Source organism: Aedes aegypti, chromosome 1 (assembly GCF_002204515.2).
Source record: "Aedes aegypti strain LVP_AGWG chromosome 1, AaegL5.0 Primary Assembly, whole genome shotgun sequence".
In the NCBI taxonomy this organism is placed as follows: Eukaryota; Metazoa; Arthropoda; class Insecta; order Diptera; family Culicidae; genus Aedes; species Aedes aegypti.
Window position 1 is genome coordinate 3,548,488 of NC_035107.1, and position 72,089 is coordinate 3,620,576.

The 72,089-nt window shown below is 41.8% G+C and overlaps 2 protein-coding genes across 3 annotated transcripts; both read right to left on the reverse strand.

Moving 5' to 3' along the window:
* Window positions 1-10,182: 10,182 nt before the first annotated feature.
* On the reverse strand, window positions 10,183-24,300 carry LOC5574526 (actin-5C). 2 transcript variants are annotated; one of them, XM_001655126.2, is made up of 2 exons: window positions 24,027-24,300; window positions 10,183-12,483 (listed from the first exon to the last, which is right to left on the reverse strand). In XM_001655126.2, the coding sequence occupies exon 2, from the start codon at window positions 12,473-12,475 to the stop codon at window positions 11,345-11,347; it is 1,131 nt and encodes a 376-aa protein (XP_001655176.1). In that variant the 5' UTR covers window positions 12,476-12,483; window positions 24,027-24,300; the 3' UTR covers window positions 10,183-11,344. The 2 variants fall into 2 exon arrangements, with proteins under 2 accessions (XP_001655176.1, XP_001655175.1); XM_001655125.2 differs by lacking the exon at window positions 24,027-24,300 and adding an exon at window positions 18,647-18,822.
* A 40,165-nt stretch (window positions 24,301-64,465) lies between these two features.
* Window positions 64,466-66,751, reverse strand: LOC110679230. The gene is made up of 4 exons (XM_021853386.1): window positions 66,709-66,751; window positions 65,723-65,919; window positions 65,465-65,643; window positions 64,466-65,407 (listed from the first exon to the last, which is right to left on the reverse strand). Exons 1-4 carry the CDS (start codon window positions 66,749-66,751, stop codon window positions 65,020-65,022), a joined length of 807 nt encoding a protein of 268 aa, XP_021709078.1. The 3' UTR covers window positions 64,466-65,019.
* Between the last annotated feature and the right edge of the window lie 5,338 nt (window positions 66,752-72,089).

Here is a 72,089-nt window from a genome sequence, read left to right on the forward strand (position 1 = left end):
TTTTCACGAGAACCGCGTTTCCGGTATATTTTGAACGCGGCGGATTTTTCCCGATATACAGCGGTGCACTCCTCATCCCACCACGGGGTGGGTGGCCGACGTCGAACTTTCGATCCCGGTATTGGTCGACGCTGTGCTTGAAGAGCACTGTTGACGATTAATTCGGATAGGAACTGATACTCTTCCAACGGAGGAAGTAACTCGACCGACTGCACGCCATCGATGATCAATTCAGCGTACTTTCCCCAGTCAATATGTTTCGTGAGGTCATACGCTAGGTCGATCTGGCGGGCCTGACACGAATCATTGGTGATTGAAATTTTGATAGGCAGGTGATCACTACCATGGGGATCTTGAATCACTTTCCACGTGCAATCCAATGATAGCGAATTCGAACAGATTGAGAGGTCTAACATGCTTGGAGGAGTTGGAGGTTTTACACGTGTTGCTTCCCCAGTATTTAAAATTGTCAAGTTGAAGTCGTCGCACAAGTCGTATATCAAGGACGAACGGTTATCGTCATACATTGACCCCCAGGCTGTACCGTGCGAATTAAAATCGCCAACGACTAACCGTGGAGCCGGCATAGCGCAGCAGATGGCTGCAAGGTCTCTGCGAGATACCCTGGCGCTCGGCGGCAGGTACACACTTGCTATGCTAAAGCTTTTGCCTCGTATCGTGACCTGCAATGCGACTACTTCGGTGCCAGTCATCGGGGGGAAGTCAACTCTATAAAAGGAGTGGAGTTTTCTGATCCCCAATAACACCCCTCCATAACCGTCCCCTCGATCCTGACGGATAATGTTAAAATCGTGGAAAGAAATATCTTTATCAGAAGTGAGCCATGTTTCGCTAAGGGCGAATATGTCACAGCGCGTGCTGTGGACTAAAAATTTAAACGCATCAATGTTTTTAAGAATGCTTCTACAATTCCACTGTAGGATTTCGATCATATCCCCGACCTCGTTGGTTAAATTATCCATCGAGAGATATGATCGAATCAAGAATCGGCCATTGTGAAAACAGACGTTTCAGAAGAGGTTTCACGAAGGGAAGTGCCATGTTAATGAGGTTTCTTGTTGTGGGAGAAACTTCCAATATTTTGAAGATGAATTCCACAATCCCAGAAAGTGTTAGTTTGTCGGAAGTTTCGACACTTTCCTGTCGAGCCGAAGGAATATTTGCGTGTTGGCTTTCTGGGCGAAAAACTGGGATATCTGGGGTTTTAGATGATCCCGGAAGTGACGGAAAATCTCCAGGGACAAGTCGGAAACCTGGTGGATTTGCTTTAATAGCATTTTCGCCACTTCTTGACTTTTTCAGGGAAGGTCGGAGTTCCTGCTGTGCGTTTTGAGAAATTTGCTGACGATGTCGCAGCTGTCTAGCAACAGCTCGCTTTCTCTTTGATCCTGTTTGCACAATAGTATACTCTTCACCCTCCTCAGAGTCAGAACCTTGCTCATCGTCAGCTAGGGAGGTGAAGATATTGTTGTTAGCTATTGGTTGGGCTGGCGGAGCAACAGCTGGGGCGATCTTCTTCAGCATTTCTGCGTAAGAACGCTTCGACCGTTGCTGTAGAGATCGAATTTGATGTTTCTCCCTCTCTATATACCTAGGACATGTGGTGAGCTCATGTGGAGCTTGACCACAGCATGTACACTTAGGTTCTGTACTGCAGGCACCCTCAACATGTTGCTCACCGCATTTAGCGCATCGTGGTTTGTTACAACAGAAAGGTGTGGTATGACCAATCTGTTGGCACTTATCACAGTGCATGACCGTAGGTTTATAGAGGCGAACGGGTAACCGAAGTTTCCCGATCACCAAGTAGTCCGGAAGCGCCGATCCAGAGAATGTGACGCAAAACGAATTTGAGGGCTGTTTTGTGCCATCAGGAGCCACCTGATTCATTTGTCTGACATCAAGGATAGTGACTGGGGGAACATCACGGTTTTTAAACCCTCCAGCACCAGCTTTGATGTCAGCGCAACTCAAATACGGTTCGGTGACAACCCCTGCGATCTCAATGTCTCGACTCGGTATGTATACTCTGTACTCCATCGAGAAGAGCTCGTAGGAAGCAATTCTATTTGCCTGTTCACGATCACTGACAGTGATTCGGAGCTTGTCACGACTGGGTGCATCTACAGACTCGATGCCCCGAAACGACTTTGCCAAATCTTTTTCGATTTGCAATTTGTTTAACGGTTTACCTTTGGGCCGGAAAAAAACCAGAAAGGGACCCTTAGATCCGGGCGGGTAAGCTTTCTGGCGGGGGTTCGCTTTACCAGGGGTGGAGGGGAGCGCTTGCCGTTGATGTGTAGAGGAAGAATTCACAGATGATGTTTCCATGGGTACTTGTGGACTGACCAATGTTTCGTACGATGGTGATTCAATAGATTCATTCTCAGAAAGATGGGTAATGGAGTTTTCGATTTCAGGCAACCTCACTGGAGTTTGTAATTCAGGCGCTCCTTGTAGGGGAGAAGACCCTGTTTCTAATACGCCGGTCTCCATAGGGGAGACATTTTCAACAAAATTATTGTTTGACTCGTCTTCGGAGGATATCAGAAACTGCGAATCGCCCCCGCCTTCATCATTTGGATCCATTGTGTTGTAATATTAACACAAGGAAAAAATCTAAAACCTAACTAATATTTACAAGTGAACTTCTATTAATTTAGCTCACAGAATATTATTCTATTCTATTGGTTTAGCTCACAGAATGTAGCGTTGTTTACGCTTCGAGGAAAATAACAATGGCAATAACCCAAAAAAAAAAAGTGATTTGATTGATTTTGCACTGCTATGTGAGTTAATCAATATTAATGCAACACGAAAAAAAAAATCAAATTATAAAAAAAAAAATAATAATAATTCAGCAAAAAAAAAAAAAATTTGTCAAGGGAAAAAACACTTCAAGACCACTGTGTAAATCAACGTAGATGAAATTGTCCGACCGACGGAAAACAATGCAACCAAGAAAAGGAACAATTTACCTAACCACAGCGTGCTACAGCTTGTTCCTCTGCTTACTGTAGGTAGTCAAACAGGCGTTTTCTCGTATGATGACCTTGGCTCGTTCGATCTGCTGGAGCTGGCTACTACGATGAAAGCGCGTTGATGTTTGGCTGCGATGGGCACGATAGATGACGGGAAGGGGGGACCCCCGGTTTGCCCTTCGATGATGCTTCGACGCACAGTCTAGCCGTAGGACTATGCCAGGACTAGCTGCTTCCACGTGATGCGCGATTACCGTTTCGTTCACTGGTAGGATGAGCGAATGATATAAAAACTCCACTTGGAGAAAAACTCTACCGAAAAAACGAATGGTTCAGAGCACGGAATAAAGTCGACCGTCTCGATAGAGCGCACGACGAGGAATGGAGTGTTAACTGGTGTGGAACCTTAAATGAACTTTTCAATATTCCATGGGGATTTTTTGAGAATTCATTCAAAACGTTTGGATGAACTCCAAAATTCCTTGGAAAAAACGCTGGAGAAATTTCTAGACAAAATCTAAAGAAACTTAATACAGGGTGGCCAGTGAAAAGTCAATATCAAATTCCCGGTTTTTTCCCGGTATTTCAAAAATATTCCCAGTTTAATTTTAAGCTATTTCCAACGACTTCAAGATGGAATTTTTTTTGCCGCGAATTTTGTGAGCCCTTCCTGTTTCTGCTAAATTTTAGTCTGATCTATGGAACGATATTTAACGTTTTAAGTACAGTCGAATTTCGTTCGTTGCACTATCTTTAGATGGGCTTCGTTTTAATTGGGCTCCCGTTAAGTGGGCTATAGCCCATCTAAAACGAAGTCAAACGTCATTTTCTGACATAAGACGCAATTTATCAATGTTGGTAGTTCTGAGTTTCTTTTGTTCTTGATTATTTGACAGCTCGAAACTCAGCCCGATTAGTGAAAGTCTTTCACTAAACGGGCTACAGGTTTAGTGCAACGAACAAAAGTTGACTGTAATCGTGGAATTTGTTTTGAAAATTTTTAGTGTGGAAAAAAATTGATATTGTTTGTACGATGTGATAAAGACAATCTTAAAATGAATCATAGTTTTAATTGTAAACGGACACACAGTCTTGGTAGACTTTAAAACAAGTTTATCAATTGTCATACATTCCCCGACCAGAAGACAATAGCAAGCCTATAACATTAGAACAAAATAACAAATCTGCAACAAACATGTTTTTGAAATATTAGGTACACTTTCCTATAAGTTGATTTCGAAAAATGATTGAAATAATATTAATCATAAGGTAACAAAAACCTACCATGAGCAATAAAAAAAGTATTAAGTGGAGGGATTGTTGAAAATGCAATTAAAAAGAGCTTCACAAATTGCAAGCTTGCTTCATTTTTTTCATTTATTTAGTTAACATCTACACAGATAACACTGAATCAACAATTTCACGCCACAATACTCGGTTCGTGGCCGCATCTCTCCATCCTCGGTTCTGCCCCAAGCTCGCCAAATCGATACGCACTTGATCCGCCCACCTAGCTCGCTGCGCTCCACGCCTTCTTGTACCAACCGGATCCGAAGCGAACACCATCTTTGCAGGGTTGCTGTCCGGCATTCTCGCAACATGCCCTGCCCATCGTATCCTTCCAGCTTTGGCCACCTTCTGGATACTGGGTTCGCCGTAGAGTTGGGCGAGCTCGTGGTTCATCCTTCGCCGCCACACACCGTTCTCCTGCACACCGCCGAAGATCGTCCTAAGCACCCGACGTTCGAAGACTCCAAGTGCTTGCAGGTCCTCCTCGAGCATCGTCCACGTTTCATGCCCGTAGAGGACTACCGGCCTTATGAGCGTTTTGTACATGGTACATTTGGTGCGGGCGTGAATCTTTTTTGACCGCAGCTTCTTCTGGAGGCCATAGTAGGCCCGACTTCCACTGATGATGCGCCTCCGTATTTCACGGCTAACGTTATTGTCAGCCGTCAGCAAGGATCCAAGGTAGACGAACTCGTCGACCACCTCGAACGTATCCCCGTCTATCGTAACACTGCTACCTAGGCGAGCCCTGTCGCGCTCGGCCCCACCAGCTAGCATGTACTTTGTCTTGGCCGCATTCACCACCAGTCCAACTTTTGCTGCCTCGCGTTTCAGGCGGGTGTACAGGTCTGCCACCTTTTCAAATGTTCGGCCGACGATGTCCATATCATCCGCGAAACAAACAAATTGACTGGATCTCGTAAAAATCGTACCCCAGCTGTTAAGCCCGGCTCTCCGCATAACACCTTCTAGCGCAATATTGAACAACAGGCACGAAAGTCCATCACCTTGTCGTAGTCCCCGGTGGGATCCAAACGAACTGGAGTGTTCGCCTGAAACCTTCACACAATTTTGCACACCTTCCATCGTCGCTCTTATCAGTCTCGTGAGCTTCCCGGGAAAGCTGTTCTCGTCCATGATTTTCCATAGCTCTACGCGGTCGATACTGTCGTATGCCGCCTTGAAATCGATGAAAAGGTGATGCGTTGGGACCTGGTATTCACGACATTTTTGGAGGATTTGCCGTACAGTAAAGATCTGGTCCGTTGTCGATCGGCCGTCAACGAAGCCGGCTTGATAACTTCCCACGAACTCGTTTACTACGGGTGACAAACGACGGAAGATGATGTGGGATAATACTTTGTAGGCCGCATTTAGAATGGTGATCGCTCGAAAGTTCTCACAGTCTAACTTGTCGCCTTTCTTGTAGATGGGGCAGATTACCCCTTCCTTCCACTCCTCCGGTAGCTGTTCTGTTTCCCAGATTGTGCCTATCAGCCGGTGCAGACAAATGGCCAGCCTTTCCGGACCCATCTTTATGAGTTCAGCTCCGATACCATCCTTACCAGCAGCTTTATTGTTCTTGAGCTGGTGAATGGCATCCTTAACCTCCCTCAAAGTGGGGGCTGGTTGGTTTCCATCTTCCGCAGTACTGGCGAAGGCATTTCCTCCGTTGTCCCGTCCTTCATTACCTGTGCTCTCAGCACCATTCAGGTGCTCGTCGAAGTGCTGCTTCCACCTTTCGATCACCTCACGCTCGTCCGTCAGAATGCTCCCATCCTTATCCCTGCACATCTCGGCTCGCGGCACGAAGCCGTTGCGGGATGCGTTGAGCTTCTGATAGAACCTACGCGTTTCCTGAGACCGGCACAGCTGTTCCATCTCCTCGCACTCCGTCTCCTCCAGGCGGCGTTTTTTCTCCCGAAAGAGGCGGGTCTGCTGTTGCCGTTTCTGTTTATAGCGTTCCACGTTCTGCCGGGTCCCTTGCTGCAGCATGACCGCCCGCGCTGCATTCTTCTCCTTCAAAACCTCCGGTAATGCAGCCTCGAGTTGCTGCGCGTATGCCGCTTCGACATCCGGTTGCTTGAGCCGCTCTAGGTCATACCGGGGCGGCCGTCGGTACCGTACGTTGTTAACGACGGAGAGTTTTGGGCGCAGTTTGACCATCACCAGATAGTGGTCAGAGTCGATGTTAGCGCCACGATAGGTCCTGACGTCGATAATGTCGGAGAAGTGCCGACCATCAATCAGAACGTGGTCGATTTGCGATTCTGTCTGCTGTGGTGATCTCCAGGTGTATCGGTACGGAAGGCTGTGCTGGAAGTAGGTGCTACGAATGGCCATATTCTTGGAGGCGGCAAAATCAATTAGTCGTAGGCCGTTTTCGTTCGTCAGCCGGTGAGCGCTGAACTTTCCAATCGTCGGTCTGAATTCCTCCTCCTGGCCAACCTGAGCGTTTAGATCTCCTATGATGATTTTGACGTCGTGGCTTGGGCAACTGTCGTACTCGCGTTCAAGCTGCGCGTAAAAAGCGTCTTTATCATCATCAGTGCTTCCGGAGTGAGGGCTGTGCACGTTTATTATGCTGAAGTTGAAGAACCGGCCTTTGATCCTCAACTTGCACATTCTCTCATTGATCGGCCACCACCTGATCACGCGCCTCTGCATATCACCCATCACTATAAAAGCTGTTCCCAGCTCATGTGTATTGCCGCAGCTCTGGTAGATGGTATGGTTACCTCTAAACGTTCGCACCATTGATCCCTTCCAACACACTTCCTGCAACGCTACGATGCCGAATCCACGGTCCTTCAGCACGTCGGCGAGTATGCGTGTGCTCCCGATGAAGTTGAGAGATTTACAGTTCCACGTACCGAGCTTCCAATCGCTAGTCCCTTTACGTCGCTGTGGTCTTCGCCGATTGTCCCGGTTCGTATTCTCTCGTTGATTGATGTTTTTACGGCTGGCATGCAGGGCCTGACACCAACCCCCTAGATTTCCGGAGGACCATTCCCCCTAAATGTTCGGAGGACCATAGTGCGCAGTTTAGCTTAGAGTCCTTCTCTGGTACTCGGACGATGATCAGCCGCCCATGACATGGGGAACAGACGCTGTTATGAGCCGCTCCTAACATGGAGTACAGACGCTCAAGGTTTGCAGAAGCAAAAGCAAAAGCAAACCCCCCCTTCCCTGTCAGCATACGACCAAAGTTCCCGCCGGGGGTTGGTTACCCGATCTTCCCTAAGGTTACTCGTACCCCGGCCAGTACCGCGAGGAGGTAGGGATAGGAGTTGCTGGGCAAGAGGCTAAGGACCGCACAAAGGGGTCTATTTTATTCCTTCAGGTACGCGAGGTACCAATGGTACGCCATGCCCAGCCATTTACTAACCAAGCTTGCTTAGAGAAATTTAATTGCTGGCATCCAAATATTGTATTTTGTAACATGAAATTCTTCAAGAAATGTTATGAAAAAAATATTGATCACAAGATTTTTCAACATTAAAAAGTTTTAATTTAATTTAAGTGTTATCGTCGTTTAGACTTTTTCTAAAATATTGATCAAATCAGTTCGAATTGACCACATTTGTATAACGATTCTGTTTCTATATTGAGTTTATCTACAAACTTGAGATTCGAAAGTTTAAGCTATAGTAAAAACTCACCAAATAATTTTATAGGGATTGTGTTCGTCGGAATAATATCTGGTTTGTATAATTTTCCCGGTGTTAATTGAAATTCTCGTATATTTCCCGGTTTTCTCCCGGTGATTTTAAATTCCCGGCTTTTTCCCGGTTTTCCCGATTTCCCGGTGCGCTGGTCACCCTGTTAATAATGAAAACAGGTCGAATATAAGGAATTATTTGTAATGTTCTTAATAGATTCATTCGAATAACCCCTCGAGGAACTTTGGAGCTATTCTTTGGAATAACCGTAGATGAAATAGCGTTGAAATTCTTGTCGGGTTTTCTTGGAAGAAATTCTGTAGGAAACTTTGGATATCTCTTAGATTAACGACTGTAGAATTCGGTTGAAAAGTTAGTGAAAAAATATCTGGAAGAAGTCCTAGGATAGACTTTGTTCACAGGGAATACCCTGAGAAAATTACTAGAGGTAGTAACGTTGAAATGCTCAATCCTGAAGCAATTTCTGGAGAAATTCCTGTAAGCATCCTACGAAAAATTGCTGAAGAAATTGGTAGAGGATTGATGAAATCTCTGGAGCAACCACAAGGATAATTCCTGAAACTGTTCTCGAGAAATATGAGTAGAAATTTTGTATCTTAATTATCTGCAAGCAAGATAATGGAAAAAAGAGACTTTAGAGACTATTCTGGTTAAAATAGAGACTTCAGACCCCTTTTATCAAAAATAAAGACTTTTTAGAGACTTGCATAAAAATGGTATCTAAAATAAACCTGCCTTGATATGTTAATCTTTCACTAAATAAATAAAGAGACATTAAAAACATCAATCATGTTAAGCTGATAAAAATTCATACTTAAAAGGATCTTCATTGAATAGCTCATATAGTGCTCATGAGAGCAATTTTTTTTTTGAATGAAGAGAGTTTTCTGGTAAATAATGGTAGCTCTGGATTATGACGCAAAAATCCATTGTCGTTAACATATTCTATCATGAATTACTGCCTCAAAGTAATTTCCCTGATTGTGATCAAAATTCCCTGAGAATTCCAGGTTTTTTCCAGGTTGAATAAAATTCCCTGATAATTCCAGGTTTTTCCAGGTAGTAGACACCCTGATTAGGTTTGTTCGTTACTCAAAAATGATATGGAGAAATTTGGCACATTTTAGGCCAAATAGAGACTCAAAATGGAACGAAATTGTTTCGACATTTCAATCGTCTTTTTCTCAGTTAGTCGTTTTCCAACATGGGACTGTTGGGGATGATTCATATATTACGTAACGCAAAATTTGTCACATTTAGACCCCCTCCCTCCCCCACGTAACAGGTTTTGTATGGAAAATTTGAAATTTCGGTATGAACCGTAACACTCCGCAGGACTCCCCCTAGTGCGTTACGTAATTTTTGAACGATCCGTTGTGCAAAAAGGGGCAGCGCATGTCAATCCTTGAGCTACTGAACAACTCTTCCGACGAAAGTTACAAAGTTTGCATTCTTATTCCTCAAGGTTCATATGGGGCAAGTCAGAAACTTCGCCCAAGACAGTACTGTGCTATCTCTCAACGCATACGAGATATTCAGCAACATACCCAAATTGATGAAATCCCTTAAGCCCTGGGTCTCCTATAACACCCCTCCACCCATGTGTCTAATAGGAAACATGACTGTACCCCTGACTAAGGATTCAGGTCCCTTAGGTCTTTGACGTATTTCAAATCAATAATGCATAGGGAAAGAGCTAGTTGGACACCTTCGTGATTGACTTTGAAGGGTATATCTATGCCGAATTGTCTGAAACGTTGTAACAAGATGCACTCAATACGAATCATGTTTTGATCAACTATCAGCCCAATAGCCTTGAAAAAACCCTTCCGAAGTGACCCAAAAGGTCCAAGAAAATACGGCAACCTACCACCATAAATCATCAGAATAGAGCAGACGTAACGGACATTTCGGATAACACACTTCGGGTGACAAACCTATCTCTCCTGAACGACGACGAACAAAGACCTATCGAAAGAATAACCGAAGAATTCGTCTCGAGTAACGACCACGAGAGCACGAGAACCACAAGCGATAGCAATAAAAACCACAAGCATTTTCAAATTCGAATGATCATCCCAAGGAAAGGTTTGCCCCCACTACTGTGCAAACGCGCACAAAGTGGGAGGCAACCCTTTTCCCGTTATGTGTACGTGTTTTATTCAGATTTTTTTTCTTGTCTTGCATTTGATTATCTCTCGATTATAATCCTATATACTTAAAGAAGGGGACCACATTTTCCTCACTTTTTTATCTCCGTGTGGAAGGTTTTTTTTTTATAAGAACGCAATCAATCTCTCTGACTCTTCCCTCCCCCCTTGCCGCCCCGCGAGGGGCTAAACGCTGAAATTGGAAGGTGTGCGAGATGGTGGATGCCCGCTCGCAGGGCTTCGGGCAGGGGGGGAAGGCGATTCAAAAGTGGAAAGGAAAAATGTGTGCCCCACAGGCTAAGGCAGACAGGGGAAAATGCTTACAATACTAAACAAAAAAAAACAAACGTGAAAATACAGATGAAAAAAGTTCGAATAAATTAACTGACTTAGCGGTAATAAATATTACAAAATACAAATTTCATCAAGCAAACGAATAAACGTCGGTTTTTTTTTTGTTCGCGCGTTTGTGTGGGAAATGACCATTCGATTTTTCGGTATTTTGTGGCTGACCTCCTATCGCGGGCGTCGTTTACAAAATAAATGTTTTTTTTTTTGTTAGATTTAGTAACTTTTTTGGTTCTCTCTCTCTCGCTCACTCGCACTCGGTTCGTCTTCTTCTTCTTCTACTAGCTTAAATTCATTGGAAGGGTAGAAATGTTTTTTTTTTCTCTCAGAGGACTAAGTAGATTTGCTCTGTGTCTCTCCTAACTCTGACTCTGACTGCTCTCGGTTTTTAACAGAGGGGGTTCCTTACATCCTAGGGTTTCATGTATGCGTAAATAACGTACTTGTTTAACTGGCTACACGTGTGTAAAATATGAAAAAATACACAAAAAAAATAAACTGAATCTGGGATTATAAACATGCGATGCGACTAAATGAATGAATTAATTGTGAAGTGTGTGTGTTCTTCGCGTTTTTTTTTTATGAAGGGAAATAAACATTACTCGCTTCGATTATTATAATAATACAGGAATTGTCTTTTTATTTTAAGTTGTCGAATGTAAATGTCTTTTCAACTTCTTGCTGGAATTGGTTGAAGATGCTGTTGTTGTTGTTGTTGTTCTTGTAATCTCTCTCTTTCGCGTTTTTGTCTCATCATTACTTTGCGCTGTTGCTGTTGTTGTTGATGCTGCTGTTGTTGCTGTTGATTTTTCATTGTTGTTGGTTGAAGAGTGTTGTTGTTATAATTAGTAATAATAAGATAGGGAGATGCTTAGAAGCACTTCCTGTGGACAATGGATGGGCCGGATTCGTCGTACTCCTGCTTGGAGATCCACATCTGCTGGAAGGTGGACAGGGAGGCCAGGATCGAACCACCGATCCAGACGGAGTATTTGCGCTCTGGTGGGGCAATGATTTTGATCTTCATGGTCGACGGGGCCAGGGCGGTGATTTCCTTCTGCATACGATCGGCGATTCCTGGGTACATGGTGGTACCTCCGGATAATACTGTGTTGGCATACAGATCCTTTCGGATGTCGACGTCGCACTTCATGATCGAGTTGTAGGTGGTTTCGTGGATACCGCAGGCTTCCATACCGAGGAACGATGGCTGGAAGAGAGCCTCTGGGCAACGGAAACGTTCATTGCCGATGGTGATGACTTGTCCATCGGGAAGTTCGTACGATTTCTCCAGGGAGGAGGACGAGGCAGCGGTGGCCATTTCCTGTTCAAAGTCCAGTGCAACGTAGCACAGTTTTTCCTTGATGTCACGAACGATTTCACGTTCGGCAGTGGTGGTGAACGAGTAACCACGTTCAGTCAGGATCTTCATCAGGTAATCGGTCAGATCGCGACCGGCCAAATCCAGACGCAGGATAGCGTGTGGCAGGGCATAACCTTCGTAGATTGGGACTGTGTGCGAGACACCGTCTCCGGAATCGAGCACAATACCGGTGGTACGACCGGAAGCGTACAGGGACAGCACGGCCTGGATGGCGACGTACATGGCCGGTGTGTTGAAGGTTTCGAACATGATCTGCGTCATCTTCTCACGGTTAGCCTTCGGGTTGAGCGGGGCCTCTGTCAGCAGGACTGGGTGTTCCTCGGGGGCAACACGCAGCTCATTGTAGAAAGTGTGATGCCAGATCTTCTCCATATCGTCCCAGTTCGTGACGATACCGTGCTCGATCGGGTACTTCAGGGTCAAGATACCTCGTTTGCTCTGGGCCTCGTCACCGACGTACGAGTCCTTCTGTCCCATACCGACCATCACACCCTGGTGACGGGGACGTCCGACAATGGACGGGAAGACGGCACGGGGGGCATCGTCTCCGGCGAAACCGGCCTTGCACATACCGGATCCATTGTCGACAACGAGCGCGGCAACCTCTTCGTCACACATGTTGATATCTGTTGGGAGAGGAGAAAGCGAGAACAGGGCATCATTAGCAAGGGCGTTCCAGAAACGTAACAGGGCGCACAGTGTTCTATTTTGTCGATTTCTATACCAACTGTTAATTTTTCAGGACTGGGTTTGTTTGGAGAAGTTTCGTGATCAATTCGGCTAGCAGCGAACTGAACTTTACTAAAGGACCTATGCAACAATGAGAGGTTCTCGCCTCTCTTGCTCTTTTTCGAGAATAACAGTGAAATACTGAAGCTTTTGGGAAAATTTTCACTCTATAGATCGAAGGACAATGTCCTTCGCTAGCGTTTCATACAAAAAAACGCAACATAAGTAGGTTAACGTGGCTCAGTTATTGGTTAAAGAGAAAGCAAACAAAGAGAACCTCTCTGAATGTTTGATAGGTCCTTTTGAAAAGCTACGCGTGATTTACATTATTGGGGGATCAAGCTTTTCACGAGCGTTAATGGCTGCCACAGGCTTGCTCGCTTTCTGGTAGGGATCAAACGATTTGACGTATGACTTGGGTCGTTTGACAGTAAATCGATAAGATCGATCGTCAAACTTATCGATCAGCTCTCAAACGACCCAAGCCATACGTCAAATCGTTTGGTCCCTACCAGAAAGTGAGCTCATGCATGGCAGTCATTAGCGCTCGTGAAAAGTTTCGATAGGCCTTTTCATTTGACAGGTCCGTCTATGCATTTGTTTACATCGGTGGGGGACCGGTGCTAACACGAAGCTGTCATCCCCAAACGTCATGTGAAAAGACCTATTGAATGGACACAAGCCAAACGTCAAATCGACTGATTCCTACCAGAAAGCAATCCTGTTTTGCGGCAGCCAATGGCGCTCGTGAAAAGTTGGATGCAGTAGCAACTTTTTTGATTGTCCCATACAAAATGGTCGACTGCGGAGGCTTAGATCTGAGTTATCCATGGGCTTGGATGAATTTTCACAGTTCTTCTGACATAAATTGAATTTCAGCATACACTTTTGAGTGATGTTTCCAATCATGAGTTCAAAAGCACGAACAGTTTGACTAGAGTGAAATTTTTGACAAATTTTGATAAATGATACAACGTAAAAATTTGAAAGAATAGCTTTATGGTATCTTTAGCAAGATTTGGACGAGAAAAACAAGTTTGCTGAAGACAGTTTTCAAATAAGACTTTCTTACTTTCAGATAAATCGTTCATACTTTTTTGTCAAAAACTTCACATTAGTCAGATCCCTAAGCAACCAATACTTAAGCAGTGAAGATCAGCAAATATCCTTTTTGGTGTAAATCTTGTTTTAGTAAAACTTTTTCGCTGATAATGAGAACACTACTCAACTTTATAACTTCTTACTTGGTCCATAAACAACCTAAACGAACTTCAGGTAAACTGTAAAGTTCGATTAATTACTTAAAAAATGAGCCGATTAAGCCAAAATATGCCCTTTCATGCGAACTTTTGGTTGCTTAGGTCGTTATTACTAAAAATATTTGCTGAAATTCAAGTTACGTCTGAATAGCTGTCGGAAATTCATTCAAATCGGTCCAAAAATAACTCGAGATCTTGATAATTTTGTGAGGAAAATAAAAAAAAAAAAAAAGTTGCAAATCTCGAATAACTTATGATCTCGCTCTAAAAGCCATTGATAGCCGAGTATGTATATCGTAGTTTCTAAGCAAATGGATGAACCAATATATAAACTATCACCACTGGGAGATAGAGGAGGATATCTTGTTCACCGCCATTCATTGGTAAAAAACTTGTAAATCCATTCGTTTGCTTAGTAAAGACAAGCGACACACTTGGATACCGATGGCTTTATGGACGAGGATCATGAATTGCTTTGTATAGTGCTTTCGACAAAGTTGCAAAAAAAAATGGCACAAGCAAAGACATGTTTTTTTTCCTTTGTACTTTTTGTACAATTTTTCTACAAAGTTGCTTGCCAGATAGAAACACGTGTTTTTTTACATCACGCTGTCTTTTGAAATAGCAAAGCTGTTCATGAATCACTCTTTTTTCAAGGGACAGTTTCAGTTTACGTAGTTGCTTCTAGAGCAGTATGGTGCAGACAACCCTAACAAATTATGAAAGCTTTCAGCAGGCGATAGCAACTTTTGTCTATATAGTCTTTTCATGTGTTTTTACTGTCAAACAAATAAGCCATATCAAGAACAAGTTGATCAATAACTTCTTTATTTTAAGAGATGGAGAGTTGCAATATCCAACAAAAACATGTTTTTCAATATGTCCAATAACTTTGTAGAAGACATGGAAAAGGTGTGAAATCCTAGTAGAAAGAATTTCATAGTTTTTCTAAGATTTTTAACATTTTTCATGTCTCCTACAAAGTTGTTGGACCCATTTAAAATACGTGTTTTTGTAACTCTTCATCTCGTAAAGTAAAGAAGTTATGGATTGATTTGTGTATAGCTGTGTAAGCTTGTTTGTTTGATAGTAGAAACGCATGCAAAGACTCTTCTTCAAATTTTCTATTGCCTGCTGTAAAGATAAAGATATTGTACGTTCATAATTTGTCAGGATTGCCTGCGCAATTTTGCACTGTGTGTGGGCTTAAGCCCAGGTAGTTTAAACTACCCCTTGAAAAAGAGTTGTTTATGAATAATTTTGTTACTTCAGGCAAAAGATAGCATTATGCATTACTGATGCAAATTTTAATGTTTGTGCTCTCCTAACTCGGTGTCAATTATGACGGAAATCATTCTCCTAAAGTTTGAAGTGGATTTAAAGAAATTTAGCTGTTCAGACGCTATTTGAAGTTCATGTGGAGATTTCTATGGAAAAGGCCAACTTTCTGTGCCGAGTCCTCGAACTCTTCGTCATATTTTATGGAAAAGTGAAGACCACATTAGGAAAGTTTGTGAATGTTTCCACAGAACCATGACGAAGTGACAAAGGGCTGAACACAAAAGGTTGGTCTTTTCCATGAAAACTTGAAATGGGATATGTACAGCCAAATCTTTTCCAGCTTTGGGAGAAAACTATTTACTATAATTGACATCGTTTAAGCATATGGGAGCCCAAATTTCAAAATTTGCATCGGTCTGAATGATGCAATATTCAGTAAAAACATGTGTTATTGTCTGACAAACTTGTCGAAAAATGTAAAAACTCATCGAAAATTATGATGAATTGAAAAGTAGGTATGAGATATAGAAAAAGTTGTTTCATAATTCCTTTTCTACGACTTTGTCAAAGACACCATGTATCTATCTGGATCTTTTTGAATAATCTTCTCTATCTCATGGCTTGGTGGCTTTATTACAAATCTTTTTGCATCATCTCCGAACAATCGCTGAAATCTACTGTTTAGGATGCCGTCCAAAAACCGCACGAAATCGACAAAATAAAATATACTGCGAGAGTTGGTCTCATCTTCCGAGTAGTGAACGGTACTTTCTCCCCGAGCGCACCACCTTTCGTTCCACCGGCAGACAGACAGACAGACAACCAGTTAGGAGCAGCTCACGCAGTGTGAATGAAACAAGTACCGCTTACGGAAAAACGGAACCATTTTCTCTCCTAACTGTTGTGCGCGCGTTTCATCCATCAGCAAACGGACAGGTGGTGCGCGGTGGTTCCACGTTATCTAAATCCCTAGTTGTGCGCATGCCGCAGCCCATCGTCACGGCCATAAGATAAGATAGTGCGGGAGGAGCCCACATGACCTGGCCAAAGCGACTAATTAGTATCAATTAACCACGTGGTGGGCGCACGCTTCTTGCTTTCTTGCTCGCTTCGACGGGCATCGAAATCAATCTCCTCGAGAGGAGTAACGCCCCCGCGCACATACCGATCTGAGGGAAAGTACCGCCCGCGTCCACTCTTGGAAGAGGATGAGGGATCTGGAGGAATCGCAAACTAGTACAGTGCTGGCTGGAAATTGTTCGACTCAAGTGCGTTTCGGAACGAAGTTTTATAGTAGTAGTAGTAGTAGTAGTGCTAAAGACCCCTCAAATGGGTTGCTGAAACCGCCTCTGGACTGGACGTGTTTTCTCGTTGTTGTTCTTTTTTATTGATGAAAACATTCTACAAGCTCGATCAACGATCGCAATTGTAAGACACGTTAAAATCGTGGGGAAAAGTCTTTGCTATCGAACCAAAGTCAATCTTTAACAGAATTACATGTTTTACACGTTATTTTTTCTTGCCAATCGTCACGGCAGCAGATCCACGTTGAATAGCATGTGAATGAGGGTGATAATTACGCAATATTTGTTCACGAATTCGCTGTAGAAACGCGTATTTTTGTAAAGAAGTGTTCAAAGTCATTTGAAAGAAAGCTTTAAATCTTATCAGCGCGGCATGAATGAAACTTTTTCTAGCAATATTGATGAACGAAAGTTGGATGAGTTGCTGACGAAATTTTTCAATTGGTAATGTAAAATATTATTTTCTAGCTTTTGAGTCTGAGAAGCTCACTGCGTAACTCTTTAGTTTCTTTATCATCAGAACACGAGAATAGTGTTAACTCTAGTTTGTAAAAGTGACTAATAACAATAACTAGGGTTGTAATGACAACCTTTTTAAATAGCCAAATTTATACACTGCCCCGATCACGCTTCCCTCAGAATTTCAATCGAGCTAGACTAAATAATTAACACTTTCTTCATCATTATAAAACCACGTTTATTCTTCCTAAAACACATCAACCAACTGATTCCTCTTTTCCTTTCGTATACCTGTGCCTACTATGATCTGAAATGATTTCATTTTTAGTACTAGTTAAACAGTTCGTTGGCTCACGAACATATTTTGCTTTAACTATACTCCGCTTCTAACCTCTCATAATCCCGATTGAATATAAAGTCGATTGGTAATTAGAAAAAACCTGGAGTTCATATACACAACTGTCAAGTTGGACGAATTGAGATGCAAAATTATGAAAAATAGTGGAAGCGATCTGGTGGGCTTCTATCCCACCTCTCCCCAGTACGCAAGTCAGAGCGGGTACCTTTCTTGACCAGATCTGCTTTTGATTTACAACCAAAGGTTACTGTAACTCATCTTGCTATTCATTCAGAACTTCAGTCAGGAATTCGTCCTGGTTCTCATAATAAAAAAAATATTTCGACCAAAAAGTTCAAATGAGAATCGTTTCTGAAATTTTACGTCGATTTTCGCTAAACATTTCTCAAAAACAGCCAAAAATCTACCTTTTTGACTTTTTAATAATAATAATGGTTGTAGCCAATAAGTTTACGTGATTTTAACAATAAAATTACAATTACAGAGATTGATGTATTTAAAAACAGAAAAAAAAATCAACAATACATTAATATCTTGCTGTTTCCGAATTTCAGGAACAAAACCAGCCTAAAAATCTTCAAATCAAACAAATATTTCACTAAGAAATGATTCGCTACCAGACCTGCTAAAGCTCCTCGAATGAGTTACTGAACCCGCCTCTGGACTGGAAGTCTTCTCCTTTGTTGTTCTTCTTCATTGATCACTGAAGGATGATGATTCGACATCTATCTGTCTCACTAGTGTTGTGTGTGCGAGAACGGCAATTTTGCATGTAGTGGTGCAATGACTCATTTCGAACAAGTGTTCGTGTGTGTGTGCGAGCCCAATCTCTATGGTGGTTGCTCAAAAACGGTTACTTTTCTTGAGAAATCGAAAATTTTGAACGAAATTCGTGGATTTTGCTTGAAAACCAAGAGGACATTCCTGTGAAAATCGTCAATTTTCCAACAGATCTTCAGAATGAGCTCACCTTCCGACTGACATGTGGTTTCCGGTCAGTCAGACCGAGGCTCGAAATTTTGCAACTCAAAAAACCACCTGAAAATCGATACACCGAAAGCCGGCATTTTGTCCTGACCGGTCAGTGAAGGACACACTGGTCGTCGAAGCAGGCTTTGCAAGAAGAAAACATCCGGGAAAACGTCACCTCCCGAAGGCACTACAAAATGCCGGCCAACGCCCAAAGAACAAAAGCCTCCTTCGGTTGGTTGGGCGCTGTGCCTTCTTCTAGAACAGTCACCGATCAGCGATTTTGCCTCGCCGCGCGAGAAGCCTTCCAATCGCACGATTCTTCTCATAATTCAATTACCGGCAGCAGCACCGGAAGCGAAGATTCCGTTACAAATTCGGGAAGTAATGAATCTACAGGGAAAAAATGCTATACCAATCTAGAACGTACCGGTGAGCTTTACGGTTCTGAGTCCTGGTCAAAAGCGCGGAGACGGGTGGTGGCTGCGGCGCAAACGGCAGTAAATCCTGTTTGGGTGTTTAGGGGGGCCTCTGGAATCGGTTCCACTTAACTCACAACACACGCGACTACCTGGTCCGAGCGAACACCAACGAATGAGCGGACGAAACTTTTGACTTTGGTTGGAAAGTGACGCCGACCGGCACTCACTCACTCGGCTGTGCGAGAGAGTGCGCGAGTGCCCGGCGATTACTGGAGGAGGCAGTGTTGCCAACTCGATGGGAACGGCGCTCTTCCAAATTTAAAATGGTTAAATCAAAATTTCGACTTTTTTTGCAATAAAGTCCAAAAGTATCCATCCTCCAACCACAAAAAAAAAAATGAAAAACAGGTTTTCCAATCAAATTGAAAACAATCTTTATGAAGAACTTTCACTGCATTGCAGATAGCAAGTGGGGTTTCAGTGATAGATTTTCATGAACATTGATTCGAATTGGGATGAAAAAACTTATTGAGAAAACTGTTAAACGATGATGATAATTTTCATCTTATTTCTTAAATCTCACTAAAATGATTAAACATTTTGAAATTTCTTGCTGCAGACCGAAATTTGTTCCAAAACTGGCTCCGACTCTGCATCTAACGGCTCTTTCTGATTCCAGTGAGTTGTCCTCCACCGGAGACTCACCGAAAAAAACCCGAGAGAGAGCGACCGAGAGCCCCTTTTCAAAGCTCGCACTGCAGAAGGCTGCCCGATGTGAATCTGACTCATCGTCGGGTCGGTCGGGTGCCGAAAAGCTCTCTGAAAAAGCCGGCTGGAACTCGCCTCTCTCGCCGAAACGGACCAATCGCGTGAACATGACCATATAAGGCAATGTTTGAAAAATGCTCAATTTCCACGTAAAGTCAGTCAACGTCGGGGCGGTAGTAGATAGCGGTACCCCGCCCGCCGTCGCCCGACTCGTTCCTAACCCCTTGCCCACTGCCGCATCGCATGAATGGTGTTGAGAAGTGGGCTTTCGCTTCGAACCGGTGTTCGCCGTTCACGTGAACTTGTGTGTTCGTCATCAGCGTTGAAGGTGATTCACACGCGCAGTACTAGGCGAAATTCAAGATAACACTTTGCAATTGAGCTTATCTACTCAAAATTAAGTGTTTTTCACCAAAATTTCCTTGAAATTCATTCGACTCACTTTGGTGCATTGAATGTGTGTGAATTAATCTGAGCGTGAATCGCCACCGTGTTCGTCGTTGGCGGTGAGTGAGTGAGTGGGTGGCCCGAGGCCGAGAGGTGCGATGAGTGTGCGAACTTGAAAAAAGCTGCTGCTACCGCAGAGGGGAAGTTGGGTGAGTGGGCGCAAGAAGGAAAGCGACGACGCGTCATTCGAGAGAGCTTCGCTGGGGTGGTGCTCGCAGGGTTCGGTAAAATAATATTTTGAGAAATTTTAATTAAAATTTTTGAATTCGATTGAGTGGAATGTATTTTCATCGGCTGATTCTTGCGATTGAAATAAGATCAATTAATGTTCTTTTGTTGAAGTTTTAAGACCGTAGATTCAGTTTCTAGCGAATTGAATAAGTTGAAATTTGCTTTTCACAATTTCGGAACTAGATAGTTTCAAATCGAACAAGTGAATCGGGTCACATTCAGTTTCCATGATCAATCGAAAAATTCGAACGGTAGTTACAGTGATTTCTAGTGTACCAATTTTATGGTGCCATAAAGAAATCTAGAAAGAAGACGAGCATTGAACCGAACGGACTTATCCTAAGTCGAAGTCTTGCGAATTCTTCGTCTTGGATTAACACAGTCGGAAATCCCAAGAAACTTTAATTTCATAAGAATGTGAAAACATCTAATCTAATCTAAAATAAACATTTACCTATCTATCAATCACGAGAGCAGAATCTTTTAGTCTCGTGTTGTCCCAAGCTTGTTTACAGGAACAGAAATTAATATTATTTTTGTCCGGTAGAATGCTAGTCAACCAAACATCGTGATATAAAACGAATCATAGCTTCTACGAAAACCCGAGAGCAAGCTGTTCCCATCATTGGATCCAGCTTAAACACTTCATTTTAAATTCCCTATTCAGATTTCAAATTAGACCGTTAGAAAATGTACTTGTTGTTTGTACTTAATACTGTACAAACTGAAATGTAAAACCTACAACATTCACAAATAATGGAGGCTTCAATCTTGACTCAAAGAGCAATTAACCCAAAATATTAATACAGGCTAGGAATTATCTTGGTAGTTATTAAACTGCAAATCTCAGCTTTTCATGAAGTAAATTTTGCGATTTGTTAAAAAACTTGATTGTTTTGAAACATATTGAAGCCAACATTTGTGTTTGGAATATTGTGAATTTTGTACTGAATAGAGTAGTAAAAAGTAAAGATCTAAACTGTGATGAAAAATTCTACTTTGTATGGAAAACGGTCAATGAGTAGTTTATTATGCACTTATGTTGAACAAAAATACGAGTAGATTCGAATCGATCTGTGAAACATTCCTGTCAGATTTCGATTCCAAATAGTCTGAATCAGTGCTGGTTAAGACCTGTCGCCAAGAAGTAGAATTAGAAGGCAAAATTTGAGCTTCAAAAGAGGCATTAGTCTTCAAACTGCACTGAGAACTTTCTTGCCAAATTTGCAATTTTGCATTCCTATATGGAGCGGCAGGCAGGATGATACTTTTTCCACAGGGAAGTCAAGGAAATTTCCAGTTCGAAAAGTACGGCAGTTCAGGATGCCCAAAAATCGAAACCTTTGCTCAGCAGCTGCAGACGTTACCACAAGGTTAAGTAAGAACTTAGCTTTCTATGTCCCAAGTGGAGAAATTCAATTAACCTTCGTTATGTATTGAAATCATCCAAAAACAATGAGGTTTTTGAGTACATTGGCTCGATCAATTTGAAACCGTACGCCCAATGCAAGGGAACGCTAAATTTCAAACATTCCATATGAAATACTCGTAAATTGGGCCTGTCTGTTTCCAAAGCTCAACTTTGTCCGATCGCCGATCGACGAAAGCAAAACAAATGGAACATCAGCCGAGCAGCCGTGACCCTGAAATAATGTAAGGTTCACCGGCGTGAAAACAAAACACACTGGGCGGCCGTTTGATGCTTGCACATCAAAAACACGTGTGCGTGTCATTACCATCACCGCCGAGTGTGGACATCCAAAACACGTGTTTTGACGTGCAAGTGAGGTTGCAAGTGGTGGATTTGTTTACAAACAATCGATCGGTCTTGAGTTTGGGCGCTGACTTTGAACCGTAGATCGTTCGTTTGTTTGTTTATGCGACGTTGGAACGGATTAAGATCGGTGTTGTTCGAGTGGCGCTGTACTGGTTGGAAAATATGACTCAGTTTATCAAACTCTGGGCTATCAGAATAATTTACTTAATTCTGAATGCGAGCTGGATAAACAGATAGTAGTCGGAGAACTCAACAAATGAAATCTTGACAATTTATTTGAAAGATGTTTGAAAAAATGTACCTACTGAATGCAAACTTTACGGATTACTGAAAAATGAACACGTTAATGACAATTCTCGCTTCGACAAAAAATATCTACTGAGATCTCGTAAAAGATTCCCGAGATCCGGTAATGTCTTGCCAAGATCAACACAATAGAATGCCAAATTTAGGTTAGTTTTAACCGAGATGAGAGCTATGAATATTGGTTACTAAGAAACCTGATATCTTATTAGCTGAATCTCGAAATTAAAAATTCCAGATTTGCACATCCGAGCTCGAGAAACAAAACTCATAATGTATTTAAAAACTACTAAATTGTCGCAAAGTAAATTACTGTATATTAGCTGTTGGATTCGTAAGATATCAATATTTTCAAAAAATGGAAGAGAAGATATCAAAACATTGATCAACAAATTGAAATAAATTGTACTAAGAAATTCTGCGTTTTTAGTTTTGAAAAACGTTTTGATCTCAAATGTATTTTAAGTGTTAAACGTCAGTGTAGTTGCTAAGCACATTTTGGAGAAAAGATATACTCGGAAACTAACTGATATTTTTAGTTTGCCGTTACGTTGCATTTTCTTTATAGGGTTCGATGCCTGAGTTAGAACATGAACACAAAGTTCCTCCGACTATTTGTACTTAACTCCAAAATGTGGAGTTACTTTCAAACTGAGTTCAAAAACCTATCACAAATCTCAGACAGTTCCCAACGGTTATGGCACCTGTCGAAATTTCCCAGCAATAGGTATCACACCCATATCCAGCCACGTCGCTGCTTTGCGTCGCTGAGGGTGCGCGTGGGAAAGCTCCAAATTCGGTCGTGTTCAGCTTTCCCACCTAGCCTCAAATACGAGTGCAACTTTCTCGTGTGTTGCGTTGGCACTCTCCTCAGCAAACGATTGCGTATAGTTACGACTGTAACTGCAGCACTGGTTTTATTTTTATCCAGCGCAACGATGTTGGAGCCACCCAAACACCACACCGACCGAGACCTCCGTTCCACTTCCGTCGATATTTTCACCAAAGACAAATTAAAGACCCCCATGTACCTTGCAGGTGCCTAAAATTTTATGGCTCATAAGGTAATCTAGAATGCCGTTCAAAGTGTACTGCGATCTGTCAAACTTGGGTACCTTTTGCACTACCGAGGGACCAAATGCAGTACTAGAAGTGGTACCGATTCTGAGCCCGAGTGGGACGGACCTGTTTTCACCCTCCCTTGGGCATCCACAACTGCCATGTCAGCACCATTGACTGGAGCAGGCCACTCTGCATTCCACCGCACAGCCCCCGCATTTTCCGAGCGATTCCAGCGCTCTCTAAGCGAGGAGACTTGCTTTTCACTGAGATTTTCGGAAGCGGAGGCTGCTGTAACATTCCCACCGCACATTATTCAATAGCTGGATCCTGAATTGAGGAAAATTCCACCATGGGTGGGCTCTCAATGAAAACAGCTACTCGATGTTTCGATTGAGATTCTGTGCGAAGAGGATGCGTAGGATGTAGTAATTGATTGGAACACATTCCAGAACTGCCACCACTGCTGTTGTTGTTTTGCGCTGCCTTATCACGTAAATACCGTTACTTTGCACCACCTTTTTAGGATTGAAATTTTCATCGCTTTAATCCAATTTTCCCAGTTGAAATCACTTGTTTTTGAATGTTTTCCGATTGAACTTTGGTTTCAGCGGTAACGTCTTTAATGTTCTTGCACCACCAAATCACTCTTTAGCATATTTTTCCTTGTCCTTTGAGCACAAACGTCCTTTTAAGTCCTTGTTAGGATTAACACTTGTCGAACAATTTTCCATTAGCACTTGTTTGATTCCCCAGAATCATTCATTTTTCTTATAGGATTTCGTAGAAACTTTGTTACTTACATTTGGTTTATTAAATATAAAAAATCCTAAATTACAAATAAATTAATTGTGTGTGTATTTCTGCGTGTGTTGTTCCTTCAAGGAAGAGACAGGATCGGCGTAGCTTCTAGTTTTCACAGAAAATGTTAAGCTACGGCTTGTAGACACTCTTCGAACCACTCTTTTTTCTTGTTAAACTAAATAATGTTCACAGCACGATTACAAGAACTGTAGTGATACAATTTTTAAACAACACTCAGATTATAAATAGTACCCCTCCATTCGAGCCGTTGGCAGCATGCCCAATCGCTTCGCTTTTGACCATATATGGTATTACTGGCTGGATGCACGAAGAACCACCACAACCACGCGAAACTTTCCGGCTCACCGTCTCTCGTGTTCGGATAGGCCTCTCGCACTCACCACCACTATCAGCGCTTGCTTGGATTGCGCTGGGAATAAGCTTCTCCAACGGTCGTCGCGGCAGTCGAACGGAAGTATACGCAAAGCGCTGCTGATGACGAAGTGGTGAGTTAGAGAGTGTGAGTGTATCTCGCGCGCCACTATCCAAGCAATCGGGCGGGCGTGAGAGTACGGTTAAGGGGCGCGGGATGGATGGCAAACAACGGCTCTCGTTTTGGACTTTTCGCGTGTTCGGATTTTCTTATAGGGATTCACCAGCCAGCGAAGAAGACGAACAAATAGAGACGACGACGGTGGAAAAGGTATCGGAGAAGTAACAACAACAATTTGGCTGGAAGTTGGATGCCTTCTCATACATAAATGCATGGGCTGGTGTGTAAAAAGCATATCGCATTATCATCCTAGCCGGGGCCAGGAACGAGAAAGCCCTGCGTTGCCGCCGTCCGTTCCACGTGACCGCCCATCCCCATTCGGTCGATCGTCCCTGCTCTTTGGCGGCGCAACAGTTCCTAACGATCATCAATCGAATATTTTTATTTGAGGTTTTTATTGTTATTAGTTGAGCGTGGCTTTTGCCCGCGATCATACCCAAGACCCGGGGAGGGACTCCAGCGATAACACCATTTTATTATCTCCCATCACCTTCAATATAGCAATATTTGATCGACAATCAGTCAGAGGACCGGTGCGATGCGTTTTCACGATAATCAGTCCTTTTCATTTTTCGTTTTTCAAACGGTGATTGAGTGTTAGGTCATGCAGTTGGTTTGAGTCGAGTCTCGTTCCAGAACCGTTGCGGAATTTCTCCGAAGAACTACATGCGATATGGAAGCGCGCCACATCATGCACTGATAAGACGGCCAATCCCTAGTTCCGTTCGTTCCGACACTCGAAGATAACGAAGCCACAGATAGTTGATTAAAGTTGTGAAAGATATGACACGTTGTGCCAATCAAGGATAAGTGTTGTGTCATTTTGGTTCCAGTGAAGTACAGACTTAAAAGATTTCACTGCACTTCAAATACTTGCAGAGGAAATCGAGTTTTGTAATGACTATAAAACCTCCCCAAGTATATCTGGTCTTGCGTTGCTTACCTCTCTATCAACATAATCAATAGCCTTACCTCTATCTCTACCCGCAAACACGTACAGTGTCTTGGTAAAGTTTGCTTGCTAAGCAATTCCAAACACCGATTTTACAGGTTAGTTGTCAAGCGTTCTTATAACACGTTCTGCCCAACGTATTCGTCCAGCTTTAACCACCGACATTATACTGGATTCACTGTAGATTTGAGCGAGATCTTGATTAATTCTTAACTGTTGCATACCATTCTCCAGCACACCGCCCTAGGTGGTTCTAAGCACTATTCGCTCGAAGACTCCAACTGTTTCTAGGTACTCATCTGACATGGACCAGTTCTCATAACCACCGGTCTTATTAGCGCTTTGTACATGGTGTATTTGGAGCTCTTGGGAAGAGTTCGTAGAGTGATCTCAAGCAGTATCCATTGGAGTGGTTGAAAAAGTCGTTACTGCTCCACACCATTCATTCGATTTTAGATCAAATTCTGAGTTTCCTCCCAAAATTTGAGCTTATTTGGATAAAAACTGAAACTGCACAAGCCGTTCAAAGTTTGCATGATTATGATTACTATGAAAAAAGCAAGCAATTCATTCAATTTGTCATAGTGTTTGTCTATTTGCTCTTGAGGGTTAGACCTAGGCTGATACTGTTAGATACATTCGTCAGCTACAAGTTTGCCAGAGACCGTTTTCAAATCGGACATTTCAGTAATTACAGTGATCCCTCCATGAGTCGATGTTCCATGACTCGATATTTACTGCATTATCCAATAATGCCTGCAAAACAGCCTAACTATTATAATCAATGATTTTCAATTCACACCAAAATTAATAACCAACTACTGAGTCGTCCGATGAGGAAACGGTTTTCTGCTAAATTAAAGCAGATGCATGTATCTAACAGTATCATCACAATACAAATCCTCAAGAACACATGGGCAAACACTAAAATCGATTGAATGAATTGCTTGCTTTTCCCATAGTAATTCCCATACAAACTTTGAAGGGCTTATGTAGTCTCAGTTTTCATCCAAATGAGCTCAAATTTTGGCAGGACACCTTGAACTTGATCTAGAATAGTGTCAGCAGTATGGAACAAGAACAATTTTTGAATCACCTCAGTATCCATGCAATAATTGTGTAAAATATTCTGGTGGAAAAATAATCTTAAATCTTTCATACAATTTCTTGAAATCACCCAGAAAAAAGTGTTGCTCAAACGCTGTAGAGATCAAGGTAATCCTGAACGAATTCATAAAGTAGCTCAATCTCTAGAACCTAGGTAGATTACCTTTCCATGGTACGTTACGAGGTAAGATCTACCGAACCGAGCCCTAGGATTATAGTTCTGTGAGGTTTTGCATCATTTAGTCCTTTTTACTCGTTACAGTCTTTGAATTGAACATCAACTACTTAACATTGCCTTGTAGATAGTTAAAAGACTTGTTGGTAACGATCAGTCCTGGGATTTCTGAAGTTTACTGGATATAATTTAACAGGTGGGCGAGGATGACCTTCGCCCGGAAACATACCGGATATCCCCGATAAATTGAACACTTTTATTTTATATCCCACTCATCTACACATCGTTCAGATAAAAATGGTTCAAACGTCATAAAGCTCATGGAATGGAGTGAAGTGAGATAGAATGTTGAATAGCAGGACCCTTCCAACTCAATTGATTCCTTTAGATTCTTCTGAGGAAATAATACAAAAACCGTACCGAAATCAATACCTAATTGCCCCTAATGGCAATTGTGTAAGACGACATGCACTAGACTAAGGATACGGGTGGACACATTAGACCTAAGAACTGATCGCAGTGGAATAACAAAATCTTTGGAATAATTCTATTCTTGAGAACGAACTTTAGGATGGGTTTTTGGCGAATTTTTCGAAACATACTTGATGAAATCCTTACAGCATCTATTGGGTCCCAAAAAGGTGAAAAAACTTAGCAATAGCAAATTTAGATACGGATAGGTAAAAATGATATAAATAGTTAGAGATAAAACGATATCTAAAATTTACTCCTGTAATACCATTGCACTATGGTCCAGGAATCAGTTTTACGCGGAAAGATGCATTTTGAGCTTTAGAATGAAGCATTAGACAAAAACGGTCTTCTACAAAGTTGTTTGTATTAGTTGAGCCCTTTGTTTGGTTTGATTGAAAATTAGGGTGGACCACATTTTCATAGAAATTGTGTAACTAACTTTCTTATTTGTAGAAATTATATTATACATGCTTCAGCAAAGTTGTAGACCATTCAATTTCAAGCAACTTTGCCAAAATAAGTTTTTTGTACCTCTTAAATTGACCGATTTAGAGCTTTTTTCCTACGGTGACATAGGGTGGTCCGAACAAAACTGGTTTTCTGGCTCTAGAGTTTTCAATTCAAATTTCTCATCAAAGTAGTCTATGAAACACTTTTAGAACTTTGGAAAATGCGTAATTTGGTGAGTGAAGAAACTCGCTATCTCCTTCCGTTTGGGAGTTATTGTTGTTTTCCTCTCAAAAACATGCCTACTTTGATTGTGAATATCTCTGATTGGGGCAAACATAAAAAATATCTTTTGACGGCGTTCAAAACACAAAATAAAATTGTATATTATATCAAAAAATTACAGATGTGTTATTTTTGTAACTCTAATAAATATTTTTTATCACAAAAACTTTAATAACTTTTGAACTAAATAGATATCAACAATCTTTTTGTATGAAAGTTTGCGTTTTGTTAAATTCTAAAAGGCGTTCATAGGCGACTTTGACGAGAAATTAATATTAAAAAAACAAGAGCTGAAAAACTTATTCTTGTTGGACCACCCTGCGATGATTAGGAAAAAATGCCCTAGATTGGTCAAATTTTGAGCTACCGAAAAACTTTTTTTGGCAAAGTTGATCAAAATTTCAAGTTCTCCGCTTTGCCTAAGAGCATATACCAGTATTTTTGCAAATAAAAAAGTTGATTATATGATATGTGTGATATTGTGGACCACCCTAGTTTCAAATGACACAGTATGAAAGCTTACATTTTTAGAAACAATTTTGTAGAAGATCATTTTTGTCTAAAATTTCATTTTCATGCTCAAAATGCAAAATAATAAAAAAATACATACTATGAAAATCTTCAAAATAGTTTTAGAGCCCTATCTTTCTTATTTCAGCTTTCTCGTCAAAGCGGTCTATAAACGACTTTAAGAACTTAACAAAACGCAAATTTTCATGCAAAAATATTGATGATATCTATTTTAGTTCAGAAGTTATTAAAGTTTGTCTGCTTAAAATCCTTTGTTTTTCAAGGCATTTCATTAGAGTTACAAAAATAACACATCTGTATTTTTTTGATATAATATACAATTTTATTTTGTGTTTTGAATGCCGTTAAAAGATATTTTTTATGTTTGCCCCAATCAGAGATAATCACAATCAAAGTAGGCATGTTTTTGAGAGAAAAACAACAATAACTCCTAAACGGAAGGAGATAGCGAGTTTCTTCACTCACCAAATTACGCATTTTTCAAAGCTCATTTGGTTGAAAACTGAGACTGCAAAAGCCCTTCAAAGTTCGTATGGAAATTACTGTGGAAAAAGCAAGCAATTCATTCAATTTGTCATAGTGTTTGTCCATTTGCTTTTGAGGGTTAGATGTAGGCTGATATTGTTAGATACATTCGTCAGCTACAACCAGTGTTGACCAGACTCATTTTCCCGAAATTCGAATTGTGAAGCCATGAACTGTTATGACTGTGCGTTGTATTCCTGAGACGGAGGGGGAGGTGGTTGGGCTTGAGTGTTGCACATGGGATCCGACAGTTTCGATCTCGGTGGGCCGCAATTCAAGTTTCGGTGAAATGATTCGCACTCACTCACTCACTCATTTCATTTCACCGAAACTTGAATTGTGGCTCTCCGGGATTAAAATTGATCGATTTCGTGTGCAGTACTCAAGCTTAACCATCTGCTTTTTTATCTTAGGAGGATAGAGCATGGCTGTAGTAGTTCGTGGCTTCGTAGTTCGGAAAATGTCATTTTCGGGGAAATGAGTCTGAACAACACTGGCTACAACTTTGCGTAAGACTGTTTTTAAATCGGACATCTCAGTGATGCTATAAGGCACGTTTACTGGCCAAAGGATGCTCACAGAGACCAGGCATCGACTATGATGAAGTGTACGCTCCGATAGTGCGATATTCGATATTACGATATTTGATGGCATTAGCGGTAAAATTCGATTTGGAGGTAGATCAAATGGATGCAATCACAGAATTTCTACAAGGTAAGCTGAACAATGAAGTAATCCATATGCAGCAGCCAGAGGGATTTGTAACGGATCCGACGAAGGTGTGCCGGCTTCAAAGATCGCTTTACGGCATCAAGCAATCTAGTGTATGGAATCAGCAGCTTGATAAAACGTTACGAGAATTTGGACTGGAACAATCAAAAACGGATCCTTGCTTGTACTAATCAATTGAAGGAGAGAATATGCTGTTTATTACAATTTACGTAGATGATTTTTTTATATTAACTTGTGTAACCGATTTTACAAGAAGGATTTTGGTCAAGTGAAGTATTGCTTAGGACTACAGATCACTAGGAATGAGGAACAAGGAGAATTATTGTTAGACCAACGTAAATATATTGAAGACGTACTGGACAGATGCAATTTGGCAAAAAGTCATCCCGTTTCAACGCCATTCGCACCTAGCGAGCGTTTGGACAAATCAATGGCCCCGAAATCAGAGGACAAAATTGAAGAAATGAAAAAGGTTCCATACAAAGAAGCTGTTGGATGTTTGCAATACATATCACAAGCCACGCGTCCGGATATTTGCTATGCAGTCAACGCAGTTAGTCAATTTAGTAGCAATCCAGGTCAAAAACATTGGGCGGCCGTCAAAAGAATTTTCCGTTATTTGAAGGGAACGATCAACAACAAGTTCTCGTTCGACAAGAAAGGCAACGATGAAATCATTGGCTTCACCGATGCAGATTGTGGAGGAGATATGGACACTCGACGATCAACTACGGGATACGTTTTCATGCTTCAAGGTGTAGCGATTTCATGGAATGTCAAAAGGCAACCAACGGTAGCTTTATCATCGTGCGAGGCAGAATATATGGCGTTATCACGAACGATTCAAGAAGCGTTTTGGTGGAGAAATATGCTGAAGCAAATTTTTGGAGAAAGACAAATCAAAATTTTCTGTAATAGTCAATCTGCTATCGCCATAGCCAAAAATGAAAGCTACAACCCTAGGACAAAGCATGTCAATATACGTTTTCATTTTGTTCACGATGCTATTGAAAATGGTTCAGTGGTAATCAATTACGTGAATACTAAGGACCAAGCCGAAGATGGATTTACCAAGCCTCTTGTACAATCCGGAGTCTCTACCATGAGAAGGATCATCGGAATCAAGGATTAGGGAGGAGTGTTAACATCAAGTAATCCCATGACGACCTTAGTAACCGAAGTTTGTTAGTTGTAATAATCAATTAAACTTTTTATTCGCTTTCCAACGTTAAACCCTATCAGACGAGTTTTACTTACGATAGATTCCCATACAAACTTATGCAGTCCCATTTTCATCCAAATGAGCTCAAATTTTGGGGACACCTTTAGTTTGTTCTAGAATCAAATGTGCGGAGTGGAGCAAAAACGATTTTTTTACCCACCCTAGCATCTATGCAATAATTTGCATATATTTCTGGAGAAACTTTTGAAATGCTTGAAAAGTCTGTGGAAGGATGGAATTCGTGAAAAATTTACTGGCGGAAAAACAATCTTGAATTTTTCATACAATTTCTTGAAAAACATCCAGAAAAAATCAAGAGTTGCTTATGCAAGTACACCGAATATTCCTAATCCAGTAAATAGTTAAAATACTTGTTGCTAATGATAAGTCCTGGGATTTCTATAGTTTACTGTATATGACTTAACAGTCGGGCAAGGATGACCTTCGCCTTCTTCCGGTGAGTGTACGTATTAAGTTGATTCGCTGTTGACATTTCTGATACATCTACCTAATGTGCTTTCCTCGGGTGCACCGGTCACCTAGATATATGTGCGATAAACCCTGAGTGAGTGTCTTACCCGTAAATTGAAGCTCTAGTTCTGCTGGATTACGCTTCCCAGAGAAGACAACTAACTCAGTTTTCTCCGGAGAGAATTCGATACCTAGCTTTACAGCCCATGCAGACAAATTGTCCAGAGTATCTTGCAAAGGTCCTTGCAGATCGTCCGCCTTGGTCCTGTAACAGAAACAATGGCATAATCTGCAAGCTTTCTCAGCTAGCAATTTTCCATGAGACAATCGTCTATGTATATAACGTAAAAGTTGTAAAGGAGGGGGCTTAAACATGAGCCCTGGGGAAGACCCATTTAACTTATTTGTGAAGTTATTGAGGTTCCATGAGAAAAGATCATGTGTTTCTAGGACAACAAATTGTCTAAGAATCGGAGAAATTCCACACTCGTGCAGTTTCTGAAAGGATACCCATACAAACTGCCGATGCAGGATAATCTTCGCGAAAGGCTTTGCAATCGAACGATACGAGTTGTGAACCGCGGGATTCCCAGTCTTTTGTCTCCATTCATCCGGAACAATGTTGCTGTCGAAGAATGCATTGAATAAGTTAAATATGCGCCTCTTCGCGATGTCTGGGAGGTTTTATAGCAAACTGAACTTTATTCCATCTATTCCTGGGGAAGAATTATTGCGTGAAAGGAGAGCAAGTGAAAATTTTACTATTGAAAAGCGTGAATCCATTTCGGCTCTTTCATGTGAATATTCGCGTAATATCGCCTGTACTTCAACGGAATCCGGACAGACTTTTCTCGAGAAGTCGAAAACACATCGAGGTTAGCTTTCTATGTCCTCGTTAACCGACACCACGTTGTGCATTCTTTTACCAACAGTCCAGAGCGTTTGCATAGAAGTCTCCCGTGGTAGTCCGTTGACGAAATTTCTCCAGAACCGCGTTTTTTGAGCTTACGATCAAGTAAGGTGTACCGCTCGTAATTAGGTATGTTTTGAACGCGTAATTAGGTTCGCAATTTGTTAAAATTTAATACTTCCAATTTCAAACTCAATCTCAATTCCAATCTTCCTGAGAGAAGCTCCCAAGCTTCCTAGAAGAAGCATCCGAAGAGTAGCTTCCAAGCTTCCGAAGAGAAGCTCCCTAGCTTCCCTGGAAGAAACTTTCAAAATTCTGGGGAGAAGCTTTCAAACTTCTTGGAAGAAACTTCAAAGCTTCCTGAGAAAAACTTCTAAGCTTCCACACTGCCTGAGAAAAGCTTCCAAGCTCCCTGAGAGAAGCTTCTTAGGACATTTTTCCAAGCTTCTTGGGAGAAGGTTCTTAGTTCCCTGAAAAAAGCTTCAAAGCTTCCTGAGAGAAGCTTCCAAGCTTCCTGAGAGAAGTTTCCAAGCTTCCTGAGAGAAGTTTCCAAGTTCCCTGAGAGAAGCTTCTATGTTTCCTGAGAGAAGCTTCTTAGGACATTTTTCCAAGATTCTTTGGAGAAGATTCTTAGTTTCCTGAAAAAAGCTTCAAAGCTTCCTGAGAGAAGCATCCAAGCTTCCTGAGAGAAGCTTCTAACCTTCCTGAGAAAGGCTTCTAAGCTTCCTGAGAGAAGCTTCTAAGCTTCTTGAGAGAAGTTTCCAAACTTCCTGAGAGAAGCTTCCAAGCTTCCTGAAAGAAGCTTCCAAGCTTCCTGAGAAAGGCTTCTAAGCTTCCTGAGAGACGCTTCCAAGCTTCAGTATGCTTAAAACGTGGTGGATCTTTCTCGGAAAACTACGATACATTCGTCGTCCGACTACGGATTGGGCAGCCGCTGATGATGATCCTGATGGTATTGCGCGACGCTGTGCTTGAAGAGCACTGTTAATGATCAACCCGGATAAGAATCGATATTCTTCCAACAAAGGAAGATCTTCGACCGACTACTCGCCATCGGTGATCAAATCGGCGTATTTTCCCCAGTCAATATGTTTCGTAAAGTCATAGGCGAGGTCGATCTGGAGCTTGACACGGACAATTGGTAATTGAAATTTTGATTGGCAGGTGATCACTACCATGGGGATCCTAAATCACTTTCCACGTGCAATCCCATTATAGTGAATTCGAACAGATTGAGAGGTCCAACATACTTGAAGGATCTGGAGGTTTTATTCGCGTTGCTGCCCATGAGTTCAAAATTGTCAAGTTGAAATAGTCGCAGAGGTCATACAACATAGTTGCGCGCTTGTCATCCTTCGCTGACCCCAGGCTGTACCGTCAGAATTAAAATCTCCTAGGATCAACCACGGTGCTGGCATAGCGCAAAATATAGCCGAAATGTCTCTGCGAGGTACTTTAGCACTTGACGGTAATGTATACACTGGCTAATAGCGGTGCCGAATTCACTCGTTGCCATGGTCACATAAATAACACTGCACCGCTCAAACGTCAAATAGTGAACTCGTGCACTGGCCCATAGTACTTCAGGGATCAGGGATGACAGAAGCTTGAAGTTCTAGTGGACTTCTAAAACAATCGGAAAAGTTCCTCTTGACGCATCTGTTTCATTAAGATGATGGTCAGAGAAAATATAGACATAACATTCATCTTACTAGTATTATACTATAATAGTAGGTAGTTAATTTTGATTGTTTCCTATGGCTGGTAGGGGTGGTGCCCTCCTGCCCCCTGGCTATGCCCTACATGGAGAACAGGCGCTCCAGATTAGCAGAAGCAACCCCTCTTCTATGTCGTATACGACCGTTTGACTATCCGATCTTCACTAAGGTTACTAGCTGTGAGTTGCTAGTATTCCGGTACCATGATATGGAAAAGTATCGCTATATGCGCTTACACTCAGAAAGATCGGTATATCACTGCAAAACTAACAGACTTTCATCACTTCGAAGTAGGGAAAGTGTACCAGTTATGGCCATAGTGGTTCCCTATTTGGCCATACGTGGAATTTCGATAATTTTCACAATTTAAATCTTTCTGAATGTTTAATCATCAAGATATATATTAAAACTTACTACTACAACACACAAAATCTTTCAAAATGTGAAAACATTCAAGTAATCCCATATGGCGAAATAGGGAACCGATATGTCCATAACTGGTACACCTACCCTAGCAAAAATCTTCAATGACGCGTACACATTTCAATCACGGCCTTCTTCGCCTTAAAAAGAAATGTATTGGAAAACTTCTGGTGGAACTATCAAACGAATCTATTGAATAACTTCGGGAATCAACTGCGAAGATGAGTGAAGCTTGCACAAACAAGCTAGTAAAAACCTGGGAGGGAGAAACCGATACGAAATTTATGTACGTCAAGATGAGCCGAGATTCTGCTGTCACGAACTGTCACTGTGAGCCCAGATCTAAAACAATGGACAAACATGATAAAAGCGCGTAATCGATCAAAACATATGTTTGCATTTTATCAAATGTGACAAAAAATCGATTGAAAAGCTAGTCATGCTTATTCAAAAGTAATGTCACAATAGCACCTTTTATTCTGACTGAATATAAAGTATTCAAATACGCATCATTTGAATTTTTCCAATAAAAACGAAAATGAAATGCATAGAAAACTTAAGCCCTTTTTCCATGTTTGTCCAGAACGATTGAAGGAACACAATAAAAGAAAACTAGCGATTTTCATCAAGTCTGCCTTGATTGTCGTTGGCAAGCTGGAGTTTTCTTGCAGTTCGAAATAACTTTGTGCCATATTTCGTGTGTAGTATCGGTGCCTCCCTCCCAGGTAAAAACTATTAAAGTGTTTGTTTTTGGGCCCATAACCTACAGACCACCTCTTGAACTTATTAAAATACACATAGTAAGAATATGGCTAATATCTCCATACTCTGATATTTTACCAAATTATTGTATATGCCGCGGGATCCAACAGAAGTTGAAGAGCAACTTTCATGTATACTATTTTGACAGTTCCGTGTGTTTGAATGAAGAAATTTGCATTTTGATTTGAAAACCTAATATGTACCAAAGACGAAATAAAGACCTCCATGCACCTTGCAGTTGCCCAAAATTGTATGGCTCATAAGGTAAAGGAGCAAAATCTAGAATGCTGTGCAAAGTTTGCAACGATCTGTCAAATTTGGGTACCAAGTGTAGTACCAAAGGATCAATTATACAGTCGCCTCTCCACATCTCGATATCGAAGGGACCATCGAGATAGGGAGAGATCGAGACACAGAACAAATTTTTATAGAATACTAGATTGAAAATCACTCCGTTACCAGGAAAATCAAAAGCAAACAGATGTCATTTTGTCTTCGCAAATTGTTTTGAATCCCTAAAATTTGGTCTAGTAACCTTTGATAATGGGTAGATATGCCCATTATCAAAGGTTACTAGACCAAATTTTAGGGAATACAGAGAGAAAATCGGAAACGACACTCACATCGAGATAGGGAGATATCGAGATAAGGAGGATATCGAGATATGGAGAGTTAAAATATATGCAGAACGAAGGGACCGAAGCACTCATCGACATAGGGAGAGATATCGAGATGTAGAACATCGAGATGTGGAGAGTCGACTGTAGTACTAGAAGTGGTACTTATTCTGAGCCCGACTACTATATCTTAAGGCCCAAGTAAAAATGAAGTAAATTTCAAAACTAAAAGAGCAAGTCGAGTCTAGTACACGACACTGAAGACGGCCTTACAGTTGAGGTCGAAATACGCGTATCTGTCAAAGGATACAAACTCTAGTGGAATTAAATGGTGTTCGTAGCTCGGTCGAAATTCAGAGGACCAACAGAGTTACTTCTCGTCAATTTTCTATGACCGGTAAAACAGTAGACAATCGATCAACAAGCACAGCACTTTTCTAGTTGCACATGCACAAAAAACGGTTTATTGTCAACTTAAAATTATATTTATGCTTAATTATATGGTCTTAAAGAATTACGACATTAGCACGACAGAGAATAAACATTGAAAATAAATCGCGAGCAATGCGGGCTGTGTGTTTGCACTATGATGGACTAATTGACACTGTTTCGTATGTAGTTTTTTAGATCGATAGATAAAGCAATAGCAAAGAACTTCTACGTCTCATCTGAACGCTGTATACACACAGTCACAGCATCTGAATTGCTACTCAACACAAACTGTAATTCTGTGTAAGTATGGATAATCTGATTGTCGATATAACGTCATTGTGGGCAACTTGATGTGACTCGATATTGTAATCCAACAAATGGTATAGTACTAAATTCGGTTTTTACATCTACTTAAAAAGCTGTTTTCTGCTTCAAAATCACTAAATCGAAGAAAATAAAAACACACAGCTGTTCTATTATAGAAATAAAAAAGCTGTGTGTTCTTTTTTTTTTTTTTTAAATTCGGCGATTTTAACACCGATAACTACCTTTTCAGTTTTGATATTTGCTCCATTTTTACTTGGGCCTTGCGCTTCACCAGGACGCACGAACCGACGCTCAATGGAAGCCCCTAACCCGTCCAACTCAGTCAAGCCCCGCCGCCAGCATCAACTCAGCCGTCCTGGTCCTGTTGTTGAGACTGAGGAAAGGGGCTTCCACCGCGCTCCTTTTGGCAAGTATCGTAGTGTTAGCTTCACATCACAAACTGAAACCACTTCTGCTCTCAGCAACGATCCCTCGCATTCGAATAATATCGAAACGCAGAGTCATCCCGGCCCTGTGTTTGGGGATATGGAGGGGATATACCAGTCTATAACCTCAGGCTACTCCAGTGACGAAAATTATGCCCGACATTCTACATCACAACCGTGGCGCATCGTGGAAAGCATTTTGGAAGCCCCCGTCGTGCCTACTCCAGCCCTCGCTCATCACAGTCGCCTCGGTCCTGATGGCAATTGTAGTCCGGGGGTCTTCTAACCTGCTTTGGCAGGCAAGTACATTCACGATTTGGCCCATACCTCGCCTGATTCCGCTTCAAATTGCAGCAGCATGGCCGGATCCACCAACACTTCGCCTCTTACATCCCGGGTGAGCAGCCAACAAGACATTATCGTATACTATCAGAACGCCGGTGGAATTAACAGCGTTGTGGACGAATTTTGCATTGCTGTTTCGGATAACGTTTACGGCATCATTGTAATCATGGAGACGTGGTTGGACTCCCGCACTCTATCTCGTCAGGTATTTGGTAATGATTATGAGGTATTTCGCTGCGATCGCAATACCAATAACAGCCGCAAAGCAAAAGGTGGAGGCGTGTCAGTTGCGGTAAGATTTACATTCCAAGCTAGAGAGCTCGAGAATGAAGCTTGGAGGAGCTTAGAGCAGGTGTGGACGTCGATAAAGCTAGGTGATCGTACGTTATTTCTGTGCGCCTTGTACATTCCGCCTGATCGTGTACGCGATCGAGCCCTTGTCGAAACTCATTGTCAGTCAGTTCTTTCTGTTATTGAAATGGCTAATGCAACCGATGAACTCATCGTGATCGGTGACTTCAACCTACCTGGCATATCATGGAAAACGTCTCATAGCGGCTTTCTTTTTCCGGATGTGGATCACTCGGTCATACATACCAACGCCTCGTTTCTCCTGGATAATTACAGTTCAGCTACTCTCTCTCAAATCAACCACGTCACCAATCAAAATCAACGCAGTTTAGACCTCTGCTTTGTGAGTGCTCAGGATACAGCCCCGTTTTTATGTGAAGCTCCTTCTCCTCTAGTAAAAACAGCTCTTCATCATCCTCCTCTGCAGCTTTCCATCAAAACTACGCTGTTACATGACTTTAATATATCGCCCGCTGCAGTGTCATACGATTTTCGCAAAGCTGACCACCGTAACATCGCCAACTTGCTCTGCAGTTTCAATTGGGACGACATTCTCGGCAATTCTGATATCGATACAGCTGCACAGACTTTTTCTAACGTTTTGAATTACGTCATTGACCGACACGTCCCTAAAAAGTCTCATCATCCTCCATCTCGTTCCCCTTGGCAAACGAATGAACTGCGTCATCTGAAATCGAGAAAAAGAGCAGCCCTTAGGAAGTACACGAAGCATCGAACAACATCTCTTCGTCGTAGCTATGTCCAAATCAATCACGAATATAAACGAGTGGCGAAGCGATGTTTTCTGCAGTATCAGCAAGGAATACAGAGAAAACTTAAAGCATGTCCTAAGCAATTTTGGAAATTCGTGAACGAACAACGTCGTGAAGCTGGCCTGCCGTCCTCCATGATGCTCAATTGCAACGTAGCTTCTACCCCGAATGACATTTGTCAACATTTTGCACGAAAATTTGCTAGCGTCTTTACCGAAGATAGATTGACAGAGGACGATATTCAGCTCGCCGCCAATAGTGTTCCTCTTCTCAGTGAAAACTTGGACGCTATCGATATTGACAGAAACGCGATTGCTAGAGCATGCTCAAAGCTAAAAAAATCCTTCAATCCTGGGCCCGATGGTATTCCTTCTGCGTTCCTTAAAGAGCATTTAGACAGTTTGCTGACTCCATTGCTCCTTGTTTTTCAGCGGTCAGTGACCGTCGATATCTTCCCGTCATGTTGGAAGCTAGCGTATATGTTTCCTGTTCACAAAAAAGGGAATAAGCGGGACTGCAACAATTATCGCGGGATTACCTCATTAAGTGCTATCGCCAAACTGTTCGAGCTGATTATCATGGAGCCCCTGTTTTCGCACTGTAAGCCGTACATTAGTACCGATCAGCATGGTTTCTTGACTGGCCGATCCACGGCTACTAACCTCTTATGCCTAACATCGTATATCACGAACAGCATGTCTGAACGTGCACAAACAGACGTTATTTATACGGATTTGACAGCTGCTTTCGACAAATTAAATCACCGCATAGCCATTGCAAAGCTAGATAGGCTGGGAATCAACGGCAGCCTCTTACAATGGCTTCAATCGTACCTGACCGGTCGTCATCTGTTCGTCGATTTGGGAGACTGCCAGTCACCTACTTTTGCTATCTCATCTGGAATCCCTCAGGGAAGTCACCTGGGGCCTCTGTTATTCCTGATTTACTTCAACGATGTCAACCTGGTGATCAAAGGACCACGGCTTTCTTACGCAGATGACTTGAAGCTCTTTCTTCGAATCCGCTCAACTGATGACTGCAGATTTCTTCAACTTCAGCTGAACGCTTTTGCTGACTGGTGCCATTTAAACCAGATGGATGTTAACCCTTTAAAATGCTCGGTGATATCGTTCTCACGCAAAAAAGAGACAATTGTCCATAAGTATGCCTTATTTGGTCAAGACATAGAGCGCGTTAACCAAATTAAAGACCTGGGAGTTATCTTGGATATCCAACTCTCCTTTAAGCAGCACATCTCGTTCGTCGTTGACAAAGCTTCCAAAATTCTAGGACTTATCTTTAGAATTTCTAAACATTTCTCGGATATCTACTGTCTTAAATCGCTCTATTGCTCCCTGTCTCGTTCCGTCTTAGAGTACTGCTCGGTAGTTTGGACGCCTCACTACAACAATGGAGTTGAGAAAGTTGAATCCGTTCAAAGGAGATTTTTGAGATTTGCACTACGAAGACTTCCGTGGTCGGATCCCTATCGGCTGCTGAGCTATGAAAGCCGTTGCCAACTTATTCGTCTGCAACCCCTGTCCGTCCGCAGAGATACAGCTAGAGCTTTGTTTGCCGATATTCTGCAAGGACACATAGATTGCCCTGCCCTGTTGGAGCAAGTCAACATAAATGTGCAGCCCCGAGCCCTTCGGAATAACGTGACGCTGAGATTACCTGTTCAACGAACTAATTATAGCATGTTTGGCGCTATTTACGGTCTGCAGAGGCTTTTTAATAGAGTTGCGGCTCTCGTTGATTTCAACTTGTCTCGCCAACTACTTCGACGAAGATTCAGTTTGTTTTTTGATAGATCGTATAAATGACAATTTTTAATATGTTTAGTTTTAAGATGACATCATTGGGGCTTTGAAGCCTGTTGGTGGTACAAGTAAATAAATAAATAAATAAATAAATTTCATTTTGCTAATACAACACAGTAGCTAAATTTAAGTGATTATCTGAAATTTAGTAAAATCAGTTGGTTAGTTGCCACTGTACTAAAGTTCTATCAAACAGCTGATTTGTACGTTGTACTCATCGTTAAAAATGTGTCATACAATCTCTCTGGGCCGTCAAACATCATTCTTCGGCATCCTATGTTGAATGAAAAACTCGAAATGAAACCAGAAGTGTTATATAATTGATTGGAGCGGTTCAAATGATTGGATAAATAACAACATTAAAAAAATGTCTCAATTCGACAAGCTGCTACATTTCGAACTGTCTTTGTCGCCATCAGATCGCACTCGTTTGTATTCCCAATAATATGATAAACGCCCGGAATACAGTCATAATGGATACCATTTTTCAGTTTCGTTTTCGTTCAAAAGCATTTGTCAATGCGATGAGGATGACGGTGTGGATTAGCTTGTGTTGTTTGTGGAATTGTCATCGTTTGTAGTTCGTTTATTTGTGCATATGACTCAAACAAATGTGGCATATATGCTCAGCACGTACCCGCGACCCCCCATTCCTTGAATGGTTCATATTGGTGCGGTGCCTATAGCAGCGTATGCGTGGATACAGCCGCTTCCAATGAATGTGGCCGGCGCGATTATGATGATGATTCATAACTGAGCTAAGGAGCTTGAACTGAACGAAATCGCTCCCGGTTGTGGTGTTCTATCACAGCATTACGCCGGTCGACAGACAGTCATAATGTTTATTTGTAAACATAATATAGACATTATGGGTGATCGACGTGGAACAAAGCAACCCTGGAGAAAAGTTTTGCTGCTGTTTATCAAGCGCAGATGGGGCATAGAAGGCCATGAGAAATGGAATGCGTTACTGATTCATACATATTAGTACACAATTTTCAGTTTATTCAAATCTTATAAAAATCGCAAGTTAAATTACACATTTTATTGTGATGAAATGTCCATAAATTCATATAGTTCCTTCGAACAAATCATATCCTCTCTTGCGGTCGATCATCGACAATTATTCACGGATGCGTGCTGGGTTCTAATAAGCAACATCCGGTGATTCGCCACAAGAACCTGCATGAAGAACGCGTATCCACTTTCAACAGATGAATGGAATAATAATGATTCCTAACTATCGTTCCTTACCCATAGGCGCATACTTCCGGTCGCATCGTGAAAATCAAAACTTTTAACTGTTGCCCGAGGCATCCGCCGCCTACACTGTTAACTTGGATGGAAGTTAGTTAAACAGTAATACAGTAGGCGATAGCAGTATGATCATTTCGTCGATGAATTATTTAGTGCAAAGGAGTTTCGTACTCATCAGAGCAGACCGCAAATGGGGAATCGAATTGGGCGATAATAAACCTCAATTTTTTCTTGATTTTGTGCGTTGATACAATTGCAATGTTGGGTTCGTTTATTGCATAGACCGATACAAGTGACCAGCATTGGAATGGCGAGTGGTTTCCTGTATCGCGGGTACTGATTTCATAAATATAACATCAGTTAAGTCATTAACATTTCTATCATGGGACGAGGGGAAAGATGCGATCCCCGAAAAATAGATGGCGAGTAAATTATTGCCGAGTGTAAAGATTAAATTATCGCTTTAAACAATTGGAGTGGATTAGAAATTTCGGTTGGTGGTTATGGCGTCGCGATAGCACACCATCAGGGATGGGGAAAATAGCTCACAGCGATGAAGTGTTGAACATCGGAAACAGGTTTGCTCCGAGGCTCGTCCGGTTATTGTTGTTCGGCGTTGTAAATTGAATCTCATTACGTCACATCTTGGCGTTGCCGTGATCAAACCCGATCGGATTGGTTTGGGGCGCATTGCATATCCGACAAGAAACGCGCGTTGGTTGCTCTTAGGTGAGACAGTTGCTAACAACAACGCCACGGTGCGGCGCCGTGACAAAACGGTGTTGTTCGGCCAGTGCGTGGGAAAACTAGAAATTCCAGGCTAATACTTTCGGTACACGAGACACGATCGAGGTGCGTCACCGACAATCATAGTAAGCGGATTGCTCGAAACTTGCGAATTTTGGAGTGCAGTTGGCTGTGACATGTAATCGTTCATTTCACCAGTGTGTCAGATCAGGGCATTCAAAGTAGATCTACTCCACTAGAAGCTAGTTTCGTTCACAATCGACAGATGAGGAGGGTGAGGAAGCAAAGAATCACAATGTGGAGCCACAAAGCCTACTATTCTTCGCGAGCATATTTATGAGTGCGCAGGTTAGCGGCTCGCAAGCCATTCAGATTGTGCAACATCCCAGAAAAACTAAATGAGCGAGCAGAACACGAGTGCACAGAAGTTGTTCGAGGAATGGCATTCTACCTTGATGGTTGGTTTGTTTGACATATTACACGTTCGGGTGCGGATCGGTAGACATAATAGGAGCTAAACGAAGCGCGTAATTTAGGGCATGCGTTTGGCGTACCTCTACTGCTGCTATTGTCATTGGAACATGGAACTGATCATCGTGGCTGCAATTAGTATGTAGTAGATCAGAGCGAGGCCACACGTTTGTCAATCGATCGAGTTTGTAGTAGGTATTTTTTGTTATTTGATGGGAAGGGCTCGTTGAATCGGATCTACAATCGGAATCAGGTGTTTTACCATATATGGCCATGCGATAAAATATGTTCGATGATGTCATATGACTGGACCCAAATTGTGACAAGACTGTATGATGAATCTGGACATTACCGCTTTAGAATGATCATTTTATGGGTGTCGTTGTTTAACATAACTTTGATTGAAGCACAATATTTTAGTTAACAGAATTTTAAGTATTCCAGCTGAAATTACAGGACTTTCGGATTTGCATTTTAATGATTCTGTGTAATTACTGAGCCTGATGGTAGAATCCGCAGCCTTAAGGTGATTATAAAACGAAGCCAAACTCTGAATTTTCAAGTGCACAAGACGAGAGTATCTGACAACAATTCGCGTTAAAAAACCAATCAAATTGCTTGCTTGCTGGTGGTGACCAAGGGGATAGATTTTCAACGCGGAGCACTGTTTGGTTCTCAAGTCTTGTGCTCTTGAAAATTTTAGGTGTGGCTTTGTTCTATAATCACCTTAAGGTGAAGTCACTCGCTGGTAATGACTAATTTATTAAGTTTTCAGTTGATGTTCGGTTCTCCAGATTTGTGCTCTTGAAAATTTGAGATTTGGCATCGACGCATTTTCACCTTAAAGCGAAATGTGCACTTCAACAGAAAAGTAATCGCCTATCTCGATGCGTGGGAAATTTCTTGCAAGAAATGCTCAAGAAGAGCATTTTTCTTTGATCGCAGTACGCAGTTGAAAAGAAATGTCATTTTAAATGGAGCTCACTGTAGGAAATTTCTTGACCATTTCATGAGCGGAAATTTTTACTTTTATTGAGCGGAACAGCATACTTAGCTTAAAGCAAAACTGTGCTAAAGGTGTCAGAATTCTTATGCAGGATGCTTCCGGACATTCCCATAAGGATTTTTCATTATTTTCCTGGGTACAAAATATCATCGTGCTTGCCACATCACATATGAATTTTAAATTGGCAACTTTGGCAAAGAAGTGCTTGTAGAAGGTTAAGATGACAACGAAGTCACACGTCTTATTTTAAGAGAACACATCTAGGAAACATCGATGGTCGATAGAACTGAGAAGCAGGTTCTGTTTCAGTTATAACGTAATGCCAAGAAGAAGAAGAAGAAAACACTTTTGGATTACAGCTGACAAAGCGAGTTTCAATTTAAAACATACAGGCTTATTCTTATTATAGTTGAATCAATGTCTATATAATCTAGGGGATTGACATGGCTGCCATTCTTCATACATTTTTTACGCATCAGCGAGGTAATATTGTCCCTCCCAAAACAATCAGAACAAGAACACTGGACGCCATGTTGAATCAATGTTGGGTTTGTAATCATTGGCTCATACCACCTCCCTGATATAATCTATCTTCTATACAAATAAAAATGGAATGGTCTTTGTATGTCACGAAATGGCTTGAGAACGAGTCAACGGATATACCTGATTCCTTCTGAGTTAGGTTCTTGAAGGGTCCCGACGTGTTTGTGTTTGCAAAAAGCTCAGGAACAGAATTGACGTTCCATGACGATTTTCAGCAGTCTACTTAATGGCAAAACGAAGTTTGCCGGGACCTGAGACGAGACTCACGGAGACGGTCTTCTTTTTCTGCGATTTCTGAGTTTTTTTCTTATTCCACTCAGTGTTTTTTACAATCTTGCGCAATCCGTTCAAACTTTAACATGACCATCTCAGCAAAAAAATTTTGCGTTTGCATCACACCGAAGCATAAACGGCATTTTGAGTGAAATTTCATGCCAGCAGACATAGCAGATATTATAAATAACTAGTGTCTAGATTCATCAGCATCTATGGAAAATCTGCTCCGCTGACTGAGATTTTAAATAGTACTTTATTTTGAATACAATACTTTTCACTTTTTCAGCCATAAAAACGATGGGCTGCATTTGACGTTTCGTGACGGCGGAATCGGGGCTGCATATGACGTTGATATTTTTTCTCTTCGCGAGTCTCTTTCAGGCCGGGACCACTAGTCCATTAGAAATGGTCGGGTTTCACATTTTTCAAACCCGAACCCGACCCGTACCCGATTTATTTTATTTCTTCAAACCCGGACCCGACCCGAACCCGAGACAATAATTGAAAGGCAAACCCGTACCCGACCCGAACCCGAAAATATTTCACTGTTTAAACCCGAACCCGATACGAAACCCGTTTTTTTTTTGTTAGAAAAAACCGAACAAAACCCGAGCTCAAAAAAAAGGTAAATTCATCGTTTTTGATGCATAGGGAAGCTTTCAGTATTCTACTCTGTTCACAATTCTCACCAAATCCGACATAAACCCGACTCAGACCCGACTTTTTTCAAGCCCGAACCCGACCCGTACCCGACAATTTTGTAGCTTTCAAACCCGACCCGAACCCGAACCCGAAAAATTTCAAATTTTTAAACCCGAACCCGACTCGAACCCGTCGGGTTCCCACTGAATAGACTTAATCAGAAAGTTTCTGGCCGTATGTTAGTTAGAAACATATTTTGAGCAGCTTTTATTTGATTATATATATATATAGGAGAGGATTAAAACGTGAATCGATTCATTTTATTAATATTGATATATGTTATATCAATAATAATATTAATTATAAGTCCTAATTTAATTAGATTTTTTTTAGGGTGAGATGGATTCGGATTAGTTTCCTATTGTTTAGTAATTTATTTTCAAAATGTAAAATCTTACAATGCTGAAATGTTAACAGCTTTATAGAATCGAATTGGGGATGTTGCTTATGAATAATTTGGACCAAGCACAACAATTCTTTAGCAGTTGGCTGTCTTTGTGTTACATAAATTGTAATACAATTTTTACCGTGTCGAAATTACGACCGTTCATTACTAGGCGTGCTCTGATCATTTTTATGAACAGTTTGACAGCAGCCTGGCTGCTTGATGATTTTCAGTTCGCATCCTCCAGCTTATGACACGTTAGACGAGTTATGAATATTTCCGTGAGTGTTGAACATGTGGTTAACCCATTCAAACAAATTAGAAAAGCCTAAAAAAGAAATATTTCGCCACAGAAACTAATTCAGTAGTTCGAACTAAAATTTCTTTACCGAAAGAATTCTGCCATATTTAAGCCAAAAATTTCGAAACATTTCACGAAAAAAAAAGAGTTTCTAAGACGCCTAATTGTCACACTTTAAGCCTGAAATAAAAAGCATGCTCAATCAATGCTTTTTATTTCAGGCTTAAAGTGTGACAATTAGGCGTCTTAGAAACTCTTTTTTTTCGTGAAATGTTTCGAAATTTTTGGCTTAAATATGGCAGAATTCTTTCGGTAAAGAAATTTTTTAAATTATGTATTTAGTTGTATTTAATTCGAACTACTGAATTAAGACAAATTTATTTTAGATTAGAAATATAAGAAAAAAACAAATTCAATATTAACAGAAAATTGATCAACAAAAATCTTACTACACGAGATTCATATTAATTATAAGGTTGATTTAAGCGTGTAAAACAATCTGGATTTCAAATGGAGTGGTGATAAAGAACAGGTGCTCCGCGCACAGGCTTGGGAACTGTGACCACTATTCACCACAGTTCATCGCTTCTGCCAGTCAACCAAAACACAAAGCAGCAGCAGCATCAAGGCCGTTGCGCTGCCAACGGTTCACACACTGCTTGAATGTTTTTGTCTCTTCACTATGATCGTTTTCGGGCAGCCATCTCGAGGTGAATGAATGAAAAACATGTTAAATAATTCAATCGCTAATAATTCGCTTGTGTTTTCAACTAATTGAAATCTATTGACGCTAAAAGCAAGAGCACAATCATTCCGTTGCAATACATATAAACAAGTTCAATTTCATGCTGCCTTTATCGAGCAAAAATGCAAAACCCCGAAAACCGGAAAAATTGGGTCATCACTGTGCTCGAGTCATTTCGCATTCGGGTTCAAAAAAACGTTGTGAAGAAGAAGATTACAGTTTTGAAGAGCCGTGACATTTTTTTGTCGGTCATGGTTTGCTTTGGATTTTGATGGTCGTGTAGAAAAAATGTGAATGTCGAGGTGGTAAATGTTTGCTACAGTACATTTCCCATCCCTGTCCGCGCAACAACTTTATCTCAAAAAGTACTTTGCGGGCCGAAAAGACAGAAAACCCCTTAGGGTAACACAGCACCATCACCAGCTTCTTGGATGCTCATTTCATAGCTTTTTTTTCTAATTGCACTCCTGTATTGTGCTATTCAAAATAATAAATAATGAAAAACCAGTGTTGCGATGGATCTTCTTCGCGAACGATGATCGACGCATCTTCGCGATCCATCATTCGCCAAAATTCATTTTTCATTTTTGCGTCACGAAGAGCATCGCAAAAAGCGAACAGATGCAACGCCGACGAAGCAAAATGAACACACCGATAAGTGGCTCGCGAAGCCCTTCCACTCGTAGGATTCATTTATCCACGCGCTGTTCATTCTTGTGATTCATTGCAAGGTTGCTTCTTCTCGCAAAGTCAAGCAAACCTTCTTCTTGTTGCGTGGTGTACTGAGTACATGCAGCCCAACTAAAGCACGCTTGAAGTGCACAGCACGAGCGTGGCTGGGTGCTTCTGGCTATGGCTTGGAGCGCGACCGCTATTGAGCTACTTGCGCAACAATTTTCTAGTAATGTTTAGGTACAATTGCAACATAAAACCCATGGTATGTATACGAATCGCAAAATGTACTGAATCTGACACTTATTATTAGTGAGATGTAAAAGTATAGCACCAAACTATAAAAAACAAAAAATGCTTTTGTTATTTTGTTGTTGAGTTAAATTAAATTTACCTAAATGTTGTTGAAAAAACATGAGAGGTCTGGACGATTTCGATTGCAGGTTTTCTAGTATTTAAATAAACCAAAGTAGGTACATGCAAATCAATTTTCTCTTTCAAATTAATAAATCAATAAACGTCGCGCATGACAAACACGCCTTTCATGGCGCACCAGCTTGTTGCGAGCCCGCATGAATATTTTCCTGCTCTTCGCGAAGAGCAGGCAGCGTGGATCGTACCGTTCACATACCGAGCGATGTAAAATCACTCGATGATAGCGTCGGGAGAAACAGCGATCCGAAAATGAAACACGAACGAATGAAGCGCCCGAATGGTTGTTCGTGTTTATTTGCAGATTCTGTTTTGATGCCTACGAAAATTCATCGTGCCTCGCGTTTCCGATCGCTGTTCTGCAACATTGTGAAAAACCACCCTATTTGCTTCAGAAACTACAAGCTTTTCATGGTACGCGTCATAGAAATTTTAGATTAATTCAGTACAACAATTCGCACCACGGAGGAAGTTTCTTTGTACGTGGCATTGTTCATTGGAATTAACTTCCACCCGCAATGGAATCTATAAGAAATTTTTAATCTTTCCGTAGAAAGGTTACCATATGGTTTGCAACAAGGAATTAGAAATTAAACGAGTAAAGACTAGTTAAGTTAGAATAACATGAATTATTGATTTCAAGCCAGCGTACGAGCTGTGGCAGATAATGTCTGAACATGATTTTCCGGCGAAACTAATTAGGCTGATACGTGCTATGCTGAATGGTTCGAAATCAAGTGTTCAGATCTCAGACGAGGTGTCAACCTTTTTTGTGACGTTAGACGGATTGTAGCAGGGTACGTGCTTTCGAATTTACTGTTCAACATTGCACTCGAGGATCCTATTAGGAGATCTGGCGTGCAGAAAAACGGCGCTATCATCATACGGTTGCACATGCTCCTTGGCTTTGCGGACGATATCGACCTCATTGAAAACGATCGTAGGTCAGTGGAGGATGCCTTCGTGCTTGTGAAGAAGGAGACGGCTAGGATAAGCCAGGCCATTAATTCTACCAGAACAAAGTAAATGGTTGCATGTAGAGGTAGAGGAAGGCTTGGTGCCGTAGGTGCTGAAATAGTGTTTGATGAGGATGTGTTTGAAGTTGTTGAAGAAATTGTTTACCTTGGTACACTTGTGACATGTGGCAACGACGTTTCCCGCATAGTGACAAGACGTGTTGCGGATGCGAATAGGGCCTTTTACGGACTAACTAGCTTAGGAATGGAAACAAAATTCGCCCTGCATAAAACATCGATTTTTCGGGTGGCTCTCTACGGGCCCGAAACGTGGACGTTGAAAGAGTCAGACAGGAATGCCTTCGGTGTTTTCAAGAGTTAAGTGCTACGGACAATACTCGATGAAAAACTAAACAATGGTGTGTGGCGCAGATGCATGTAGAATGATATCAAGTGTATAAAGGTGCGAATAATATTGAGCGTGTAAAACATGGCAGACTTCAGAGGGCTGGTCACTCACTGTGGCTGTGGCTGTCGGAAATAATCGCGAGGTAACACAAGGTCTGGTGCGGACCGCATCCATCCCTCTCCCCTAGCTATACTACTGAGCTTCTGTGAACTTTTGATGAAGATTTCTAAATTTCACAATCATCTGTCAAATCCTCGCTGGAAACAAATGTCTGGATAAAAAAACTAGATTCTATTACATACTTCCATATCCCGGATAAAAAGCTAAGATTAAGCAACTATTCGTTCACTATTTCACAGCTTCTTCTAAAGTTTGTTATTTAGGCCAAAATTTTAAATTAATCAAACTAACAACATGCTTGTGCATGTATGCTACTCCATGTATAAACCTGATATAAATGTAAACTCATCTAAACCTGACTAGTTTGTAGATTTATTCAGAATTTTCTTCCAGAAATTCAAAATCATAGTATCACCTATAATTACCCATAATAATGAATTTGGAAAAAAAATTAAAATTTTCAAATTGCACAGTCTAGTAGTTCATTAAGGATTACACAAACTCCAAACAGTCGTCATCGTATCATAACTAGATCCAAGACAACAATGAATTATGCAAAATTGTCGCTCTACTTTTCGAACCAAGTGTAGCAGAGTTGAGAGCGAGTGCAATGAAGACACGTCCATCACATCATCTCATTCGTATTCTGACACATTGCAGAAAACCCGGTATTATCCAACCCCGCTAACCTCATTTTACGATAGCCCGGCAGAATGGTTCTGCAGCATATTTTCCATAAAAGTCTTTTCGCCGTCTGCTTCCTGGATCTGTCGTCGTCGACGACGACTGATGGTGTCGGTGTCAGTAAGCTATAGAAGCAACTAATGCTGTATCAGTCAGTTAGCCATGCAATTCCATCGCATCATAGTAGCCTTTTCTAGTGAGAAGAGGTTTCCAACGACTAGGGATGCAGAGACGTCGTCTACTGCATCGGAAATACGGAGTGCAACAATGAGAAAATTTGAACTAGTATTATAAACTCTTCAACGACTGCGACGACGACGATGACGATGAGAGTCGATATCAGCAAGAGCACCCGCTCTTTTCCATATATGGTAATGTTTTCGCTTTTATTTTGTGTTGTTTTCAACGAACTTTTTTTTTTCGCTTCAACATCAATTTTTGCTCCCCATTCGCTGCCCCGAGAGTGCCAACAAACCAACAAACCGGAGTGGAGTGGAGTAAGTGCATAGGTGCTGTTGTTGCAGTTGCGTTTTTTCTCTTCTTCGCTGCCCCGCCGTCTTTCATCTCATTTTCCAATTTAATGCGTTATTAAACGAGTCTTTTACCATGCAAGGCATTCGACGAATGACCGAATAAAGCATTGTATGCGGTCGCACAAACCACAGCCAAAAAGGGGAACCCGGTGAGTGAGGAGCTCTGATGGGGAGTTTGACGACTGGACCCATTTGGGCACTTGACTGTTTTTGGTAGTAGCAGGCCAGGCCGCTTTTAATTGACAATTTCGTTAAATAATTAAATATACACAGTAAGGCTAGGGGGGCTTTCTGGGGCTAAGGGACCGCAATCGCAGCAAGCGTTGAACTCGAAGTGGCATGGTGAAGCAAAAATGCGATTGAATTTTGACGAATCTCCGACTGACGTTTAGTGATACGATCGATGCGATGCGATTTTCAAACTCCTGAACAGTAGTAGTACATAATCCGATCACGTACTTCGGGCTATACTGAGTCCATATGACCGCAGGCTACGTAAAAGAGTGAGGAGATTCATTACTATTTAAGGTTCGATTGCGATGGAATCGCGTCGCGATCGTGCGTTAGAAAGGAATTGGCGCTCAATATTTTCGCTGCCCTATCGCCGGGGCACCAGTACAGACGCACGTATGGATGACTATTTTTGGCTTAATTGTCAATATTGACAGCTCGGGGATGATGGGGAGTTTTCTCGCTCAGGGTGACTAAAGATAGATGGATTTTTTGTTGTGCTGTGGAAGCGCCTTCTAGGGATGAGAATTTTCTGACCTTCCAGCTGGTGGTCAAGCTCCTTTTGTGCAAAACTGTCAGATGGGACTGTGTACAACAATTTGTATCATTTGCTTCATCAGAGATGGCTTTGACAAATGTGACTGACATTAATCGTTTTCGAGCTGATATTTGGTAATAACCATTTCATGTGTGTACTTTGAATTTACATTAATCACTTGTTTTTTCGTGTTTTCTCTGTATTCTGTATCTTTCTCTGGCCCTTGCTCACCGATTTACAAATTCCCAATTGCGGGAAATTTCCCGAATGAATCATAACGGTATTGGTGGCTCTCAATGAAAATTCTCGGCAGCTTTTCCGACCTTGCACCACTACCGATTAAGGCCACTCACCAATACAAACGCACATAGGACGACACCCGCCGACAGTGAAAATCAAAAGTTACCGTAGGTCAATGATTCTGGAAAACGCCTCGTGCCACCGCCCTCGCGTCAACCGAGAGAGAGCGCGGAGCAGATCGCAGCAGGCCAACCAGACAACACCGCCAGCCGTGCCTTCTATCTACATCGTTGGAAGGATTTGTTGACGTAGGGTGCGGTGCAACTGCGGATTACAACCCTCCTCACAAGCTTTACGTTATCCTTGTTCTTCGTCGTCAGCAGAGCAAAGCAGGCGCTGCCTGGATGAGAATCGTGCCATTTATGGCAAAACGAAATTTGCCACTTTCCTATCAAAGCGACCGCGCCCCTCTGTTATCCATCTGGGTTTTGCATGCTGCTCTGGGACGAATACCTAATGCAATTAGATCGAGACACACTCTTGCCGTCGGACTTTCCACCCCAGGAACACCTAACCTCGCATCCGACTCCTCGACTCGAGTATGCTACTTTTCACATGATGACTCAGCGTTGGTGTTGCAAAAAATAAGTAGGTTTGAGACACCCCCTCCTAGCCCTGATAGCGACCGGATTATGAGGACTTTTACTCGGGTTATGGGTTCGATGAATGGAACTCAGAAATGATGCCCGTCGTCTGGCTTTTGGCGGCAATGACTCATCCAAGGCTGGGGTGGCAAATTTGCAACAGCAAAGTCATAACCCACTTTCAGGAGCTTTTATCGATGGAAATTCATCGTTGTGAGGTGATAACAGAACAGAAATATACGATTAAAATCGTCTCAAACCAGAGAAAGGCAATTTAATTCAAAATTTATCTCAGTTTGATTAACAATTATGTCGAACTGATAACACTAACCTAGTCTTCCCGATGGACGCATGGACGTGGCCGTCGTCGCAATCAATCTATTGCAATTAGGGCTGCTATGATTTCAACAAATTAGAAATATATCAAATTTGAAATAAAGACATAGTAGCCGGGGTCGAATGGATACAAATTCTAGTACTATACTTGGTCCCTAAGTTTGACAGATAGCAGAACATTTTTCACAGCAATCTAGATCTTGATCTATAACTCATGTGTCATTAAATTTAGGTGAACCAGAAACATGAATGTCTTTAATTCGTCAAAGATCCTGGTCCGATCGGGAATCGAACGAAGACACCTTTAAATATCAAAGACAAAATAAAGACCTCCATGTCCCTTGCAGTTGCCCAAAATTTAATAGCTCATAAGGTAATCTAGAATGCCTTTTGCACTACCGAGGGACTAAATGCAGTACTAGAAGTGGTACCCAATCTGAGCCCGAGTGGGACGGACCTGCCTATATCAAAGCTTTTCTTTGTAATCGAGAAAGTTATTACTAGACTAAGGAAGGCCCCCCGAAATGAGGTATCCCTGAAATCTTCAACGGATGGAACTTGACGCTTGACACTTCTGACATTTGAAGTTTCTAAAATATATGATCTCTGAAATGGTACATCCCTGATATTAAAAATCCCTGAAGTTTCAAATATCTGAAATCTGAAATATATGGAATCTGATTTCTGAAATTTCTAAAATCTAAAGTAACTAATATTGCTAATATGTAAAATTCCACAATTTTGAAACCACAAGAATCTGCATTACTTGAAATCCTTGAAAATGCTGAAATCAACTTTCTGTAATCCTTGGGTCCTGAAACCCATGAAATTTGATATCTCCAAAATCAGAAATATGATAATCTAAACTGTTAAGTCAATAGTTTATGAAATTCCACAATTCTGAATTTTTAAATACCTGAAATCTCAAATCACAGATATCTGAAATCCCTGAACTCGTAAATAACTAGAATCTGATATCCCTGAGATCTGAAATACCCAAAATCTGAAATCCCAGATATTTGAAATCGGCAATCCTTGAAATGTGAAATCTCTGAAATCTGAATTCCCTGAAATCTTAACACTCTGGAACATGAAGCCCCTCTAATCAGAAATCAGTAATTGGAGATCGGAAATCAGAATCCAGAATTCAGAAGTCAGAAGTCAGAAATCAGAAGTCAGAGATCAGAAGTCAGAAGTAAGACGTCAGACGTCAGAAATCAGAAGTCAGAAGTCGGAAGTCAGAAGTAGGACGTCAGAAGTCAGAAGTCAGTGATCAGAAGTCAGAAGGAAGACCTCAGAATTCAGAAGTAAGACGTCGAAAGTCAGAAGTCGGAAGTTAGAAGTCAGAAGTAAGACATCAGAATTCAGAAGTCAGAAGTCGAAAGTCAGAAGTCAGAAGTCAGAAGTCTGAAGTCTGAAGTCATAATTCAGAAGTCAGAAGTCATAAGTCAGGAGTCAGAAGTCAGAAGTCAGACGTCAGAAGTCAGAAGTCGGAAGTCAGAAATCAAAAGTATTGCAATTTCAGAGAAAATTTTCCGTTTTACGGTCCAACGAAAAGCTACCGCAGCTGTCACATCACTGATTTGTACTGGTAAATCATCAGTAGGCTTCAATGATACCTTGGATACCGTTTTGATGATTGTTGTTTGTTGCTCTTTTCCATACCGTTTTCTCTTTCAAGCATACTATGATTGAATTGTTTGCTTCAATGATAGAATGATTTCGAAGCCTGCGGTAGAATTTTGACAGCTGCGGTAGAACTCGGCGGCTACCGCAAACCGGAAAATTTTCTTAATAACCGTAATAAGACGTCAGAAGTCAGAAGTAAGACGTCAGAATTCGGAAGTTAGAAGTAAGACGTCAGAAGTCAATGATCAGAAGTCAGAAGTCAGAAGTCAGAAGGCAGAAGTAAGAAGTCAGAAGTCAGAAGTCAGAAGTCAGAAGTCAGAAGTCAGAAGTCAGACGTCAGACGTCAGACGTCAGACGTCAGAAGTCGGAAGTCGGAAGTCAGAAGTCAGAAGTCAGACGTCAGAAATCAAAAGTCAGAAGTCAGACGTCATAATTTAGAAGTCAGAAGTCAGAAAACAGAAGTCAGAAGACAGAAGTCAGAAGACAGAAGTCAGAAGTCAGACGTCAGAAGTCAGAAGTCAGAAGTCAGAAGTCAGAAGTCAGAAGTCAGAAGTCAGAAGTCAGAAGTCAGGAATCAGAAGTCAGAAATCAAAAATCGGAACTCAGAAGTCAGAAGTCAAAATCAGAAGACAGATGTCATAACTCAGAGGTCAATATTCAGAAGTCTGAAGTCAGAAGTCAGAAGTCAGAAGTCAGAAGTCAGAAGTCAGAAGTCAGAAGTCAGAAGTCAGAAGTCAGAAGTCAGAAGTCAGAAGTCAGAAGTCAGAAGTCAGAAGTCAGAAGTCAGAAGTCAGAAGTCAGAAGTCAGAAGTCAGAAGTCAGAAGTCAAGTCAGAAGTCAGAAGTCGGAAGTCAGAAGTAAGACGTCAGAAGTCAGAAGTCAGTGATCAGAAGTCAGAAGTAAGACATCAGAAGTCAGAAGTCGGAAGTCGAAAATCAGAAGTCAGAAGTCAGAAGTCAGAAGTCAGAAGTCAGAATTCAGAAGTCCGAAGTCTGAAGTCATAATTCAGAAGTCAGAAGTCAGAAGTCAGGAGTCGGAAGTCAGAAGTCAAAAGTAAGACGTCAGAAGTCAGAAGTCTGAAGTCAGTGATCAGAAGTCAGAAGTCAGAAGACAGAAGTCTGAAGTCAGATGTCAGAAGTTAGAAGTCAGTGATCAGAAGTCAGTCAGAAGACAGAAGTCAGAAGTCAGATGTCAGTGATCAGAAGTCAGAAGTCAGTGATCAGAAGTCAGTCAGAAGACAGAAGTCAGAAGTCAGAAGTCAGTGATCAGAAGTCAGAAGTAAGACGTCAGACGTCAGAAGTCAATGATCAGAAGTCAGAAGTAAGAAGTCAGAATTCGGAAGTCAGAAGTCAGAAGTAAGACGTCAGAAGTCAATGATCATAAGTCAGAAGTCAGAAGTAAGATATCAGAAGTCAGAAGTCAGAAGTCAGAAGACAGAAGTAAGAAGTAAGAAGTCAGAAGTCAGAAGTCAGTGATCAGAAGTCAGAAGTAAGATGTCAGACGTCAGAAGTCAGAAGTCGGAAGTCAGAAGTCAAAAGTAAGACGTCAGAAGTCAGAAGTCAATGATCAGAAGTCAGAAGTGAGACGTCAGAATTCAGAAGTCAGAAGTCAGAAGTAAGACGTCAGAAGTCAGTTGTCTGAAGTCAGTGATCAGAAGTCAGTCAGAAGACAGAAGTCAGAAGTCAGATGTCAGTGATCAGAAGTCAGAAGTCAGTGATCAGAAGTCAGTCAGAAGACAGAAGTTAGAAGTGAGAAGTCAGAAATCAGAAATCGGAACTCAGAAGGCAGAAGTCAGAAGTCAAAATTAGAAGACAGAAGTCATAACTCAGAGGTCAAAATTCAGAAGTCTGAAGTCAGAAGTCAGAAGACAGAAGTAAGAAGTAACAAGTCAGAAGTCAGAAGTCAGAAGCCGGAAGTCGAAAATCAGAAGTCAGAAGTAAGAAGTCAGAAGTCAGAAATCAGAAGTCAGTGATCAGAAGTCATAAGTCAGAAGACAGAAGACAGAAGTCAGAAGTCAGAAGTCAGAAGTCAGAAGTCAGAAGTCAGAAGTCAGAACTCATAAGTCAGAAGTCAGAAGACAGAAGTCAGACATCAGAAGTCAGAAGTTAGAAGTGAGAAGTCAGAAATCAGAAATCGGAACTCAGAAGGCAGAAGTCAGAAGTCAAAATTAGAAGACAGAAGTCATAACTCAGAAGTCAAAATTCAGAAGTCTGAAGTCATAATTCAGAAGTCAAAAATCAGAATCCAGAAGTCAGAAGTCAGTAGTCAGAAGTCAGAAATCAGAAGTCAGAAGTCAGAAGTCAGAAGTCAAAAGTCAAAAGTCAGAAGTCAAAAGTCGGAAGTCGGAAGTCAGATGTCAGAAGTCAGAAGTCAGAAGTCAGAAGTCAGTGATCAGAAGTCAGAAGTCAGAAGACAGAAGTCAGAAGTCAGAAGTCAGAAGTCAGAAGTCAGAAGTCAGAAGTCAGAACTCATAAGTCAGAAGTCAGAAGACAGAAGTCAGACATCAGAAGTCAGAACTCATAAGTCAGAAGTCAGAAGACAGAAGTCAGACATCAGAAGTCAGTGGTCAGAAGTCAAAAGTTAGAAGTCAGAAGTCAGAAGTAAGACGTCAGAAGTCAGAAATCAGAAATCAGATGTCAGAAGTCAGAAGTCAGTAGTCAGAAGTCAGAAATCAGAAATCGGAACTCAGAAGGCAGAAGTCAGAAGTCAAAATTAGAAGACAGAAGTCATAACTCAGAGGTCAAAATTCAGAAGTCTGAAGTCATAATTCAGAAGTCAAAAATCAGAATCCAGAAGTCAGAAGTCATAGGTCATATGTCAGAAGATAGAAATCAGAAGTCAGAAGTCAGAAGTCAAAATTCAGAAGTCAGAAGTCAGAAGTCAGTAGTCAGAAGTCAGAAATCAGAAGTCAGAAGTCAGAAGTCAGAAGTCAAAAGTCAAAAGTCAGAAGTCAGAAGTCAGAAGTCGGAAGTCGGAAGTCAGATGTCAGAAGTCAAAAGTTAGAAGTCAGAAGTCAGAAGTGAGACGTCAGAAGTCAGAAATCAGAAATCGGAACTCAGAAGGCAGAAGTCAGAAGTCAAAATTAGAAGACAGAAGTCATAACTCAGAGGTCAAAATTCAGAAGTCTGAAGTCATAATTCAGAAGTCAAAAATCAGAATCCAGAAGTCAGAAGTCATAGGTCATATGTCAGAAGATAGAAATCAGAAGTCAGAAGTCAGAAGTCAAAATTCAGAAGTCAGAAGTCAGAAGTCAGTAGTCAGAAGTCAGAAGTCAGAAGTCAGAAATCAGAAGTCAGAAGTCAGAGGTCAGAAAGCAGAAATCAGAAGTCAGAAATCAGAAGTCAGAAGTCAGAAAACAGAAATCAGAAGTCAGATATTAGAAGTCAGTAGTCAGAAGTCAGAAATCAGAAATCGGAACTCAGAAGGCAGAAGTCAGAAGTCAAAATTAGAAGACAGAAGTCATAACTCAGAGGTCAAAATTCAGAAGTCTGAAGTCATAATTCAGAAGTCAAAAATCAGAATCCAGAAGTCAGAAGTCATAGGTCATATGTCAGAAGATAGAAATCAGAAGTCAGAAGTCAGAAATCAGAAATCAGATGTCAGAAGTCAGAAGTCAGTAGTCAGAAGTCAGAAATCAGAAATCGGAACTCAGAAGGCAGAAGTCAGAAGTCAAAATTAGAAGACAGAAGTCATAACTCAGAGGTCAAAATTCAGAAGTCTGAAGTCATAATTCAGAAGTCAAAAATCAGAATCCAGAAGTCAGAAGTCATAGGTCATATGTCAGAAGATAGAAATCAGAAGTCAGAAGTCAGAAGTCAAAATTCAGAAGTCAGAAGTCAGAAGTCAGTAGTCAGAAGTCAGAAGTCAGAAGTCAGAAATCAGAAGTCAGAAGTCAGAGGTCAGAAAGCAGAAATCAGAAGTCAGAAATCAGAAGTCAGAAGTCAGAAAACAGAAATCAGAAGTCAGATATTAGAAGTCAGTAGTCAGAAGTCAGAAATCAGAAATCGGAACTCAGAAGGCAGAAGTCAGAAGTCAAAATTAGAAGACAGAAGTCATAACTCAGAGGTCAAAATTCAGAAGTCTGAAGTCATAATTCAGAAGTCAAAAATCAGAATCCAGAAGTCAGAAGTCATAGGTCATATGTCAGAAGATAGAAATCAGAAGTCAGAAGTCAGAAGTCAAAATTCAGAAGTCAGAAGCCAGAAGTCAGTAGTCAGAAGTCAGAAATCAGAAGTCAGAAGTCAGAAGTCAGAAGTCAAAAGTCAAAAGTCAGAAGTCAGAAGTCAGAAGTCGGAAGTCGGAAGTCAGATGTCAGAAGTCAGAAGTCAGAAGTCAGAAGTCAGAAGTCAGTGATCAGACGTCAGAAGTCAGAAGTCAGAAGACAGAAGTCAGAAGTCAGAAGTCAGAAGTCAGAAGTCAGAAGTCAGAAGTCAGAACTCATAAGTCAGAAGTCAGAAGACAGAAGTCAGACATCAGAAGTCAGTGGTCAGAAGTCAAAAGTTAGAAGTCAGAAGTCAGAAGTGAGACGTCAGAAGTCAGAAATCAGAAATCAGATGTCAGAAGTCAGAAGTCAGAAGGCAGAAGTCGGAAGTCAGAAGTCAGAAGTCAGAAGTCAGAAGTCAGAAGTCAGAAATTAGAAGCCAGAAGTCAGAAGTCAGAAATTAGAAGTCAGAAATCAGAAGTCAGAAGTCAGAGGTCAGAAAGCAGAAATCAGAAGTCAGAAATCAGAAGTCAGAAGTCAGAAGTCAGAAAACAGAAATCAGAAGTCAGATATTAGAAGTCAGTAGTCAGAAGTCAGAAGTCAGAAGTCAGAAGTCAGAAGTCAAAAATCATTAAATCTGCAATTATCAATCAGCAATCTGAATCAGAAATCGGAAATCAGTAAGCAGAAATCAGGAAACAAAAGCAGGTAGCAGAAAGTAGAAAGCTGGGAGCAGAAAGCAGATAGTGGAAATCTGAAAGCAGACATCAGAAAGGAGAAATGAGAAAGCAAAACGCAGAAAGCAAGAAGCAAAGAGCAGAAAGCAAAATGCATAAAACAGAAAGCAGAAAGCATAAAGCATAAAAAAGAAAGGAGAAAGAAGAAAGCAGAAAGCACAACGCAGAAAGCAGAGAGGAGAAATGATGAAGCAGAAAACAGAAAGTTAAAAGCATTTAGAAGAAAACATAATACAAGCAGAAAGTAGAAAGCAGAAAGCAGGATGGAGAAATGGAAAAGCAGAAAATTTATAAAAGGAAGCCGGAAGTCGGACATACGAAATCTGAAATTGGATATTGAAAAAAAAAATAAATAAGATTAGATATATGTTAAAAATTGAAGATTGATGATTGAAGATTGTAGATTGTAGACTAAAGATTGAAGATTGAAGATTGAAGATTGAAGATTGAAGATTGAAAATTGAAAATTGAAAATTAAAGATTGAAGATTGAAGATTGAAGATTGATGATTGAAGATTGAAGATTGAAGATTGAAGATTGAGGATTGAGGATTGAAGATTGAAGATTGAGGATTGAAGATTGAAGATTGAAGATTGAGGATTGAAGATTGAAGATTGAAGAATTAAGATTGAAGATTGAAGTTAGAAGTTTAGAGGTTAGGCATTGAAAATTGAGGGTCAAAGATTGAAGATTGAGGATTAAGGATTAAGGATTGAGGATTGAAGATTGAAGATTGAAGATTAAAGATTGAAGATTGAAGATTGAAGATTGAAGATTGAAGATTGAAGATTGAAGATTGAAGATTGAAGATTGAAGATTGAAGATTGAAGATTGAAGATTGAAGATTGAAGATTGAAGATTGAAGATTGAAGATTGAAGATTGAAGATTGAAGATTGAAGATTGAAGATTGAGGATTAAGGATTAAGGATTGAGGATTGAAGATTGAAGATTGAAGATTAAAGATTGAAGATTGAAGATTGAAGATTGAAGATTGAAGATTGAAGATTGAAGATTGAAGATTGAAGATTGAAGATTGAAGATTAAAGATTGAAAATTGAAAATTAAAGATTGAAGATTAAAGATTGAAGCTTAACCATTGAAAAATGAAAGTTGTAGAAAGAAGGTTGATAATGGAAGCTCAATTTCCATGGAATGATTCATCACAGTATCTGTCAATCGTCTTCCATGAATTCGGAACCGGCATTTTTACAATCAATCGAATGCGTTTACTCACGAACCACTCATATCAACTGTACTGAAAGAAAAGCACGCTCCTGCGGTTTGCGAATGACTCATCACAGACGGCAGGCTTTATCGCCTTGTTGGGGTCACCAAGACTACCACAACGATAACCAATTTTGCATATAAGTACTGCGCAGTGCCTTCTAGATTGTGGATGTTCGTTAAGCGTGTAGCAAATTTGAAATTTCTCATTCATCACCAACACGCGTAGGGTGAAAAATCAATTATCGTCGAAGAGGGTCGAATTTTGGCTTTGATGTTTTTAAAAAATAATTATGCTTATTAGTTTTGAAACCAAACTCAACACTAAAATAAGACAAACTCCCATAGCAAGATTTCGTACCAAACCCCCGGGATGTTAAGCTCGCGAATTAGCGAGTACACTGTTTACCGATAGCCCCGCTGTTTACAATCGGAAGCGCCTCGATGGTTGCTGCGATGATGACGGTTGACCGTTGACGGTTGCTTGGATTATTTAAATTCTTAACGCTTTGCGCGACGCTCCACAAGGCATAAACAAGTTTTTCTTTACCCTTTTTCCTACTTTTTTTTGCACGAATGTGTGGCGTGGGCTTTTGAAGTGTTGGAGCAACACCCGTCGTCATCGTCAGTCAGTGCTTTTTACCCGCAGATTATCAGTGTTTATTGGTGATGACGAGGCGATGTTTGGCGGTCTTAGGTCACGTTTTAAAGCCGGCGAATCACGTCATCAGATGGGCATTTATCGAACGTTATGAATTTATGAAACGGGTTTGGTGACAGTAAAACAAGCTAGTGATAAAGCATTGATTTGGGGCGCATTGTGCTGTCACAGAATAAAGGGCAACAGGCCTACTTTGTTAGGTTTTTACATCAATGTCGGAATACTCTTTGAACTGCACGGTCGTTCCATTTTTCAGTGTATTTGATTTCATGAGAAGATTCATATTAATAATTTATATATTTTTAGCAGGAATTATCATCAGTTTGACTATGAGTTGCCGAAAAGGCTAGCCAAATCACAAGCATGAGTCAACGAGTATTCCCATATACATAGTTCCGTTGAACTTCCGCGTGATTCAGCTCGTTTACTTCTGCGTTCATTTGTTGTTGTCCTCGAATCAAAGTTTGATTTGAATTTTGTATCCGTTTTATGTGTCCATCGTTGTCATGGAAACATATGATTTACTCGATTCAATTTTTATATGACTTTGTTTACTTTTTACCAGCACTGACTTTGATAAGAATTGCTTCCTTAAGCCATAAAATACTTATTTGCTACCAGTGGCATCAAAACAACAGCAAACTTTTCAATCGCCCAGAAGCATCAGCAAGTTCTCAGACGCCACCGGAATTCTATCCTTCAACTCGTGTACGAGAAGAACTGAACAAAGTAGCAGAAAAACAAATCTATAAACGCGATACTGCGATAAGTGACCGGGAAGAGACGGCGTCGTCGTCGTCGGAAGGGATCTTGTTTGTGTATTCAGGAGATGTGCTTCCTATTACAGTCAACTCTCTACAACTCGAATTGTGAAAGGACCAAGCTATAGAACACATGGCTACCTCGATGATCTCCTGAACACTTGTTTTGTTGCAACTGTAGTTCAGGGGACCATCGAGATAGCCATGAAAATCTACTTTTCATAACTCGATACCGAGATGATAAATTTGAGTTAGAAAGATTTCACTGTAGCTGATGGATAGGATGCGACGGAGACAACGACTGGATGGCTGCGGCAATTGAGGAGATGCTAGTGCGGGCTGATGTCATCCGATTTCGCAATGTCAAGTGGTACTGTGTTGTGGAGGCTGCTGCAGTAGAGTAGTGGCGGGTTCGGCGGTGGCAATATGACCTCCGCGCCGAACGATCTCATGATTGGCCGTGACTGTAGAATTTGAATGACTCTTTTTGTGCTGGTATGGAGCGAGCGGATTGGTGACGGAGATGTGTTGTGCGGCGAACGATGAGTGAGCATCGTGAGAACGTACTGCAATTGATTATGTGCGAAATGCAGAGTGTGGAGCCGTAGGGATCATCCTTTTAAGGTTGGATTGTTCTGCTGCGAAATGTGGATGATAAAACTATTTGAGAAGATCCTTATTGATCCATATAGGGCTTATTGAGTATTTCTTTCAGCTAACAAAGCAGGCATTGATGTAATTTTATGTCATGCTGAGAATATGACGTAATAAAGGCTACCTTCAATGTGGTGAATCATATGAAGATATAGATCATATTGTCTTTAATTGTACTCGTTTTGATTTGCCAAGAAGAAATATTTTTGAAAAAAATTCAAGATTGGGTCTTAATGTACCTACATCTATTCGAGATATTCTGGCGCTTAAAAATTTAAATATTTTAAAAATTTTATATGGGTATTTTAATGAGATTTCTTATTATAGTTGATACTGCTCGCTTTTTTTTATATTTTTTCAGATAACCAATCCTTTGTACCACTCGGAGTTTAAGTTGTTTTAACTCAAGTTACTTGGATATACGAGGACCCTCATGATGACTCCGACGGCTCCGATATGGATCATTTCCGGATGAGCCTTTAATATTTAATAATTATTATTGTAATGTTGTTCGAAAAGATAAAGAGGTTTTGTGCCTTTTTGAGAAAGATTTCCAAAAAGAAATCACTCAAAGGGGTTTTTCCCTCTTTCAAAATTCAAGTTAAAATAAAAGATAATAATAATAATAATAAAGGCTACCTTCCTTAGCCGAGCAGTTAGAGTCCGCGGCTACAAAGCAAAACCATGCTGAAGGTGTCTGGGTTCGAATCCCGGTCGGTCCAGGATCTTTTCGTAATGAAAATTTCCTTGACTTCCCTGGGCATAGAGTATAATCGTACCTGTCACACGATATACGAATGCGAAAAATGGTAACTTTGGCAAAGAAAGCTCTCAGTTAATATCTGTGGAAGTGCTCATAAGAGCACTATGCTGAGAAGCAGGCTCTGTCCCAGTGAGGACGTAATGCCAAGAAGAAGAAGAAGAAAGCTACCTTGGTATCTAAAACTATACATCTAATTTTCTCTTGATAGAAAAAAGTTTTATGGCTACATTTCGATATCGAAGTCATTATCGCTTGGGCTATCCAGATAGATAAAGACAAAGACCAAGAACATTACTGGATTGGAACCAATACAGGATTGAGAAAATTTCGTCTTCTTCTTCTTTTTTCTGGCGTTACGTCCCAACTGGAACAAAGCCTGCTTCTCAGATTAGTGTTCTAGAACACACGCCTCTCACGCCGAGGACCTGGGATCGAATCCCATCCCCGAGATAGTCACTAAAAATTTCAATGACAACTTCCTTCGGAAGGGAAGTAAAGCCGTTGGTCCCGAGATGAACTAGCCCAGGGCTAAAAATCTCGTTAATAAAGATAGAAAAAAAAGTGTTCTTATATTTTCCACAGTTATAAACTGAGAGCTTTTTTTGCCGATTGACCATTTTTGCATGTGTAAATCGTGTGGCAGGTACGAAGATACTCTTATGCCCTGGGAATCGAGAAAATTTCCTTAACGAAAAGATCCTCGACTAGCGGGATTCGAACCCACGACCCTCAGCATGGTCCTGCTGAATAGCTGCGCGTTTACCGCTACGGCTATCTGGGCCCCATAACTTTCGTCATCAGGAAAATAATTTGCTCTCCGCTAATCTGCGCAAAGTTTAAATTGGAAATGATTCAAACGTCAACCCATCAAAAGCGGATCGATACAAACAGAAGCGTAGACAGCAAACCCATCTATTCCGGGATAAAAAGCGCCTACTGGAAGAGTTGGAGTGCGAAGCTGGTTTGGAGCAGCTGTATCGTTCTCAAGAAACGCGTAAGTTGTACAAGAAACTCAATGCATCCCGCAAAGGCTTTGTGCCGCGAGTCGAAATGTGCCGAGATAAAGATAGAGGTATCTTGACGGTCAAACTTGAGGTGATTGAAAGGTGGAAGAAGCACTACGATGAACACCTGAATAGCGCAGAGGAGGAATGTCAAGGCAGCAACAGGAATGGCTTCATCGGTACGACAGATGAGGGGCGCAACGAGCTAGGTTGTTTGACCAAGTGGAGCAGGATTTTGGAAGTGTGGGACCAATCAAGGATCATGTAAATCATGTGTTACTTCTCAGAGGGAAGAGGAAGGGGGTAGTTATAATCACATAATACACACAGAAAGTATCTGGTCCCGCCGAGATGCTTTAAGGATTTTAAGAATTTAAGAAAGAGCAGTGTTTAATATTTTCCAAGGTCAGAACAAATGTTGCTCAACTCAACGCTTGAAAACAAAAATGTTTATAAAATGAAGCAATTAACTGTTGCTTCATTTTATGAACATTTTTGTTTTCAATATGAGGGTTGTTGCAAGTTCCCCGGTAGCGGTAGAGCAGAACTATCATATGCGGAAGTATTTCAGCAATCAACACTCAAAGGCAAAATGCACCAACTCATAAAGCTTACATTTTACAAAGACTTTATTACACCCATCGAGCTTTCTCCCACCTTCCTAGCTCCTATCGACCCATCAAGGCATCAAGGCCTGACTAAATCATGTTCTTAGAAGCTAATTATCTTTCTTTACTTACGGGCCCGTCCTATAAGTGACTACCTGACCTACTGCATCGCACCATCTTCAATGCATTCCTCGGTCGCACAACGCACGAGCACATCGCACACCTGATTCGGGAACTATGCTGATTCGGACCACCGTGGGTGACTGGTGACGACTTCGACCTTCGGACGTGTTGCTCCCGTGGGACACCACCCCGGTCCCCTTCCACTGATCGGCCTGAATGGTATCGACGCTGCTCCTCGTCACTCGGTGTTCCTTGCAGCCGCTTCCTCTGGCCCGACCACACCGTTTGTCTTCCGAACACGATGCCGGAATGATGGTTCACACCGAAGCGCGCCGGTGGCTCTCCTTTCCCCGAGGCAATCCGTCTAGCGACCGGACGAATCAGTCTATAAGTACAAATAAAAACCCTGCGCATCGTTGCCATCAGCGTTTGGCCGATTTTGAACTCTTACAATGAAACTCACCCTTTAAGGGGTCTGTTGTCTTCTTCGTGTACGACCGAATGTCCGTCGTTGCTCACGGGATTCGGTTCACCAACGGAGCGTAGATTGGGAGCGATCGCTTGGGCTGGCTTTTCCTCCCAAATCGTGCGTCGGAAGTTTCTTTCGGCTTCAGCCCCAATTGTTTGTTCCGAAAATGCGGCCTATTAGAGGATTGATATGGCACGTCATTTCGTGTGAGGTTTTTTGGTTAAATCCACGTGGCTTCCACAAAGCACTCACCTTCAATTCGTGCGCCTTCGAGCGAGAAAAATCTACACACAGCGTTTCTGGAATCGAAGGGCTCAACCGATCGCAGCTACCCTTATTGCTGGCTGTCGCTACAGGTGCGGAATCCCGGAAATTTGTTACAGGCGACTGCCCACTTTTTGATTTTTCACTTTTTCGCGACGAGCGAACAATGGCGACTTTTCCACTTTCTGGTCAAACGGTTTCTGTCTCCTAGCTGCGGTGTGGTGCAGATTTTGCGATCGCTCATGCACCTCTGTGTGTGTGCAATGTTGGTTTGCACGAACATTTCAGTCGGTGTTTTGCTAGTTATCGATTGATGCGATGGTATGTGCGTGTACGAAAAAGGCTTTTCGTTCAGGGGTGTGCTAATGGGAGGCACACTGCGACCTCTATATTTCAGATGTTGCATTACATAGTGTTTATTCTCATGATAATATCTAATAATCCTTAGCTCACATAAACTAAACGTAACAGGGTGTAATAAAAGTGTGGAGTTCATACTTGAGAGTTCTGTTTGATCTTTCGACCTTGACGTTTGCTCCTGCGGGGGCGGGTGACGAGGGCGGGATCAAACATGTCGCACGTCGGTCGAGTAGTGAAATGAAAAAGCGCCACGGATCGTTAGTAGTGTTTGATCTATTGATCGAGCTGATATGGATATGGAGCTGAAACGAACTGACAATAAACACAACTTGTTTTTTCATATAAATAATCAATTTGCCTTGGCAACTCCGGCAACAGGCAAACAGCAAAACTCCATGCATACTTGATAATCTTCTCAATATAAATATTAATATCATTAATAAATATTAATATTTTAATACTGGATCTAGTGTCCTGCCCAAGGGGTGGATCACTTCTGATGCATCTGATGAATCGGAATAATTTCATGCATTTAAATGCACGTAAATGCACACTCGACAAATTCGAAATTCATGGCTTGCTCCAACAATTGGTTGTTTTCGCAAGCCTAACACCTGAGGGGACACCCCAGTACACATGCCAGAAGCAGCCCGCCATCCGTACTATGCAACGTTGGGCAATGTGCCGGGAGAAGCTATCAACGTTTAACTTCATTGGCAACTACCGTCAACCAAACGAGTCCCCGTCCCCGATCGAGCGATCCCCACTTTACGGCAACACCACCCCAGTCGAACAAATGTCTCCCTACAATGCCGGCAGAACCAGCGTGACTCCAACACCGGGTGGCTATCAACCCAATGTGATGAATCCAGATTTCCTGCTGGGGGGCACCCAACAGTTCCAGAATCAGTACGCCTTTCCCACACTGCCCCCTACCAATGGCCAACCCCAAATGTACCTGCATCAACCCCAACAACAATTCCAACCACCCGCCAACATGAACAACCAACAGCAGTTCAACGTGAGCAATCTCATAGACCCTCAGGATCAACTGCCTCAGCCGGGACCCAGTGGCGTTCAGGCGGTTCCTTCGTTTCAACTCTCGGGTAGCATAGGCGAGATAAACATCAGCAGCCCCTGGCTAACCAAGGACTTTTTTTTTTTTTTTACATAAAATTTGTTTATTGATCAAAGAGTAAAAAGTAATTACAAAATAATTTCTTATACTGCATTATCGATTTCAAATTCTAGTGAATCTACATCTATTACATTATTATTGTCCATAATAAAGACGACGTAACTTGCAAACATTTTAAGTATTTTAGTTTTCTTCCATCTTGCTACATTTCTTAGGGAAGGTTTCAACAAATCCTCTATAGAAAGTCTACGCCATCCATTGAGCAAAGTAGATATCTTCCGCTGTAGTAGTCTCCAAGCTGCCTCTACACGAACGCACGTACCCAATTTATGCTCTAATGTTTCGCACGGCTCGGTACAATGTAAGCAGTTTTCACCGTCGGCTCTGTTAGTTCGATGCATGAGTTTTCGATGATTAAGCTTCCCGTTTACGAGAAGGAACAGCAAACTTCGATTCCCCGAGGACAACTGCTTGGATGCAATATTTCGCCAGATTTGCGGCCAGCTGGCTGCAGGATAGTCACGTGAAATTTTCGGTTCATCGGTTTGGCTGATATAGAAGTTGTGGATGGCGCCGACTGAAACGTTTTGCTGAATTTGAAGAGGAAGTAAAGGAAAATTGGATAGGATTTGTTTTAGACAAGGACAATCTGCGGGAGGGTTGGGAATTGCATGGGAAATAAAGGAACTATAAAAAGGAGTAGAGTCGATTTCACGGATATGTCGGTTGATTAGCAAAGCCTTGCATTTTAGAGTTGGCAGTTGCAATTTCAATCCACCTCCTTCTACATTGTGGGACAATTGCAGCATTGGTACCCTGGCTGGAATACCACGCCACAGAAAAGACCCCATCGCAGCAGTCAGTTTTGCTGTGTGCACAGCAGCCGGCGTGAGCAACGATGCGAGGTACCATATTTTCGATGTGATAAACACATTTAGTAGAGTCACTTTCTGTTGTAGCGTGAGCGCCCGTTGTGAGTGCAGATATATTTGACGAGCAAAATTGCCAACGAGCGCATCCCAATTCAACTTGTTCATAAGCCGAATGGAGTTGGCAAAGGTGACTCCTAGAATTCGAACGGTGTTCTCACAACGCATCCAAGGCACTTTGAGTGGCGCATTGTCAGTGTAACCCACTGATACAGACGTTGACTTTGCTAGACTTAGCCTAGCACCCGACACTCGTCCAAAACGATGAAATAGCTCTCGAATTCGCTCCAATCTGGCCTCGCATGTAACTATCACCGACACATCGTCAGCGTATGCCACCACCAAGTCGGGCCCGCAGGTTTCCTCAAGCCTCTTGATGAGTGGTTCCAGGTAGAGCACGAACAAGTGCATCGAGAGCGGATCTCCCTGACGCACTGATCTCTCGATGGGAAATGCTCCCGACAGACGTCCATTTAAGAGCAGGCGAGAAGATGATAGCTCTCCGATTTTGCTGAGAAGACGAACAAAGTTCGGGTTAAAGCCGAGTGCGCACATGTTGCGAAAGAGGAAAGAGCGATCAACAAGATCGAACGCATGTCGCAGATCAAACGATGCTAGTAAACCCCGTTGTTTACGTTTGATAAGCTGTGCCATGCGGTCTTTCAAGGCCAGCGTGGCCTGGAAGATGTTTCGTCCGAAGCTGGAGCACTTTTGGCCTGCGCTGAGCACACGATGGTTTCTCATTACTAGTTCCAGGCGCTGTTTGAGTATGCGAGACAATATCTTATAGTCGCAGTTGAGTAAGGATATCGGTCTGTACGAGTGGGCCGTTTCATCGTTCCCTTTTTTCTTCACCAGTACTACGATTCCATCGACGAATTCAGCTGGAAAATTTCCAGCAAGAGCTTCATTCATGACCAACGTTAACTCTCTCCAGATGACGTTGAATGTTTTAAGGTAGAACTCACGTGGGAGCGAATCACCTCCGGGGGATTTGTTCGGGCTGCTGGATTTGATGGCCATGATGATATCGGCTGGTGTTATTTCTCCCATGCAGGCCACGTTTGCCGGATCGTTATCTGGGACAACTCTCTCGCATAGGAATAGTTCGTCTGCAACCACGTCAGTTTGTTCAGCAGCATAGAGCGTACGGTAGAAATCGAACATGTGTTGCTCGATCGCATGCGCGTCATCAATGGGCTGATTTTGTTCATCTCGCAAGTGGTCGATGGTTGTTTTCCTCCTTCTTCGTTCGCCGATCTGGAACATTGAAATCGGTTCACCGGAAATATATCGCTCGCTAATTCGCATGAAATCTTGGGAGAAATTTCGTTGCAAGGTTAACATTTGCGCTTTGACTCGATTTATCGTTGATAACATCGCCGGATTCCGATAGTAGCCATCGTATGCTGATCGAAGTTCTACGTACAGTCGTTGGTATTCGCGATGGAAATCATCGAAGGCGGCCTTAGATTTCCAACGAAAGAAGGATTTTATCTTGGGCTTAGCGAATGATAACCACCACTGCATCCAAGAAGGAAAATTACGCCGTTGGCGCGTCCAAAATTGCCAGCGGTATTGGAATTCTTCAATATTCTCCGGTGTGAGGAGATGCGGTCGGAGGGACCAAAACCCACGACCAGGCTCATGACCAAGATTGGGTAGGCATATACGCACAGTTAATGCCTTGTGGTCGGAAAAGGAGCAGACATGAGTGACCGCTGTTCGCAGATGACTACCTAAGCTCTGGCTAACATACATGCGGTCTAGCCGAGAAGACGAATTGTGAGTGATGTATGTGTGTCCAGGTGTGTTTGGGCAAATTTTTTGCCACACGTCAATTAACTGTAGCTGCTGTACAGCTGTTAGAAGAGCGGGGCTGGGATTGTGTCCCGTCGCATCACATTGTCGCAGAACACAGTTAAAGTCACCCGCAATCAACGTATGTTCTGTGTGGTGGCGGAGATAGTAAGCTAGAGTGTTTGTGAAGAACCGCTCCCGCTCAGCCCGTAGAGCAGTTCCAGACGGAGCGTATACATTACAAAATGTTGTGTTTTGCACCCGAAGGGCAATCAAACGTCCATCTAAGCTCTTTTCGACGTGGGTGAAACGAATGTGCTCTTTGAGCGCTATTGCCGTTCCTCTTCTTGCATGATCCACATTACATACAACGCTATAGCCAGGCAAGTGTAGCTGATCATTTTCAACTTCTTGGAGAAAGGCAATATCGATGTCCATTGTTCGGAGAAAGGTTCGGAGTGCGTTTAATTTGGTCGTATTTGTGATTGTGGTGATGTTGATTGATGCTAAATTGTAACTCATGAACGCCATTAGATCAAATTATCGCTCTCCTCGTTCGTGTCGTCATCGTGTCGCAGCTTCTTGCCCGGTGGTCGCCCATGCCGGCGTTTGCTGTTCGTCGAAGCTGTTGAAATATCAGTTTCGTTACCATCGCTGGCGGCCTGACGTGTTACCATACGAGTTGTCGTTAGAAGGTTCTGTGAGAGAACCGGAGGAGTTACGAGAGCAGTGGTCTGGTCGAGTGGGTTCGGTTTGGACAACGCATGGGCAGTAGCCAGTGGTTTGTCGGGGTTCGCCTTAGAAGAAAGCGGAGCAGCAAACACAGTTTCGGATGCTCCCGCTTTTTTGGTCGATGGTTCAGCAAGGTTCGGCTTGGTAGGCTTCGGCACAGCGAAAGCATTCTCCGACGTACCAGCCCTTTTCGTCTTTTGAGATACTTTTTGCTGGGCAGCCTCCCCAGGCTTCGGTCCGAAGAGCTTCGCAAATGTAGGTTTCGGTTTTGAGACGCTCAATCTTGGTGCGGTGTTTTTTTCCGCAGGTTCTTTCGCTACATTGGCGTAGGTTTTTTGAACCAGTAACTTCTTGTTTCGCACACAAGAAATACCGTTGTGCACGAATTCGGAGCAGTACTTACAGGTCTGTAACTGTCCGAAATAAGTCACGTTCGTGGTTTGACCATCGATTGTGACGTAACTTTTAATGTTCCGTTTCACCATCATTCTTGCTATCCGAGCGCCGGTTGGTAGACCAGCGAAGCGATACTTGCTGTCCCATACTTGATTGGTAATGGTGAGAACTTCGCCGTAGGCACTGAGGAACTCAGCCACCTGCTCGTTCGTGATGTCCTCGGACAGATCGGTCAGCTTTACTTCCACCGCACCATCTTCGAGCGTAATACGAAGCTTGTAGATTTTGCCATCTACCTCCGTCTCATGTTTGTTGTCGTGCTCTGCTACGATTCTCCGTGCTAGCTCCAGGTCGACGACCTTCACGAAGGCTGGAGTTGAACAACTTGTTCGTATTGGAGTCCCAATGTGGTGGCTACAAAATCATGTAGCTCTTCGAATGACGGCTTCCTTGGCACGTTCGCATAATCGATGCGAAACGTGTTTTCGCGTCGAACACTCATCGCGGCGATATCCGCGACACTACACTCGTAAACGCGAAACTGCACGTGTACTATAACACCTCAAAGAAAGAAAAAAAATCGACCTAAGTCGCAATAGCTTGCGTGTGGCTTCCAGCGAGAAACACAACTGCTCTGCTTGGAAGTTGAGCGCTAACTGAGGACTCATCGGAGCTGAAATCGCTGATGGTCCACACCCTGTCCGATATGAAGCAACGAGATACACACTTCTCCTACATCTTCTATTGAATATATTTTCTTAGGTTTTAATATAACAATAATGATGTGCACTTAAAGCACAGACAAACAGACGGAACACTTAGAACAAATTTATTCAAAATCCATCGCCCAGTTTACACCATCATCATCTGGTGAGCATGTTGCACGAAAGGGTGTTTCGTGCAACAAGACCGGCAGATGGCGGTAGTGTGAAACTTCAAACGCGAAGAAAAACAATGCGCGCACCTCTGGTCGTGAGATTTGTAACATAACGAATTTGAA

Coding starts and splice junctions, on each gene's coding strand:
- LOC5574526 (XM_001655126.2), bottom strand. CDS start 12,475: ATGTGTGACGAAGAGGTTGCCGCGCTCGTTGTCGACAATGGATCCGGT.
- LOC110679230 (XM_021853386.1), bottom strand. CDS start 66,751: ATGGCGGGCTGCTTCTGGCATGTGTACTGGGGTGTCCCCTCAG. Junction 65,920..66,708: donor GTACTGGGGTGTCCCCTCAG/GTGTTAGGCTTG, acceptor CCGTTTGACCAG/AAAGTGGAAAAGTCGCCATT. Junction 65,408..65,464: donor GACAACAGACCCCTTAAAGG/GTGAGTTTCATT, acceptor AACGATGCGCAG/GGTTTTTATTTGTACTTATA.